This window comes from Carcharhinus amblyrhynchos, unplaced genomic scaffold (assembly GCF_965287045.1).
Source record: "Carcharhinus amblyrhynchos unplaced genomic scaffold, sCarAmb.v2.hapA scaffold_435, whole genome shotgun sequence".
Taxonomy (NCBI): domain Eukaryota; kingdom Metazoa; phylum Chordata; class Chondrichthyes; order Carcharhiniformes; family Carcharhinidae; genus Carcharhinus; species Carcharhinus amblyrhynchos.
Window position 1 is genome coordinate 60510 of NW_027650175.1, and position 71279 is coordinate 131788.

At 50.5% G+C, this 71279-nt stretch overlaps 2 protein-coding genes across 3 annotated transcripts in view; both read left to right on the plus strand.

The window, feature by feature from the left end:
* Nucleotides 1-5435: 5435 nt before the first annotated feature.
* yif1a (Yip1 interacting factor homolog A (S. cerevisiae)) lies at nucleotides 5436-40544 on the plus strand. Of its 2 annotated transcripts, none has more exons than XM_080183824.1 (8): nucleotides 5436-5505; nucleotides 12199-12422; nucleotides 16600-16704; nucleotides 18336-18420; nucleotides 26203-26260; nucleotides 28613-28768; nucleotides 31130-31223; nucleotides 38678-40544. In XM_080183824.1, the coding sequence occupies exons 2-8, from the start codon at nucleotides 12234-12236 to the stop codon at nucleotides 38825-38827; spliced, it is 837 nt and encodes a 278-aa protein (XP_080039950.1). In that variant the 5' UTR covers nucleotides 5436-5505; nucleotides 12199-12233; the 3' UTR covers nucleotides 38828-40544. The 2 variants fall into 2 exon arrangements, with proteins under 2 accessions (XP_080039950.1, XP_080039949.1); XM_080183823.1 differs by lacking the exon at nucleotides 5436-5505 and adding an exon at nucleotides 5804-5918.
* A 7960-nt stretch (nucleotides 40545-48504) lies between these two features.
* Nucleotides 48505-71279, plus strand: part of naaladl1 (N-acetylated alpha-linked acidic dipeptidase like 1) — a gene marked incomplete at its 3' end in the record, with an annotated part of 35590 nt that continues 12815 nt past the window's right edge. The window contains exons 1-9 of the mRNA XM_080183827.1: nucleotides 48505-48842; nucleotides 52007-52179; nucleotides 55058-55179; nucleotides 56640-56759; nucleotides 58461-58653; nucleotides 60393-60486; nucleotides 62028-62129; nucleotides 67361-67446; nucleotides 70650-70769. Coding sequence (XP_080039953.1) covers nucleotides 48505-48842; nucleotides 52007-52179; nucleotides 55058-55179; nucleotides 56640-56759; nucleotides 58461-58653; nucleotides 60393-60486; nucleotides 62028-62129; nucleotides 67361-67446; nucleotides 70650-70769 — 1348 coding nt within the window. The remainder of the gene's footprint in view (nucleotides 48843-52006; nucleotides 52180-55057; nucleotides 55180-56639; nucleotides 56760-58460; nucleotides 58654-60392; nucleotides 60487-62027; nucleotides 62130-67360; nucleotides 67447-70649; nucleotides 70770-71279) is intronic.

A 71279-nucleotide genomic window follows, 5' to 3' on the forward strand; every position in this document is an offset into this window, starting at 1 on the left:
CTGAGACGCAGATAGATGCACACACATTGAGATACACAGAGGCACAGACACACACACACTTACAGAAAGAGACATAGACCTACACAGAGACAGACAACACACACACGCACATACACAGAGTTAGACATAGACAAACAGCGACAGAGACACACAGCAACAGAGACACACGCACACAAACTGAAGCACACACATTCACACACAAGTAGAGATAGACATAGACACACACACACACACACAGGCACACAAGGACACAGAGGCACACACAGACACTGACATACTGAGACACAGAGACAAACAGAGATAGACACACAGACAGAGGAAAACACAAACACTGGCATACACACTCATACACATATACACAGGCGGACACAGATACAGAGAGAGAGAAACACACACATAAGCATACACTTGTGCACACACAAACAGGAAGGAGAGTCCCATTTGGGACTGAGCCAGTCTCTTTAACCTGCTGTGTGCTGTCCCCAAAGAGAGCTGACACTGAGACACACAACGTACAGGCAGTGAGCCAGTCCCTCCCTCCTGCTGTATATTGTAGCTGTACAGGGGCTGACACTAACACACACACACACACACACACACACACACACACACACACACAATGTACAGTGCTAGATGGGACTGAGCCAGTCCCTCCCTCCTGCTGTACACTGTAGCTGTTCAGGAGCTGTCACTGACACACATGTGAGCTGACTGAATAACGAAAGGCTGCTTTTTCACTGTGACATTTACTCACAGCCTTCCTGCTCCAGTTGAGGTTAAGGCTGCAGTTTCTGAGATTGCCAGGGCTCTGCTGCCCTCTGCTGCTGTTATTCAGTCAAGTCTTTCAGAATCATAGAATCCCTCCAATGCAGAAGTAGGCCATTCAGCCCATCTAGCCTACACTGACAACAATCCCACCTATCCCCGTGAATTTACGTTGCCGGTTGCCTTGACACGATGGGGCGATTTAGCGTGGTCAATCAACCTGTCTCTGGACTGTGGGAGGAAACCCATGCAGACATGGGGAGAATGTGCAAACACCACACAGTCATCCAGAGCCAGAATTGAACCTGGATCCCTGGTGCTGTGAAGGCAGTAGTGCTAACCATTGTATTACCGTGCCGTCCACCTAACCCGCAGATCTTTGTACACCAAGGGACAATTTAGCATGGCCAATCCACCTAACCTACACATCTTTGGACACTAAGGGGCAATTTAGCATGGCCAATCCACCTAATCTACACATCTTTAAACACTAAGGGGCAATTTAGCATGGCCAATCCACCTAACCTACACATCTTTGGACACCAAGGGACAATTTAGCACGGCCAATCCACCCTAACCTACACATCTTTGGACACTAAGGGACAATTTAGCATGGCCAATCCACCTAACCTACACATCTTTGTACACCAAGGGACAATTTAGCACGGCCAATCCACCCTAACCTACACATCTTTGGACACTAAGGGGCAATTTAGCATGGCCAATCCACCTAATCTACACATCTTTGGACACTCAGGGGCAATTTAGCATGGCCAATCCACCTAACCCGCACATCTTTGGGCACTAAGGGGCAATTTAGCATGGCCAATCCACCTAACCTACACATCTTTGGACACTAAGGGGCAATTTAGCATGGCCAATCCACCTAACCTGCACATCTTTGGACACTAAGGGGCAATTTAGCATGGCCAATCCACCTAACCTACACATCTTTGGATACTAAGGGGCAATTTAGCATGGCCAATCCACCTAACCTGCACATCTTTGGATACTAAGGACCACCAACTGTCAATGGAAGAAACTCAGCAATAAGATTCCACTTTTCAAACCTTTACTGTAACAAACTAAAACCAACATCACCCTAATGTTAATTAACAGACAAGTATACTTTGGTTCCAACCCAGAGTGGGGCGACACTCTGGCACAGTGGGTTAGCACTGCTGCCTCACAGCGCCAGGGATCTGGGTTTGATTCCCAGCTTAGGTCACTGTCTGTGTGGAGTCTGCACGTTCTCCCCATGTCTGTGAGGTTCCCTCCAGGTGCTCTGGTTCTTCCCACAGTCCGGAACTTGTGCGGATTAGATGGATTGGACATGCTACATTGCCTCTCAGCATCCAAATATGTGCAGGTTAGGTGGATTGGCTGTGCTAAATTGCCCCTTAGTGTCCAAAGATGTGTAGGTTAGGTGGATTGACCATGCTAAATTGTCCCTTAGTGTCCAAAGATGTGCAGGTTAGGTGGATTGGCCATGCTAAATTACCCCTTAGTGTCCAAAGATGTGCAGGTTAGGTGGATTGGCCATGATAATTGCCCCTGTCATTACAACGTGACAGGCAAATGTTGACATAGGATTTCGATGTATGGTGAACTTCGACATAAAACTGTTGTGTAAAATGAAAACAGGAAGCAAACCAACGAAGGAGGTACACAATGTACAAATTTTATTGTATCCTCAGGAAGGAACATGTAGCAATTTTCACATTCTCGGTACGTTCCAAAGTACACTGCAGTCCAACAAAGCTTTTGAAGTGTAGTTTCTCTCTTAATGCAGTTAACAGGACAGCCAATTTATACAGAGAAAACTCCCCACAAATAGCAACAAGATAATGACGAGATGTTTTAACGATGTTGATTGAGGGATTAATATTGTTCCCACGCCCCTGTTGCTCCTCATCTTACAGTAGTGCCATCTTTTATATCCACCCAGGAGAGTGGACAGGGCCTGAATTTTAAGTTTCATCTAAAAAACAGCACTTCCAACAGTGTGGCACTTCCTTGGTACTGGCACTGGGGAGTATGTCGGCCGGAATAGCGGAGCTAAAAACCCTGGGATTCAAATCTTTGGAGGAGGGAACGACAGACCAGGACAAGTTGGCTGAATAACTGCCAAAAAACGTACTAAAGAAAGGGGAGTGGGGGAAAGGAGTATAAGAAATATTAACAAAACTCCATGTTCCAGTCTGCATCAGATAATTTTCCAGTAAGTATTACCGGAATCCATAAAAACTCGACAGTGCAGAAAGAGGCCATTTGGCCCATCGGGTCTGCACTGACTCGTCGAAAGAGCATCCAGACTAGGCCCTCCACTTGCTCTATCAACATAACCTCATGCATTTGCCAGGCACAAACCCACCTAGCCTGCTCATCTTTGGACACTAAGGGACAATTTAGCATGGCCAATCCATCTAACCTACACATCTTTGGACACTAAGATGAAATTTAGCATGGCCAATCCACTTAATCTGCACATTTTTGGATACTAAGGGGCAATTTAGCATGGCCAATCCACCTAACCTACACATCTTTGGACACTAAGGGGCAATTTAGCATGGCCAATCCACCTAACCTGCACATCTTTGGACACTAAGGCCCAATTTAGCATGGCCAATCCACCCAACCTTCAAATCTTTGGACATTGATGAGTAATTTACAAGGCCAATCCGTGGGTGGCACAGTGGGTTAGCACTGCTATCTCACAGTGCCAGGAACCCTGGTTTGAGACGAGCTCGGGTCACTGTCTGTTTGGAGTTTGCATGTTCTCCCCGCTTGTGTGTGGGTTTCCTCGCTCTGTTTTCCTCCCACTGTCCAAAGATGTGCAAGTTAGGTGGCCACGCTAACTTGTTCTTCAATGTGACATGGGGTTACGGAGATGGGGCCTGGCTGGGATTGTCACTGGTGTAGGCTTGATGGGTTGAACGGCCTCTCCCTGCACTGCAGTGATGCTGTGATTCTGTGACGAAGGGGCAATTTAGCATGGCCAATTCACCTAACCTGCAAATCTTTGGGCACTAAGGGGCAATTTAGCATGGCCAATCCACCTAACCTGCACATCTTTGGACAATAAGGGGCAATTTAGCATGGCCAATCCCCCTAACCTGCAAATCTTTGGGCACTAAGGGGCAATTTAGCATGGCCAATCCACCTAACCTACACATCTTTGGATACTAAGGGACAATTTAGCATGGCCAATCCACCTAACCTACACATCTTTGGATACTAAGGGGCAATTTAGCATGGCCAATCCACCTAACCTGTACATCTTTGGACAATAAGGGGCAATTTAGCATGGCCAATCCACCTAACCTACACATCTTTGGACACTAAGGGACAATTTAGCATGGCCAATCCACCTAACCTACACATCTTTGGATACTAAGGGGCAATTTAGCATGGCCAATCCACCTAACCTACACATCTTTGGATACTAAGGGGCAATTTAGCATGGCCAATCCACCTAACCTGTACATCTTTGGACAATAAGGGGCAATTTAGCATGGCCAATTCACCTAACCTGCAAATCTTTGGGCACTAAGGGGCAATTTAGCATGGCCAATCCACCTAACCTACACATCTTTGGATACTAAGGGGCAATTTAGCATGGCCAATCCACCTAACCTGTACATCTTTGGACAATAAGGGGCAATTTAGCATGGCCAATCCCCCTAACCTGCAAATCTTTGGACAATAAGGGGCAATTTAGCATGGCCAATCCACCTAACGTACACATCTTTGGATACTAAGGGACAATTTAGCATGGCCAATCCACCTAACCAGCACATCTTTGGACTCTAAGGGGCAATTTAGCATGGCCAATCCACCTAACCTACACATCTTTGGATACTAAGGGGCAATTTAGCATGGCCAATCCACCTAACCTGTACATCTTTGGACAATAAGGGGCAATTTAGCATGGCCAATCCACCTAACCTACACATCTTTGGACACTAAGGGACAATTTAGCATGGCCAATCCACCCTAACCTGCACATCTTTGGACACTAAAGGGCAATTTAGCATGGCCAATCCACCTAACCTACACATCTTTGGACAATAAGGGGCAATTTAGCATGGCCAATCCACCTAACCTGCACATCTTTGGACACTAAGGGACAATTTAGCATGGCCAATCCACCTAACCTGCACATCTTTGGACAATAAGGGGCAATTTAGCATGGCCAATCCACCTAACCTACACATCTTTGGACAATAAGGGGCAATTTAGCATGGCCAATCCACCTAACCTACACATCTTTGGACACTAAGGGGCAATTTAGCATGGCCAATCCACCTAACCTGCACATCTTTGGGCACTAAGGGGCAATTTAGCATGGCCAATCCCCCTAACCTGCACATCTTTGGGACACTAAGGGGCAATTTAGCATGGCCAATCCACCTAACCTACACATCTTTGGACAATAAGGGGCAATTTAGCATGGCCAATCCACCTAACCTGCACATCTTTGGACACTAAGGGACAATTTAGCATGGCCAATCCACCTAACCTGCACATCTTTGGACACTAAGGGGCAATTTAGCATGGCCAATCCATCTACCTATCTCAGTCTGAGGAGTTGCATCTAACCATTTTTCACTGGGGTCAAAAAAAATCACCTCCCCTTTAAGAGGAGGTCTCTCAAGCAGGTACGCTGCACCCAAAAATTTTTTATGCCTTGCGCGACCAGGAGGAGGGACAGATCGATGTGTCCTGAGAAAGGATGAGGTAAAGTGGGAGTTTTGTTGCCCCCTCGCCCTCCCTAATTGCCCCTCTTACCGACTTTTTGTTTTGTCTTCGTGGCAACGGCGGACGGCGGCGACGATGGTACTGCGCAGTCGCGGGAGGTCCACCTACCCTGCTGGCGGCGGCGGCGTCTGATTGACGTGGACCACCTCCAATAGGAGGAGAGCGACAGGTAGGCGGGACTTGAGGGGCGACCAATCAGGGGCCGATGATGTGCGGAACGTGATGACGTGAGCGCCAGCGTGGCCGGCAGCAGGTTGGGCGGAGAGGTCGCAACGGTTGCGAGGGGGGGGACAGAGATTGAGGAGAGGTCGAAGGTGAAGGTGGGGGGCTTCTAATACCCCCCCAGATTAAAGCCCCCGGCGCCATGGCTCAACATGTCAGCTTCCGGCAGCGTAAGTGTCCCCGCCTCCCCCCATGTTTTTTCTGTGATAGCATTTAAAGCTCTTTAATTCCCCCGGGCGTTTGAGGGCCGGGAATGGGGGGGGGAGGTGGGGGGAGAGGGGGGGAAGGGATGGTGGTGGGGGGAGAGGTGGGGGAGGGATGGTGGGGGGGGAGGGGAGGGGAGAGGGGGAGGTGGGGGAGGGATGGTGGGGGAGGGGGGAGGGATGGGGGGATGGTGGGGGAGGGGAGAGTGTGGCTAACATGGTGGTGGGGGAGTAACGTGGTGGGTGGCGGGGGGTCGGTGGTGGGTGGGGGGGGGTTGGTGGGGGGTTTGGGGGGGGTAACGTGGTAGTAGTGGTGGTGGTGTTGGGGGGGCTAACACGGTGGTGGGGGGTAATGGGTTGGGGGGAGTAACGTAGTGGGGGGGGTTGGGGGAGTAACGTGGTGGGGGGGGTTGGGGGGAGTAACGTGGTGGGGGGGGTTGGGGGGAGTAACGTGGTGGGGGGGGTTGGGGGGAGTAACGTGGTGGGGGGGGTTGGGGGGAGTAACGTGGTGGGGGGGGTTGGGGGGAGTAACGCGGCGGCAGGGGGGTTGGGGGGGTAACGCGGCGGGGGGGGTTGGGGGGAGTAACGCGGCGGGGGGGGGTTGGGGGGAGTAACGCGGCGGGGGGGGGTTGGGGGGAGTAACGCGGCGGGGGGGGTTGGGGGGAGTAACGCGGCGGGGGGGGGTTGGGGGGAGTAACGCGGCGGGGGGGGGTTGGGGGGAGTAACGCGGCGGGGGGGGTTGGGGGGAGTAACGCGGCGGGGGGGGGTTGGGGGGAGTAACGCGGCGGGGGGGGTTGGGGGGAGTAACGCGGCGGGGGGGGTTGGGGGGGGTAACGCGGCGGGGGGGGGTTGGGGGGGGTAACGCGGCGGGGGGGGGGTTGGGGGGGGTAACGCGGCGGGGGGGGGTTGGGGGGGGTAACGCGGCGGGGGGGGGTTGGGGGGAGTAACGCGGCGGCAGGGGGGTTGGGGGGGTAACGCGGCAGGGGGCGTTGGGGGGGTAACGCGGTGATGGGGGGTAACGTGATGGGGAGTTGGGGGGTAACGTGGTGGTGGGTGTGTTGGGGGGTAACGCAGTGGTGGGGGTATCGGGGGTCAAGGTACGGGGGGTATCGGGGGTCAAGGCGGCGGGGGCCTCACTTGTAGGGGCAAGGCGGGGGGGGCTTGCTTGTGGGGATATTGTAGGGATGTCGTGGGGGGCGTGCGGGTAATGCAGGGGTAACGTGGTGGGGGGAGGGGGTGTGTGGCTAATGTTGGGGAGGGAGAGACGTGGGTAACCTGGGGTGGAAACGTGTGGGTAATGGAAAGGTGGTGAGGGGGGGGCCCCATGTGGGATTGGGGAGGTGGTCCGTGTGGGCGAGGGTAAGTGAGAGGGTGGGCAAGCAGGGGGTCTGCATGTGATTGGGAAAGTGAGCGAGGTGGTGTGTGAGAATGGAGTTGGGGGCGAGTGGAGGCTGGGCGAGGGACGAGAGTGACAGCGCAGGCCGGTGAGTGGGAATGTGGGAGGTGGGGCGGGTTGCGGTGTGGGTAGCTAGGGGGTGATGTATGTGGAAATGTCAGAGGTTGTGTATGTTTAGAATATTCCTCGAGTATTGAGTGATGAGAAAATTCTCTTTATCTGGGTAGTGTCTCAGCATGAATCAGATTGCCTTCAATTCTGAAGTCAGCTACTGTCCCCATCATCAAAAACCCAGGATAACTCTGTGTGGTTTCATTCTGTACGTTAGCGACTTTTGCTGGCCTGATCTTGCCAGGGTAACAGAAGATTTCTCTCCAATCTCAACCCCGATGTCCGATGCCCAGTTTACAGGAAGTCCCTCTTTGAGATTAGCCGGAGAGCATTAGCCAACAGCGTCCCTTTCCTGTTGTCACCTCTTGTGTTTCGTATGGACTGGCCTTGCCTCGTTCCCAGTGAAATCCGCTGTGGAAATAAGAAGTAGGAGTAGGCCATTCGGCCCTTCAGTGCAGTGGCGATCTGTGCGTGCCAACTCGGGGTCGGTTACTCTGTACAAAAGGGACGTGAACGAATTGAGCTGCGGGGCCATCGGACCTGTGACCGATTGCAGAAGCTTCAGATAGTTCACAGGATTCAACAGGGGAAGGAGTCACTTGGAAAGCATTTAGCAAAGTTCTCATCACCCAGCACAGGAGGAGGCCCTTCAGCCCGCTCCCCTATTGTGCCTTCTGTGTCCCTGTGAAAGAACCCTACTGGAATTCCCCATTAATCTACTTTCTAGGCAGCCATACCGTGACATTGCTTGTTTGTGTGTGTGTGTGTGTGTAGTGACTAAATCATTGTTTATACAGCTTGCGTACGCTCATGATAACGAGAGTTAAGTTGCAGAGACAACCCTCCCTCCAGCGTGCTGAGAGTAGGAAAGGTTGTTTCACTGCCTGAAACAATGTGTTAGTACTCTTTCTCAGAGGGTGGCAGAAGATATGCTTTCAGATGATGGTTCATATTTAAAATGCAGTTTTATTTCAAGGGAATATGCACCAAATGACTTGCCCAAGGTCTGCTCAGTGTTAAACGGGGGTATTTTTTTCTGTCTCTTTTAATCGCTTCAGGTTACCATCTTGAAGTCCCAAAGCGAGTTTTCAAAAGAATTCTCTCTTCACAAAATCACACAGTGCAGAAGAGGCCCTTCGGACACTGAGTCTACACAAACACGCGAGACGCACCTGACCTCCCAACTAATCCCATTAACTTGGCCCATAGCCCTGAATGTGATGATGCGTCAAGTGCTCATCCAGGTACTTAAAGGATGTGAGGCATCCTGCCTCCACTGCCAGACCATCTCCATTCTAGACCGTCACCATCCTCTGGGTAAAAATAAAAGGTTTTCCTCTCACCCTCCCTAAACCTCCCACCCCTCACCTTGAACTTAAGAACATAAGAACATAAGAAATAGGAGCAGGAGTAGGCCATCTGGCCCTTCGAGCCTGCCCCGCCATTCAATAAGATCATGGCTGATCTGTCGTGGCTCAGTTCCACTTTCCCGCCCTCTCCCCATAACCCTTAATCCCCTCTCTTATCAAAAACCCATCAACCCGCTTCTTAAAAATATTTAGCGAGGCAGCCTCCACCACTTCAACGGGCAGAGAATTCCAGAGATTCACCACCCTTTGAGTGAAGAAGTTCCTCCTCAACTCCGTTCTGAACTGCCCCCCCTTTATCTTGAGGCTGTGCCCCCTAGTCCTACTGTCTTTTTTGAGCGGGAAGAGTCTTTCCACCTCTATCCTATCCATCCCATTCATCATCTTATACGTCTCGATGAGATCTCCCCTCATTCTTCTAAACTCTAACGAGTACAAGCCTAGTTTATTCAGCCTCTCCTCATAGCTCAACCCCCTCAACTCCGGTATCAGCCTAGTAAACCTCCTCTGCACTCCCTCCAAGGCCAAAATATCTTTGCGCAGGTGCGGCGCCCAAAACTGCACACAGTACTCCAGCTGCGGCCTCACCAATGCCCTATACAGCTGCAGCAAGACCTCCCTACTTTTATATTCAATCCCCCTCGCTATTGTCCCCTTGTGACTGACCCTTCAACTAAGGGGAACAACTGCTCCTTATCCACTCTGTCCATGCCCCTCATAATCTTGTACACCTCGATCAGGTCGCCCCTCAGTCTTCTCTGCTCCACAGAAAACAACCCAAGCCTATCCAAACTCTCTTCATAACTTAAATGTTCCATCCCAGGCAGCATCCTGGTGAATCTCCTCTGCACCCCCTCCAGAGCAATCACATCCTTCCTACAATGTGGTGACCAGAACTGCACACTGTACTCCAGCTGTGGCCTCACCAAAGTTCTATACAACTCCCAACATGGCTTCCCTGCTTTTGTAATCTATACCCCGATTGGTGAATGTCCCATATGCCCTTTTCATCACCTACTAACATGTTCTTCTGCCTTCAGAGATCTAAGGATAAATACACCAAGGTCCGTTTGTCCCTTGGACATTCCTACTGTCCTACCATTCATTGACTACTTCCTCGCCAAGTTACTCCTTCCAAAATGTATCAGAATCCCTACAGTGCAAAAGGTGACCATTCGCCCCATCGAGTCTTCAGCGACAGCAATCCCAACTAGGCCCTGTTCCTGTGACCCCTCGTATTTACCCTGCTAATTCTCCCTGACACTAGGTTCAATTTAGCATGACCAATCCACCTAACCTGCGCATCTTTGGACTGTGGGAGGAAACTGGAGCACCCGGAGGAAACCCACACAGACATGGAAAGAAACTCCACGACAAACTCCGGATTTGAACCCAGGTTCCTGGCACTGTGAGGCAGCAGTACTAACCACTGTGCCGCCTTCACACTTTTCAGAGTTAAATTCCATCTGCCACTTATACCATTCAGTCAATATCTTCTTGTAACCCAAGATACTCAAGGTCACTGTTAACCAACTGGCCAATCTTTGTGTCATCTGCAAACTTACTAATCCTACCTCCCCAGCATTGTCATCTATGTTGCTTATATAAATAACAAATAATATGGGACCCAGCGCAGATCCCTGTGATATGCCACTAGCTTCTGGTCACTAAAGCAGCCTTCTGTCCTCAACCTCTGTCTCCTACAACTGAACCAATTTTGAATCCACCTCCCCAAGTTATCCTGTAACCCTTGTGCTTTTGCCACCTTTACAAGTATCCCATGTGGGACCTTGTCAAAGGGCTTTGCTGAAATCCATTTAAACCATAAAACAATACGACTCTTGTCTATGCACCTGATCACCTTAAAAAAATTCAATCAAATTTATTAGGCATGACCTCCCTCTGACAAAGCCATGCTGACTACCCCGTTCGAGCCTTGCCTCTCCAAGTGGAGATTGATTCTCTCCTTCACTGATGTGAGACCCACTGGTCTGTAGTTCCCTGCCTTATCTCTATAACCCTTCTTAAATAGTGGAACCACATTAGCTGTTCTCCCAGTAGATGGCACCTCTCTTGTGGCCAGAGAGGAATTAAAATTTGGGTCAGCGACCCTGTAGTCTCCTCCCTTGCCTCCCACAACAACCTGGGATAAAATTCATCCAGACCCAGAGATTTATCCATTTTTAAGCCTGCCAACATCTCCAAAATCTTGTCCTTCTCTATGTCAACTTGCTCACGAACTTCACAGTCTCTATCCCTCAATTCCATACCTTCATGCCCATTCTCATGGTGAAAGGCGGATGTGAAGCATTTGTTCAACCCCATACCAATGCCCTCTGATTCCACCACAGATCCTGGTGGTACAGTAGTTATCACTGCTGCCTCACAGCACCAGAGACTTGGGTTCGATTCCCAGGTTGCAGTCTGTGTGAGGTTTGCACATTCTCCCATGTCTGCGTGGGTTTCCTCTAGGTGCTCCAGTTTCCTCCCACAGTCCAAAGATGTGTGTGTTGGGCAGATTAGCCGTGCTAAATTGCCCCTTAGTCCCCCTGACACCATCTAGGGTAAATGCGTGGGGTTATGGGGATAGGGCCTGGGTGGGCTTGTTGTTGATGCAGCCTCGATGGGCTGAATGGCCTTCTTCTGCGCTGTAGGATTCTATGATTCTAATGGGCCCCATTCTTTCCCTGGCTATTCTCTTCCCATTGATATACTGGTAGAATATGTTTGGATTTTCCTCACTTTTACCAGCCAGAGCTTTCTCATATCTCCTTGTTGCTTTCCTAGTTGCCACCTTCAGCCATACCCTGCACCTTCTGTATTTTGTTAATGCCTCCGCTGATTTGTTCCCCTTGTACCTGCTAAAAGTCTCCCTTTTCCTTCTCGTTGCATCCTGACACAGTATCCTGTTCCAGTAACCTTATGAATAGACAGCGTACTGGCCCTTGCTGCTGGAATGCCCCACCCGGGGAGTTGTCCACGGAATGCGTAAACAGGTCGAGCAGCCGTACCAAATGCCACAACCAGGGGCAAACTGGGAGAATGGGAAACATCCCTATCATTTGACCTGGAAATCTCCATGTTCCACAAGGAAGGCAGAAAGCTCTGTCTCCGAGAGTCAAAATAGGATTAATTGTTGGCTTGAGAATGTAATAGGAGCAGTTTTGGGATCGTGACTCTGGGTAATCCACAACTTTGTATTTGATCATCTTGGATCTGGCAGGTTGGTGGAGCGTGGGACTCCAAGCTGTATGATGTCCTCCTGTGTTTGTATCTGATTTCTGTGCTGCTGTTCCGTCACCGATGCCTCGCTGTGTTAGTAGACGTCGCGTGTGAACTGGAAACCCCCCTAACCCTCTCCTTTGCTCTCTAGCTCCCAAACAGAGAGTGCGGCCGCCCGCCCCCAACATGATGGACCCCAACCAGCTCTTCGATGACACCAGCGCCTCGCAGCCCCCCCAGCCCAGCAGCTACACCGTCCAGGGGATCGACATGGGGCTTCCAATCAACAGCTTCCTGGGCGAGCCCGTGACAGACTTCGCCATGGCCTACGGCACGACGATTGCCAGTCAGGGAAAGGACATTGTTCACAAAGAGGTGGGTGGGTGCCTGTGCGCGGGATTCCTGATTACTACAGGTAGTCTGCACTAGCAAAATACATTGCACTCTCCTGTGCAGTTCCCACCACATCGAGAACGAACAATGGCTTGTATGTGTCTCACAGCGCCTGGGTTTGATTCCCGGCTTCAGTCACTGTATGTGCAGAGTCTGCATGTTCTCCTCGTATCTGCGTGGGTTTCCTCTGGATGCTCCCGTTCCTCCCACAGTCCGGAACTTGTGCAGGTTGGGTGCTCCAGTTTCCTACCACTGTCCGAAAAAACGTGCATTGGCTGTGCTAAATTCTCCCTCAGTGTGCCTGAACAGGTGCCAGAGTGTGGCGACTAGGGGATTTGCCCAGTAACTTCATTGCAATATTAATGTCAGCCTACTCGTGACGCTGATAAATAAACTTTAAACTTAAAACAACCACGATGCAAATTGTGAGAGCATCAGATTTCAGTGTTTCTGGCTGTAGTGTTCGGGCTTATGGGACAGATGCAGCTTGCTTACTCACCTGTTCACAATTTAAGGTGCATCAAATGCAATAACTCACCTAAAAGTACTGTGTTCATGTTGTGTGGTGTCCACAGCACAGAAAGGGGGTGGCAGTGTCGCACAGTGGTTAGCACTGCTGCCTCACGGCGCCAGGGACCCGGGTTCGATTCCCAACTTGGGCCACTGTCTGTGTGGAGTCTGCACGTTCTCCCCCGTGTCTGTGTGGGTTTCCTCCGGGTGCTCCAGTTTCCTCCCACGTGCAGGTTAGATGGATTGACCGTGCTAAATTGCCCCTTAGCATCAGGGGATGCATAAGTAAATGCGTAGGGTTATGGGAATAGGGCCACGGTGGGATTGTTGTTGGTGCATACTCGATGGGCCAAATGGCCTCCTTTTACAGTGTAGGATTCTCTGAGGAAGGGGTCATTCACAACAGGTCTGTGTTTCCACATGAGCTTCCTCGCACCTTCCCTTACTTCACCATCTATCAGCATATCCCCAAGTAACTGTCTGACTCAGCGGTTCCTGGGGCCAGTGCAGCCCATTTGCGTTCTGAGCACAGCCATTTTGTTGACTGTTGCCCAGGTGCAGGGTTACCACATTCTGCTGATTTCCATGTTTGCAGTTTTTTTCCTCCACCAGTGTGACTAAGGCGATTTACGTATGAAGCAAGGGGAGGTGTGTGCTAACATTGACTGTGAGAGCCGTGTCAATGTTTAATAGTTTTTAACCATTTGAAAAAGGAAGTCTTTGCGTAGACAGAAGCAGACAGGGCTAAGCATACAGAGGAGATCTCACCCCCTACCACCATCTCCAACAGCCCCATCCACACAATTCTCTTCTGTAAATCCGTTCTGCCTTCCTAATGCCCCTCTCAGTCCAGCTATAACTTCCCGGGTTCTCCAGGACAGACAGACTTACCCGTCTGGTTCCTCGCTGCCCCGGATAACTCTGATAACGTTGTCCGAAGGTTTGACCTCTCTCTTGTTGTAGACGCTGACCAGCACCTCGCTGTTAAAAGCACAGGTGGGTTTCATTGCACAGAATAGGAATGGTTACACTGCAGGCTATTTGGCCCACCGTTCCCGTTCCGACTCCCTGCTGGAGTAACTCTACTAATCCATCTACCCCCATTCCCTTTTCCCCACTTCCCTGGAAATCTTAATTTCTGGCTAACAACCCAGTTCCTGTTTGACAGCCTCGATTGAATCTGCCTCCCCTCCACTCTCAGGCAACGCATTCCAGACCCTCGCTCCATCCCGCTGTGGAAACATTTCGCCTCGTGGCCACTGATTCTTTTATCAATTACCTTAAATCTGTGTCCCTCTGAAATCCGTACCATACAGAACAAGGCCATTCTGCCCATTGAGCCTGTGCCAACAACAATCCCACCCTCTCCCTGTAACTCCACATATTTACCTTACCAATCCCATCCCGAAACTAGAATTAACTTAGCATGGTCAATTCATCTAACTCACCCACCTTTGGAGTATGGGAGGAAATCGGAGCACCCGGAGGAAACCCATGCAGGGAGAACATGTCAACTCTGCACAGACAGTGACTCAAGGTGGGAATCGAACCTGGGTCCCTGGCACTGTGAGGCAGCAGCGCTAACCACTGTGCCACCTACTCATTCTTGGCCCTTCCACCAATGAGAATAGTTTATACTCATCCACTCTCTTCCACATACCCTCACGATTTTGAATATTCCAATCAAATCTCCTCTCAGCCTTCCCTTCAAGGAAAACTGCCCCAGCGTTCTCCAATTTACATCCATAAGTGAGGTTCCTCATCCCTGGGACCATTCTTGTGAACCTTTCCAGCACACACTCCCAATTCCTTCACATCCTTACTAAAGCACAGCATCCAGAGCCAGCTGAGATGGGTGTTTTGCTTCTAGGAGAAGGTGTAAAGGAACCTGTGAAAAAGAACAAAAAGCTCAAAAGCAAGCAGGGTGTCCCTCAGCAGTCAGGCCCAAGATGAGGCACGGAGTCCAATCCCGGGAGCACACTTCCGTAAGGATGTCCGTGCCTAAGAAAGGGTGCCAGGCACATGAAGCTTCGATTATGTGGAGAAGCTGCAGCTGCTCAGAGCAGAGGAGGGAAGAGCGTTTCTGAAGAGGTTTATGATGGAGTCAAATAAGGAGAAATAGGTTCCATTGGAGGGATGGATGATGAGAACTTTACATTGTTTAACACACGGCGAGTTCTTGTGATCTGGAAGGCGCCACCTGAAAGGGCAGCATAAGCAGATGCAATAGGAACCTCCAAAGGGTGGGAGGAATTGGAGGGATAGTTAGAAAGGAAAGGGCAGTGGGGCAAGTGAAGCGGAATAGACCTAATCGGATAATTCCTGAAAGCTAGCACAGGCAAAACGGACCAAGTGGATTCCCTCTACGCAGCATCATTGTGATATTCTGCTTAACAGTTTTGCTTCAGAGCAGTTTTATTTTAATATTTGTTCAGGAGATTTATTGCCCATCCCTAATTTCCCCTTGAGAACATGGCGAGTGAGCCATCTTATTGCACTGCATGTGGTGTAGGTACACCCACAGTGCTGTTAGGGAGGGAGCTCCAGGATTGTGATTGGACATCAGTCAGTCCCTGTGTGTGGTGTAGGTACACCCACAGTGCTGTTAGGGAGGGAGTTCCAGGATTGTGATTGGATATCAGTCAGTCCCCGTGTGGTGTAGGTACACCCACAGTGCTGTTAGGGAGGGAGTTCCAGGATTGTGATTGGACATCAGTCAGTCCCCGTGTGGTGTAGGTACACCCACAGTGCTGTTAGGGAGGGAGATCCAGGATGTTGACCCCAGCCACTGTGAAGGAATGGCCGATATATTTCCAAGTCGAGCCACCCCGCCGTCCTTTTAGTGGTAGAGGTGGCAGGTTTGGAAGGTCCTGTCAAAGAATTGGGAGAAGGCGCAGTTAAGATTCATAAGAATGTTTCCAGGGATGAGGAACATCAGTTACGAAGATAGATTGAAGAACGTTGAGGCAGTTTTCCTTGAACAGAAGGGTAAGAGGAGATTTGATCGAAGTGCTCAAAACCATGAGGGGTCCGGAAGAGAGTAGATGGAGACAAATTTCCCGGGGCAATTTCACGGTAGCTTCATTGCAGTGTTAATGTAAGTCTTGCGACTAATAAATAAACCTTTAAACTAGGGCGGCACAGTGGTTAGCGCTGCTGCCTCAACACCAGGGAGCCAGGTTCAATTTTGGTGACTGTGTGGAGTTTGCACGTTCTCCCAGTGTCTGCATGGGGGTGCTCGGGTTTCCTCCCACAGTCCGAAAGATGTGCAGGTTAGGTAGGTTAGTCATGCTAAATTACCCCTAGCTTTGGAAAGATTAGCAGGTTAAATATGTGGGGTTACGGGGGTAGGGCGAAATTATTGTTGGAGCAGGCTTGATGGGCCGAATGGCATCCTGTACCATTTGAATTCTATGAACTGTGCAGTGGAGTGGTTTCTGAAGCCACTTCAGAGGGCATCAGGTTTCAGCAAGATGAGGTGATGCTGGAGTGCCCGGCTGGTCAGCCTCCCGGGCAGCATCACTCGGCACGTCCCTTATAAACACCTCAGACTCACTCTGAGCAATGCCACGGTAGGGGTGGGGGGAAGTGCTGCTATGTTAACCTCACGGCCACACTGACTGCGTGTTCCTTTCTCCTCCTGTGCCAGCTGAACAGGTTTGTGTCCGTCAACAAGCTGAAATACTTCTTCACCGTCGACACCAGATACGTCACCAAGAAGCTGGCGCTGCTGATGTTCCCGTACACCCATCAGGTACTGAACTGGGCCCGCAGGGGGAATGGTTGTTACGGCCCAGACCCCGCCGTAATTGATGGGCTGAGTGCCTCCGCTGGCTGTTGGGTTCGAAGGCAGAATCCTGCTGGCTGCCGTCATGCCAATCTGAGTGGGTATGGGGCCCACGCCATCACTGGGCACTCCACTGTCCAGCTCTGTGAGAGAGACGACAGCGCGGAAATGCCAAGGGGGCTGAGAGACTGGTCCGGAGCACATTGTTGGGATACTGGTTACAGGGATCTTGACGCTGATCGCAGTTGGAGTGCACGTGCACTGCATCATCCTGTCGGTGGTGACAAAGGGTTGAAAGAAAAGGTTCCATCTTTGCCAGTTGGGAGACCTTTCATTCCTCAGTCTAGCAAAGTTTGCTTTGCTTCAAGTGGTCGCACTTTTCAGCGATTCGATCTGTATAACTCTCCGAATAGGTCCAATCCTCACTCTGTAGCTGTGTGCGTTTCTGTTGGATGCTCCGGCTTCCCCTCTCAGTCCAACGTGGATTGGCCATGCTAAATTGTCCCTTAGTGTCCAAAGATGTGTAGGTTAGGTGGATTGGCCATGCTAAATTGTCCCTTAGTGTCCAAAGATGTGTAGGTTAGGTGGATTGGCCATGCTAAATTGTCCCTTAGTGTCCAAAGATGTGTAGGTTAGGTGGATTGGCCATGCTAAATTACCCCTTGGTGTCCAAAGATGTGCAGGTTAGGTGAATCGGTCATGCTATCAAAAATTGCCCCTTGGTATCAGGGGGACTAGCAGGGTAAATACATGGGGTTACAGGGATTGGTGCTGGGTGGAATTGGTGTGGGTAAAGACCCAATGGGCTGAATGGCTTCCCCCACTGTAGGGATTCTATGAAAGTGTTTTGTGATGTCCCGAGGGCAAGAAAGGTGCTATAGAAATGTACGTTCTTGCCTCGTAAGCACCTTACACAGTTTGACCCACAGAAGCGCCCTGATTGCGGTTTTGCTCTTCCAGTGCACGCAGTTAAAGGCCTTGAAAACATCAGTCAGATAAATAACTAGGCACCTGTCCACCTGATCTGAAAGCTCGTCTGAAAGACAGCACCTCCAACAGGGCAGACCACCCTCAGTACTGCACTGCCAGGGCCAGCAGAGATCCGAGGGTCCAGCCTCTGGAGCGAGGGGGCCATCTGTTTGAGTCGAGGTGAGAGGAGAAACTGCCAGCCAAGCAAAGCTGGTTAAAGAGCTCTCGGAATCTGCCTGCCGGCAGGCAGGATGTTTCTCGTATGGTTAAGTAGCATTTTCAATAGGAAGAGAAGAATCTCTGCAGACAGCACGTTATTCATGCTTCAGTGCCATGCACAGATTCCACTCTGCTACAGGGCCTGGGGGGCTGGAGAAGAAGGCTTGCCACTTGTCTCTTGAGCATGCTTTGTGTTATTAAGCTCGGCTCCGAGGTTTCGAACCGTACTAAAGGAGTGTGCAACAGGGGCTTGGGCAGATTGTAAAACTGCAGGCAGCTCTCACCAGTGTGGTTCTGATCCAGACCCACGGGCAAAGCAACAAATTGCGATCCGGCTATTAATGTCTGAATGGGAAACTCCAGGGCGCGCGCTGTCACCGATTTTTATTATTGTTTCTTTCCCCTGTCAGAACTGGGAGCTCGGATATCGCGTCGACTCGCGCCTGACCCCTCGAGAGGATTTTCACGCTAATGCTCCAGATCTGTACATTCCAAGTGAGTGTGTGATGTGGTGTTTCTCTGTGCTTTTCGCAGCCCGGGAGCTTTTAATGTGCCTTTCGCAACCCTCGGAATCTCCCAGAGCACATTACAGCTGCTCCACGCTTTAGGGACTGTTTGATACGGGAAACACAGCAGCTAGGCTGCACACCCTGCAAGTTCTTACCAGCAGCACTGTGGGAAGGAGCAGACTGTTATTTTGTTTGGTTGCAGACTGAGGGATAAATATCAGTTGGGATACTGGGAGAACACACACAAGAAATAGAAGCAGGAGTGGGCCTTCAAGTCTGCCCTGCCATTCAATATGGTCATGGCTGACCTCTGCTGGTGGCACGGTGGTTAGCACAGCTGCTTCACAGCGCTGGGGATCCGGGTTCGATTCCCAGTTTGGGTCACTGTCTGCGTTGAATCTGCACATTCTCCCTGTGTCTGTGTGGGTTTCCTCCAGGTGCTCTGGTTTCCTCCCACCGTCATGCTGGTTAGACGGATTGGCCATGCTAAATTCTTCCTCAGTGTACCCGAACAGGCGCTGGAGTGTGGCGACTAGAGGAATTTCACAGTAACTTTATTACAGTGTTGATGTAAGCATAAATAAACTATAACTTTTCAGATCCTTTTCTGCGCTGTTTCCCCTTAGCCCTCTATTCCTCGATCTATCAAATATTCATCCACCTCTACTTTAAAACTTCTAATGATCCAGCCTCCGTTACCCTTTTGGGGCTGAGAATTCCAGAGTTTCATCACCCTCTGCGAGAAGAAATTTCCACGCCCCTCAATTTTAAATGACCAGCTCTTTATTTTGTAGCTGTGTTCCCTTGTTCGAGACTCTCCGACTAGTGAAAACATCTCACCATTTACCCTGTCAAACCCTCTCAGAACATAGATCACTACAGCACAAACAGGCCCTTCGGCCCACAAGTTGCGCCTACCAGTCCTATCTGTAACTCCCAATCCCATGTATTCGTCCAGAAGTCTCTTAAAAGACCCCAGTGAGTTCGCCTCTACCACCACCGACGGCAGCCAATTCCACTCACTCACCACCCTCTGAGTGAGAAACTTACCTCTGACATCTCCTCTGTACCTGCTCTCCAGCACCTTAAACCTGTGTCCTCTCATAGCGACCATTTCAGCCCTGGGAAATAGCCCCCGAGAATCTACCCTATCTATACCTCACGTATATACTTTATATGTTTGAATAAGGTCACCGATCACTCTTCTGGACTCCAAGGAATACAGACCCAGACTACTTAGTCTCTCTTGACTCAACAAGCCTCTCATCCCAGGACTTAGCCTGGTGCATCTCCTTTGGACTGGCTCCAATGTTCCTAAATCCTTTCTAAGATCAGGGGACTAAAACAATACGTAATATTCCAGGTGAGGCCTCACCAACACCCTGTACAATTGCAACAGAACCTCTATTTTTAAACTCCAACCCGTTTGCAAGAACGGTCAAAATGCCATTTGCTGCCTTAACTAATTGTTGTTCCCACCTGCTAGCTTTTTGTGATTTATGCACTAGAACAGCAAGATCCTTCTGCATATCACTCAACCTGCAATCCCTCTCTCTCTCCATTTAGATAATCTGCCTTTTGATTCCTCCTACCAAAGCACACAACACCACACTTCCCGTGCTCCTTTTCCAATAGTCTGTGAGATCCTTTACTTCCATCTGAGAGGGCAGGTGAGATCCTGCCCAACGGATGGCACCTCCCACAGTGCGGCACTCCCTCAGTACTGCACTGGAGTGTCAGCCTGCATTACGTTACTTCTGACATGGGGCTTAATCGCAAACTTGCGAATGAGGGCAACTCTGAACCACAGCTGGCATGATGGTGAAGACTTGTTGATCAATCTCTACGGCCTTTTAAGTTCTGACGACTGGAAGGCGCATAGATTTTCGCTGTCAGGAAATTTAAGTCAAATGACTTGTGTCCATCTTTTCTGTTTGGCTTTTACCTGTGATTGAACTGTTGAATTTTAAACTCCCCCCTCAAAAAGGACGAATAAAAGTCATAGGTGTGTCCTCAGTCTCCCCAGATTTAAGCTGTAGGGACATTAGGTTGGCCATAGAGAGCAAAAGCAGCTGGGATTCTCAGTCCCAGAGAATTAGTGGAAACTGCAGTCTATGTCTCTCTGTATTCTCGCTCTCTGTCTCTTTCTCTCCCCCCACCCACGTCCCCAAAAGCTCTGCTGCAAAATGCATGGCCAATTCACTTAACTAGCATGTCTTTCAGATCATGGGAGGAAACCGGAGCACCTGGAGGAAACCCACGTAGACACGGGTAGAGCATGCAAACTCCACACAGACAGTGACCTGAGGCTGGAATTGAATCCAGATCCCTGGCGCTGTGAGGTGGCAGTGCTAACCACTGTGCCGCAGAGGGCGCGTTGCACACATTCAGCAGTGAACCAGTTGGAATCCGCTGCTTTAGGTAACAGTGCAAACCCTGGCGAACTTTTACCTCTGAAATGCTGCAGTATGGATGGACAGTGTGCTGGCTGCCATCTTAACGCTGTGGTGTGACAATGGCGCAGGCTGGTAATGTAGGCCTCCACTGCATTGAATTTCAGATCCTTAGCCATGCTTTTGAAGGGAGACTAAGCAAAAGCTGTGTAGTTCGGAGCGAGAAACATTCTCAATCATCTGTTTCCAGTTTCCAGCTGGCTTCCAGTTTATGGCATGTCACTGATGGTGCCCTGGGAACCAGGATGGCACGGTGTCACATGGTTAGCACTGCTGCTTCACAACGCCAGGCACATGGGTTCAACTCCAGCTTTGGGTCACTGTGCAGAGTCTGCATGTTCTCCCCATGGTAGGTTAGGTAGATTGGCCATGCTAAATTGCCCCTTAGTGTCCAAAGATGTGCAGGTTAGGTAGATTGGCCATGCTAAATTGCCCCTTAGTGTCCAAAGATGTGCAGGTTAGGTGGATTGGCCATGCTAAATTGTCCCTTAGTGTCAAGGGTTCAAACCCGGGTTCCCCAGAACATTTTCCTGGTCTCAGCTTTACTAGTCCAGCAACAATACCACTCCGCCACTGCCTCCCCCACCTTGCTGAGTTATCAGATTCAGATTTAATCAGGCTGACTTTAACCTGACCGCTTCATACTAGGTGCCAAGTGCCTTCATACCTGATCCTGAATCTCCTCATCTTTAATTGACTACTTTCAGACCAAAGTTTGCATCCTGTCTACACAGAGTGTACAGTAAATTTCATGAACGAACAGGCTTTCTGCTTTTGCCCTGAGCCTTGTCACTTCGAAGGGTTATTTCATATTAAATAGCAAGTTACACAGGTCAGTGATTTTATATAGCATCTCTACACCATACTGGCTTGGAAATATATCGGCCGTTCCTTTACTGTGACTGAGGTCAAAATCCTGGAACTCCCTCCCTAACAGCACTGTGGGTGTACCTACACCACACACGGGGACTGATGTCCAAACACAATCCTGGAACTCCCTCCCTAACAGCACTGTGGGTGTACCTACGTACAATAAATACCTACGAGCAATAAATGCTGGACCCAAGTGATGCCTATGAATGAATTTTTTCATAAAGGCGATAAAGTATTTAGAAGTCTTGCATTAACTGCACACACCCTTAACACAGAACTTACCTCTTGTCGGAGATTTTAGTCACATTTCTGTCCACGAGGATTAACAAACTGAACATAAGAACTAGGAGCAGGGGTAGGCCATCGGACCCCTTGAGCCTCCTCCACCATTCAATAAGATCATGGCTGATCTTTTAGTGGACTCAGCTCCACTTACCCGCCCGCTCACCATAACCCTTGATTCCTTTACCTTTCAAAAATCTATCTATCCTTGCCTTAAAAACATTCAATGAGGTAGCCTCAACTGAGCAGGGAATTCCACTTATTCACAACGCTTTGTGTGAAGAAGTTCCTCCTCAACTCAGTCCTAAATCTGCTCCCCCTTATTTTGAGGCTTTGCCCCCTAGTTCTAGTTTCACCCGCCAGTGGAAACAACTTCCCTGCTCCTATCTTATCTATTCCCTTCATAATCTTATGTTTCTATAAGATCCCCCTATAAGATCCCCCCTCATTCTTCTGAATTCCAATGAGTATAGCCCCAGTCTACTCAGTGTCTCCTCATAAGCCAACCCTCTCGACTCCGGAATCAACCTAGTGAATCTCCTCTGCACCCCCTCCAGTGCCAGTATATCCTTTCTCAAGTAAAGAGACCAAAACTGTACACAGTAACTCCAGGTGTGGCCTCACCAGCACCTTATATAGCTGCAACATAACCTTGCTGTTTTTAAACTCCATCCCTCTGGCAATGAAGGACAAAATTCCATTTGCCTTCTTCATTACAAACTCTGCCTGCAAACCAACTCCTTGTGATTCCTGCACAAGGACACCCAGGTCCCTTTGCACAGCAGCATGCTGCAATTTTTTACCATTTAAATAACAGTCCTTTTTGCTGTTATTCCTACCAAAATGGATGACCTCTCATTTACCAACATTGTACTCCGTCTGCCAGACCCTCACCCACTCACTTAGACTATCTATATCCCTTTGCAGACTTTCAGTGTCCACTGCACACTTTGCTCTGCCACTCATCTTAGTGTCATCTGCAAATTTTGACACTTGGTCCCCAACTCCAAATCATCTATGTAAATCATAAACAATTGCGGTCTCTCTAATCGTGATGGTGGAGGGGTAACCTAATAACGATAATTTTGAAAAGTTTGTGGAGAGAATATTCCCTCTTGTGGGGACGCACATAACTAAGACTGTCAATGTATAATAGTCACCAGTAGGGAACTTGGGAAACAGTGTTCTCCCTGAGAGTGGTGGGAATGTGGAATTCGATAAGCAGATCAAAGGATATTGGGGGGGGGGTGGGATGGGATCAGGCTATTGAGTTGGACGGTCAGCCATGATTATAATGAATGGTGGCGCAGGCTTGAATGGCCTACTCATCCTCCTTTCCTGTGTAATACCACATACCCAAGGAAGGAAATCTGCTGTCCTTACCCACGTGACTCCAGAGCCACAGCAATGTGGTTGACTCTAAGGGCAACTAAAGATGGACAATAAATGCTGGCCCAGCCATCAACACCCATGTCCCACGAATGAATTTTTAAGAATGTGCAGTATCCCATTCAATCTTGCTATGTCAACTGTTATAATAGGATGGCATGGTGACACAGTGAGTTAGTATTCCTGACTCTCAGCGCCAGGGTCCCGGGTTCGAATCACGGCTTGGGTCACTGTCTGTGTGAAGTCAGCGCAGTGTCTGCGTGGGTTTCCTCTGGGTGCTCCAGTTTCCTCCCACGCTCCAAAGATGTGCAGATTAGGTGGATTGGCCATGCTAAATTGCCCCTTAGTGTCCAAAGATGTGTAGGTTAGGGTGGATTGGCCATGCTAAATTGCCCCTTAGTGTCAGGGGGACGAGCTAGGATAAATGCATGGGGTTATGGGAATAGGGTGAGACTGTGGTCGATGCACACATGATGGGCTGAATGGCCGCCTCCTACACTGCAGGGATTCTATGAATGCAATTATTCGTTCTATCCAGTAGTTGGCAATGTAGGGAACGTATCTGAAGTGCGTCTCTAATCTGTGTGGTCATGGTTTATATCCAAAATTACCCAACCACTCTGGAAAATGCGAAAGTCAATTTGAATGTATGCCATAATATATAGAAAAAAAAGTCTCATAACACCAGGTTAAAGTCCAACAGGTGTATTTGGAATCACAAGCTGTGAAAGCTCGTGACTCCAAATAAACCTGTTGGTCTTTAACCTGATGTTGTGAGCTGTGTCTACCCCAGTCCAACGCCGGCATCTCCATGTCATAGTATATAAATGTAGGAGCTGATGGTATAATGCTACTAACAGGTCAGCTATCACTTACTAGTAGAATAAGAGGCCATTCGGCCCATCAAGTCTGCACTGACTCTAACAGAGCATCTTACCGAGGCCCTGCATGATTCCACATGTAACTCCACACATTTAGCATGGCTAATCCACCAAACATTTACATCTTTGGACACTAGGAGCAATTTTGTATGGCCAATCCACCTAACCTGTACATCTTTGGACACTAAGGGGCAATTTAGCCTCGCCAATCCACCTAACCTACACATCTTTCGGACTGTGGGAGGGAACCAAAGCACCTGAAGGAAGCCCATGCAGACACAGGGAGAATGTGCAGACTCCACACAGACAGTGACCCATGCCAGGAATCGAACCCAGGTCCCTGGAGCTGTGAGGCAGCAATGCTAACCCACTGTGCCACCCATCAGTACCAGAGTCTCAGGCCTGCAAAACACACTCACGATTGTAGCCACAATTCAACGTGTTTGAATCTGTGACCTTGGACCACAGGTCCTTGCTGCCTCGCACTGTCATATTTAATTTTAGACATGCCACTTAATTTAGTTTCTCATCCACAGTTTGCCAGCTTGAGAATGGCCAATTTCCCTACTGAATTGCAACCCCATGACCATCTGCACAAGTTAGAGTCAGCCCCACTCTGGAGAAGTAGATTGTACATTTCTTTGTATGTGTGTGTGCTTACATCCGTGTCTCACCCACAGTGAGAGTGTGTGGCACAGGATCCAACACTGCAGCACTGTGCCATCTGGACTGACTGACTGAAATGAAAGGAGAAGCGGTGGCCCATGGTATTATCACTGGACTATTAATCCAGAAACTCAGCTAATGTTCAGGGGGACCTGGGTTCGAATCCTGCCACGGCAGATGGTGGAATTTGAATTCAACAAAATATCTGGAATTAAGAATCCACTGATGACCGTGAAACCATTGTCGATTGTCGGGAAACACCCATAAGAGCATAAGAAATAGGAGCAGGAGTAGGCTATCTAGCCCCTCGAGCCTGCCCCGCCATTCAATAAGATCATGGCTGATCTGAAGTGGATCATTTCCACTTACCCGCTTTCTCCCCATAACCCTTAATTCCCTTATTGATCAGAAATCTATCTACCTGTGACTTAAACGTTTTCAACGAGGCAGCCTCCACCGCTTCAATGGGCAGAGAATTCCAGAGATTCACTACCCTCTGAGAGAAGAAGTTCCTCCTCAACTCTGTTCTAAACTGCCCCCTCCTTATTTTGAGGCTGTGCCCTCTAGTCCTGGTTTCCTTTCTAAGTGGAAAGAATCTCTCTGCCTCTACTCTATCTAGCCCCTTCACTATCTTGTAAGTCTCTATAAGATCACCCCCTCAGCCTTCTAAACTCCAACGAGTACAGGCCCAATCTATTCAACCCATCTGGATTCACTAATGTCCTTTAGGGAAGGAAATCTGCCGTCCTTACCCCGGTCTGGCCTACTGGTGACTCCAGAGCCACAGCAATGTGGTGGACTCTCAACTGCCCTCCAAGGACAACTATGGATAGGCAATAAATGCTGGCCCAGCCAGCGATGCCCATGTCCCACAAATGAATAAATAAACAATGAAACGCACGTTTTGATTCTCTTAAAATCCCTATTTTTATCACTACACCACTGATGGCTGTGCCTTCAGCTGCCTGGGCCCTGAGCTGTGGAATTCCCTCCCTAAACCTTTCTGTCTCTGCGTCCTCCCTGAAGGCAGTGCTTACAATCTACCTCTTTGACCAAGCTTTTGGACATCAGCCCCATTATCTCCTCATGTAGCTCTGTCATGTTTTGTTAAAAGTGCTCCCGTGAAGAGCTTCGGGGTGTTTTATTACATTAAATAGGGTAGATACATAGAAAGTTGTTATTCCAGAGCGAGGACTAACTGCTGCCTTTGGTTCCCTGTTTCAGCCATGGCGTTCATTACGTACATCCTGTTGGCCGGGGTGGCCCTGGGCATCCAGCAGAGGTTAGTATTACACTGGGCCCGCTGGCAAGTGCTGGAAACACGCAGCTGGTCAGGCAGCATCCATGGAGAGAGAAAAATAGCACTCGTGTTCCAGTCGATAGCCTTGGCAGCACAGTGGTTAGCACTGCTGCCTCTCAACACCAGGGACCCAGGTTCGATACCAGCCTCATGTAACTGTCGGTGAGAGGTTTGCACATTCTCCCTGTGTCTGTGTGGGTTTCCTGCAGGTGCTTCGGTTTCCTCCCACAGTCCAAAGGTAGAATCAGAGAATCGCTACAGTGCAGAAAGAGGCCATTCAGCCCATCGAGTCTGCACCGACCGCAATCCCACCCAGACCCTATCCCCATAACCCCACGTGTTTACTCTGTCATTCCCCCTGACGCTAAGGAGCAGTTTAGCACGGCCAATCAGCCTGACACATGCATCTTTGGAGTGTGGGAAGAAACCCACGCAGAAACGGGGAGAATGTGCAGACTCTGCACAGACAGTTGCATGAGGCTGGAATCGAACCTAGGTCTGTGGCACTGTGAGGCAGCAGTGCTAACTACGCTGTGCCACCTCATAAATTTGTGGGGGTTAGGTGGATTGGCCATGCTAAATTGGCCCTTCGTGTTAGGGGGATTGGCAGGGTAAATACCTATAGATTACGAGGATGGGGCCTGTGTGGGATTGTTGTCAGTGCAGGCCTGATGGGCTGAATGGCTTATCCTGCACTGTAGGGTTTTGATGATTCTTCCAAGTAGTCTACTTGGACCTCAGCATTGATAAGGTTGCACATGGGAGACTAATAGCAAAAGTGAGAACCAGGGGATCCGAGAAACTATGGCAAATTGAAGCCAAAATTGGCTGAAAGACAGGAAGCAGAGGTGGATGGTCGAGGCGCTTTTTTGCGGACTGGAAGATTTGATTTGATCCGAGACAAATGGGAGCAGTGGTTCTGATCTGGAATTGTCCTGAGGGTTGCAAGGTGAGGGATGAGGGGTCAAGCTTGCATTGGGCCTCGTTGGAATGGTGTAGGAGGCCCAAGGACAGGAAATTAAAATGGCAGGCAACCAGAAAGCCCTGAGGTCAACCTGGTGCGCCAAATGGTGGTGTTGGGCAGAGCGATCACCCAATCTGCATCTGCTCGTAACCCCCCCACCCACCCAACCGATGTAGAGGAGAGTGCTGATGAGCAGTGAGTACTGTACACTAAATTGAAAGAGTAAATCGCCTGAAAGAATTGAGTGCAGGCTCTGACACTGAGAGCAGAGGAGATAAATGGGAAGGTTTGCAAGTTTGATATCTGCATGTGAATGTGCAGTGAGAATTAGGAGGGAGCGGGGGGTGTAATGGAGTGAAGTATTGGGTTCTGGAGCCTACAGCCCCTTTGGAGTACTGAAAAGGAGGTGGGTGGGAGTGGGAGGGAAATGTGAGTTTGACCGTAGCATCATGTTTAAAGTGCTGGAAATGCCAGAACATGATCCATTGGGATTGTGTACAATGGGAGTGAATGGGAAGGGGTTTGATCCATTGGGATTGTGTACAATGGGAGTGAATGGGAAGGGGTTTGATCCATTGGGATTGTGTACAATGGGAGTGAATGGGAAGGGGTTTGATCCATTGGGATTGTGTACAATGGGAGTGAATGGGAAGGGGTTTGATCCATTGGGATTGTGTACAATGGGAGTGAATGGGAAGGGGTTTGGATCCATTGGGATTGTGTACAATGGGAGTGAATGGGAAGGGGTTTGATCCATTGGGTTTGTGTACAATGGGAGTGAATGGGAAGGGGATTGGATCCATTGGGATTGTGTACAATGGGAGTGAATGGGAAGGGGTTTGATCCATTGGGTTTGTGTACAATGGGAGTGAATGGGAAGGGGTTTGGATCCATTGGGATTGTGTACAATGGGAGTGAATGGGAAGGGGTTTGATCCATTGGGTTTGTGTACAATGGGAGTGAATGGGAAGGGGTTTGGATCCATTGGGATTGTGTACATTGGGAGTGTATGGGAAGGGGTTTGATCCATTGGGTTTGTGTACAATGGGAGTGAATGGGAAGGGGTTTGATCCATTGGGTTTGTGTACAATGGGAGTGAATGGGAAGGGGTTTGGATCCATTGGGATTGTGTACAATGGGAGTGAATGGGAAGGGGTTTGATCCATTGGGTTTGTGTACAATGGGAGTGAATGGGAAGGGGTTTGGATCCATTGGGTTTGTGTACAATGGGAGTGAATGGGAAGGGGTTTGATTCATTGGGATTGTGTACAATGGGAGTGAATGGGAAGGGGTTTGATCCATTGGGTTTGTGTACAATGGGAGCGATTGATATATTCTATAGTGATGTGCCTGCGTGTTTGTTTTTTCAGATTTTCTCCCGAGGTGCTGGGCATTTGTGCCAGTACTGCTCTAGTCTGGATTATAATCGAGGTTTTGGCCCTCGTCCTCGCACTCTACTTGATATCAGTACACACTGACCTCACTACGTTTGACCTTATTGCCTACAGCGGATACAAGTATGTGGGGTAAGTGTGAGCTAGATGATGAATGGGCCGATCCCACTGTGTGTTTCCACCCATTTGTACACGGGAGTCATTGGTCAGAATAAGGATGAGAAAACCATAAGATACAGGGTCAGGATTAGGCCATTCGGCCCATCGCGTCTGCTCCGCCATGGCTGATAGGTTTCTCACCCCCATCCTCCCACCTTTTCCCCATAACCTTTGACCCCCCTCACCAATCATGACCCTATCTATCTCTGTCTCAATACACTCAGTGACCCGGCCTCCCCTGTAGCAACAAATTCCACAGATTCACCCCCACCCTCTGCTGAAGAAATCCCTCCCCATCTCGGTTCTAAAGGGCCGTCCCTTTACTCTGAGGCCGTGTCCTCAGATCCCAGTCTCCCCGACTCATGGAAACATCATCCCCGTGTCCGCTCTGTCCGGGGCCTTTCAGTATTCTGGAAGTTTCAATGAGATCCCCCCCCCTCATCCTTCTAAACTCCATCGAGTACAGACCCAGAATCCTCAAACACTCCTCATACGTCAAGCCTTTCATTCCCGGGATCGTTCTGGTGAACCTACTCCAGACCCTCTCCAAGGCCGGTACGTCCTTCCTTAGATCCGGGGCCCAAAATTGCTGACAATATTCCAAATGGGGTCTGACCAGAGCCTTATACAGCCTCAGCAGCACATCCCTGCTCTTGTATTCTAGTCCCCTCAAAATGAAAGTCAACATTGCATTTGCCTTCCTGAAGACCAGGTCAACCTGCAAGTTAACCTCAAAGCTGAAGTGCCGCCTGACCTTTACAAGATGCGGCGCTCCTTTCTGAGAGGGTCTCGGGAGGAGTTTGGGGGGGGGGGGGGGGGGGGTGGGGCGGGGGGGGTGGTGTTGGTGAACCTTCTAAACTCGAGTCCGTGCTCCTGCTCTGTCACTGCAGAGAGGTGAAACTGAACATCACGCAGTTGAGATGGTTTAGTGGACCGCACGTGTTTGGACAAAGCAGAGATGTTGTGTGGAACTTCACTGGTGTTGAGCAGTGTGACAGCAGGTGGTTGGATGGCTGCTCTGTCTGCCGTATTGTTAGGAACATTGGAAAAAAGCTTTGTGGGACCCTTCCCCTTGATGTCACGCTGACAGTGCCCATTTAAAGGCACGTATGTTTACCAGGGGCTCCCCCAGCCCCCACACAACAACACTCCCCACCCCCACTCCTTTTATTTTATTGATTTATCACTGTCGCATGTATTGGGATACAGAGAAACACATTGTTCCTTGTACGCTATACGTACAAAGCATACCATTCATAGAGAAGGAAAGGACAGGGTGTAGAGAAAGATCAACTTAATATTTGATTTATTATTGTCACATATATTGGGACACCATGAAAAGTATTGTTTCTTGTGCGGTATACAGACAAAGCTACAGTTCATAGAGTGCATAGGGGAGAAGGAAAGGAGAGGGTGCAGAATGTAGTGTTACAGTCACAGCGAGGGGGTAGAGAAAGATCAACTCAATATTTGATTTGATTTATTATTATCACATGTTTTGGGATACAGTGAAAAGTTTGTTGCATGTTGTACAGACAACGCATACCGTTCATAGAGAAGGAAAGGAGAAAGTGCAGAATGCAAAGCATAGAACAAGAGTAAAATATAGAATTAGAGGGTATGCTGGGCACAGCTGGCTAGACGTTGCCATGCTCTGCCCCATCTTGGACAAGCACTACAGCGCCAGGGACAGTGCCCAAGCATGGGGCATTGCTTTCTCCACTTCAACCCCCAGGCGATGCACTCGCCTGAGCCCCTCTGGGTGGTCTGCTGGCCAGGCGCGCGGCCGGAGAGGCCTGTCAGGTTTCACTGCCCACAGGCTGACGTGAATGTGTTTTCTCATCTGGATGAGGAGGTGGGTCTGATAATGAGCGGCAAACGTATTACAATGATGTTACCGTTACATCATTGGCAGGGGACAATCGCCCTTACACTGGGGTGAAAAGCAACGTGGGCCTCACGAGATTTTTCTGCTCTCATCACCTGGAAAAAAACCGGAACCGAAATCCTCCTCTGCCCCCATCTTTAAAAAAAAATCCCATGAATTAATTTAAAAGAGACAAATTAGCAGCCCTGTTGGCGGCAGCAGTGACTCTGATTAAATAATTCCTTAAAGTGCATTGGCATGTCCCACGGTTGTTTCAGAGTCGCTATAGAAATGCAAGCCTTTTATTGACACTAACTCACATGCCCAACTTCTTCCCCCTCTAACCCTCATACTTCGAGTGTAGATGTATCACTGCCTGATAACTCCTGTGTAGGTCTGAACTCTCAGTCTGAGTGTATCCTGTGACAGAGCGGTTAAACAGCAATCTCTTCCTGCTTCTTTCACAGGATGATCATTACCATCCTAGGCGGCTTGTTGTTCGGGCGAGATGGTTACTACGTGGCACTGGCTTGGACCTCCTGCGCCATCATGTTCTTCCTAGTAAGTGACTTGCTCCCCTCCTCCTGTACCTCACCCGAACTGGAGTGCTCAAACTATTTATTCTGCCCCCTACCTCCCACCAAACCCGCACGAGAAACCGTGATGACGGGATTGTTAGTCGGTCGCGGGATTCTGAATCTCCTTCGTTGTTTAGTCTTTGAGAGACCAGGCATTGATACCGTTCAGTGCAGAAGGAGGCCATGCGGCCCATTGTGCCTGTGCTGGCTCTTCCGAAATAACTATTTGCTTCTCCCCTGTCCGTGCGACCCCACCTTTCACCCTGAAAGTGGCCACACAAATGGACAGGGTGGTGAAGAAGGCGTATGGCACACTAGCCTTTATTGGTCGGGACATTGAGTACAAGAGTCTGGATGTCATATTACAGCTTTTTAAAACGTTGGTTAGGCCGCGTTTAAGAGCATTGCATTCAGTTCTGGTCACTACGCTATAGGAAGGATGTGGAGGCTTTGGAGAGGATGCTGAAGAGGTTTATCAGGATAAAAAAATTAAAAGTAAAGCTTATTCATTAGTTGCAAGTAAGGCTACATTAACACTGCAATGAAGTTACTGTGAAATTCCCCTAGCCGCCACACACGGGCGCCTGTTCAGGTCAATGCACCTAACCAGCGTGTCTCTCAGAATGTGGGAGGAAACTGGAGCATCCGGAGGAAACCCACGCAGACGAGGGGGAGAACGTGCAGACTCCACACAGACGGTGACCCAAGCTGGGAATCGAACCCAGGTCCTTGACGCCGTGAGGCAGCAGTGCTAATGACTGTGTCACCGTGCCACCCATGCTGCTTGAATTAGAGGGTCTGAGCAATAAGGAGAGGCTGGACAAACTGGGGTTATTTTCTCTGGAGCGGCGGAGGCTGAGGGGAGACCCGATAGAAGCCTAGAAAATGATGAGAGGCAGAGATGGGGTCAACAGTCAGAATCTTTCTCCCCCAGAGTTGAAATGTCTAGTACTAGCGGGGCACAGACTTAAAGTGGGAGGAGGAAGTTCAAAGGAGATGTGAGGGACAAGTTTTTTTTTTACAGAGTGGTAGGTGTGTGGAATGCAGTGCCGGGGCGGTGGTGGAGGCAGATGATAGGGGCTTTTAGATAAGCACACGAATGTGCAAGGAATAGAGGGATATGGAGTGAGGACAGGCAGAAGGGATGAGTTTAATTTGGCGTCATGTTCAGCAAAACACGGTGGGCCGAAGGGCCTGTTCCTGTGCTGTACTGTTCGATATACATTGGGTGGGGCGGGGGGGGTGGGGTCTTCTGATCTCGCTGAAGGTGATTCCTCCCCCAGCACGACGAGTTCCCTGGCAGCGGGACAGGTGATCCACGCAAAAGTACTGTAGATATCAGGGCCAAAAGATCCCACCGACTACCGATGTTGATACAGTGCAGGAAAACACGCTGTGGTGGAGGGGGGGGTGAGGGAATTCCGCCCCCCCTTCCCCCCCAACCCCATTTAACCTCTTCAGCCCACAATCTCGGGACCAAGCCATTTGTGGACCGTGGAATGTTCTGGATTATGGAGTGATGTCAGAATGCCTAATCACTGTGATGATGTGGGTATGCCGGCGTTGGACTGGCGTAAACACAGTAAAAAGTCTGACAACACTAGGTTTTAGTCCAACCTATTTATTTGATAATATATTATCAAATAAATAGGTTGGACTAAAACCTGGTGTTGTCAGACTTTTTACTGTAATCACTGTGAACCAGGAAACAATAAATGTTTACCTGAACCATAAAAACAGTGATAAAGCAGCAATCAAAATACTTCACTTATCTAAAATATCCAATCTTTTCCATAATAATAAAAACATAGAACATAGAACATTACAGCGCAGAACAGGCCCGTCGGCCCACGATGTTGCGCCGACCAGTTACAAAAACAATGACCCACTAGCCTATACCAATCCCTTTTCGTCCATAAACCTATCCAGAGATCTCTTAAACGCCCCCAAACTAGACGCATTTACAACTGCAGCAGGCAGGGCATTCCAATCCCTCACCACCCGCTGGGTTAAGAACCTACCCCTGACATCCGTCCTGTAGCTACCCCCCCTTAATTTAAAGCCATGCCCCCTCGTGCTAGCTTTCTCCATCCGAGGAAAAAGGCTATCACTATCCACCCTATCTAAACCTCTAATCATCTTATATGTTTCAATAAAAACAGAAACCAAAGCGGGGCTGGCAGCATGTGTGGAGAGAGAAAACCGAGTTAATTTTTTTCCCAATCTCAATATGGCGCTAGAGAACTAGAGAGAGTCAGAAATGTGGTGAGCTTTTTTTCGCTGTTGGGACAACGTGTGCGAGCAGGGGTGTCGGATAGAATCAAAGGGATACGTTAAGAGAGCAGGACGGATTAAGCAACAGAGATGTCATGGAGCAGAAGGCAAAGGGAGTGTTAAACAAAACCAAAACATTAATAGTGGAATGATGGAGAGAGCGTGGTCTGTAAGCAAGTGGAAAGATCCTGGTCCATTCCTCTGTCAGCACTCTCACCTCATCCCCTACCCACAGCTCCTTCCCACACAGCGCCTGTGCCTTTGTACCTCTGCACCCCTCAATCCCCAAAACCACAGATGCTGAAGCAGGCCTTTGCTTGTATTCCTTTCAGCTTGGTCTATGAAATTCGCTGAAATACAGTCTCCTCTCTTAAAAATAAGTGGATAAAAGCTTTGATAAAGGGTCATCTGGTCAGCTCTTTTCTCTCCTAGGGTGGTACGGAGCACAGTGGTTAGCACTGCTGGTTCATAGCGCCACAAACCCGGGTTCAATTCCTAGATAACTGTCTGTGTGGATTAAAACATAGAACATTACAGCGCAGAACAGGCCCTTCGGCCCACGATGTTGCGCTGACCAGTTACAGAAACAATGGCCCACTAGCCTATACCAATCCCTTTTCGTCCATAAACCTATCCAGAGATCTCTTAAACGCCCCCAAACTAGACGCATTTACAACTGCAGCAGGCAGGGCATTCCAATCCCTCACCACCCGCTGGGTAAAGAACCTACCCCTGACATCCGTCCTGTAGCTACCCCCCCTTAATTTAAAGCCATGCCCCCTCGTGCTAGCTTTCTCCATCCGAGGAAAAAGGCTATCACTATCCACCCTATCTAAACCTCTAATCATCTTATATGTTTCAATAAGATCCCCTCTTAGCCGCCTTCTTTCCAACGAAAACAACCCTAAATCCCTCAGTCTCTCCTCGTAGGACCTCCCCACCATACCAGGCAACATCCTAGTAAACCTCCTCTGCACCCTCTCCAACGCCTCCACATCCTTCTTGTAATGCGGGGACCAGAACTGCACACAGTACTCCAAGTGCGGCCGCACTAGAGTAGTGTACAGTTGCAACATTACACTGCGACTCCTAAATTCAATCCCCCTACCAATAAACGCCAAGACACCGTACGCCTTCTTAACAACCTTATCTACTTGATTCCCACTACACCAGAGACCAATGACGACCTGAAGATCTGAGCCAGAGGCTCTGCAATCACCTCTCTAGCCTCCCAGAGAATCCTAGGGTAGATCCCATCCGGACCAGGGGACTTATCTATTTTCAGCCCCTCAAGAATTTCCAGCACATCCCCTTTATCAACCGTAATACTGTCTATTTTACACCCCTGCAACCCAATGTCCTCCTCAGCTATATTCATGTCCCCCTGCGTGAACACCGAAGAGAAATATTGGTTCAATACTTCTCCAATCTCCTCCGGTTCCACACACAACTTCCCCCTGCTGTCTGTAACTGGCCCTAATCTTGCCCTGACCAACCTTCTGTTCTTGACATACCTATAGAACGCCTTCTCCTCGTGTCTGCGTGGGTTTCCTCCCACAGTCTGAACGACATGCTGGTTAGGTGAATTGACCCAAATAGGCATCTAGGCGACTAGGGGAATTTCACATTGCAGTGTTAATGTAAGCCTTACTTGTGATTAATAAATAAACTTTACATAACTTACAGATGCTGCCAGACCTGCTGAGATTTTCCAGCACTTTCCCTTACGGTCTCCTCTATAATGGTGGAGGAAGAAGAGACGCAGACCGGGTGACCGCTTAGTCTGCGAGCGAGACTTGCTGGCTGCAGGTCACTTTAATTCCCCACCTCGCTCTCTGATGCACATTTCTTGTCTCAGCTGCTGCAATGTTCCAGTGAAGCCCGATACCAGCTCGAGAGCTAGCACCTCATCTTCCAACTAGTTTCTTCCCATCCATCTGATTCAACATTGAATTCTGCAACTTCACACCATAATCTCTCTCCTTCCTTTTGGATTTTTTTTTTTGCCTAGTCTGTTTCTTGTTCTCTACCACCCAAAGGAGGCCAAATCACTGAATGTATTTAAGAAGGAAATAGATAGAGTTCTGGACTCTCTAAAGGTGTCAGAGAGGGGAGAGAGCGGGTGTGTGACGTTGAGATAGAGGATCAGCCATTGAATGGCAGAGCAGGCTCGAAGGGGCCACCCTGGTTTTCGTGCATCTTCCCAGGGAGCCTGTTGCGTAAACTAACCGCTCGCTCACACAGGCAGTGGTCCAAGTTCGGTTGGGAAACAGATGGCCTGGAAATGGCAAGTTGATGGCCTGCGCTCTTGTTAATGTGCAGGTCAGCTAGCCGGCTCAGAGACTCGGGCCGCATGCCACGATTTGCAAACCTGCACAGTGGTTAGCAGTGTTGCCTCACGGCGCCAGGGTCTCCGGTTCGACTCTCAGCTTGGGTCACTGTCTGTGTGGAGTCTACACATTCTGCCTGTATCTGCGTGGGTTTCCTCCGGGTGCTCCGGTTTCTTCCCACACTCCGAAAGATGTGCTGGTTAGGTGCTAAATTCTCCCTCAGTGTAACGCTAACAGGCACCAGAGTGCGGCAGCTAGGAGTAACTTCAAGGCAGTATTAATGTAAGCCTGCTCGTGACACAAATAAATAAAATGAATCTGTAGAAAGAGCAGATGGATGTGCCACACCCACCCCCTAATTAGCTTCACGAACACAGCATGATGCCATCACCCTCCCCTGATTTTCAGAGCTTGATGGATTAGCACACTAGTTGCCTGTCCAGCTCTCTGCAGCAAATGAAAATTGAACTGTGCGAATAACCTTTAACAACACAGGGAAAAAGAACTGTTCAAGAATTTATTACCTAAAGCAATGAGACGCAGTTCAGAGACTTCATAAATTTGAGATGCGACCTTTCTCCTTTTCTATCCTGTTTTTTTTTCTCCCCTCCTCTTAATCCAATCTTTCTCTTACCCCCCCCACCCCGCCCCCCACCACCACCACCACCGACCAATTTCCTTTCTGTCACCAGTTTGACTTGAATCAAATTCACCCAGATTCCTTTGTCACTGTCTCTGTTTCTTTCGATCCTTAAATCTCATTGGTGAAGACGACAGACTCTTGGCCCCTTCATTCATTAAGCTCCAAGATTACCCTGGCCGCGCTGTTATCAGTCCATACTTCAGGGTATTGGTCACAAAGCAAGGCTTACATTAACACTGCAATGAAGTTACCGTGAAGCTCCCCTAGTCGCCACACCCCAGCGCCGGTTTGGATCAATGCACGTCTTTCAGTCTGTGGGAGAGAACTGGATCACCTGGAGGAAACCCATGCAGACAAGGAGTGAACGTGCAGACTCCACACAGACAGTGACCCGAGCCAGGAATCGAACCCAGGTCCCTGGCGCTGTGAAGCAACAGTGTTAACCCACTGTGCCGCTCATGCAGGGCGAGGGTGTTTTTGAACTGGGGAATAAGGTCTAACTAATGAGGCGAGATGCCCCGCTCCAACTAATTTTGCACGGTTAAAATATCGATGCAGCAACAGGTGAGGCTGGCTGTTCCACGATGCTGCTATGCAGTACCAACCCCAGTGGAATTATCCAGCAACAGATTTCTCTTATCAATACATTCTGTCTGCCAAACAAATGAACAATGTCATTTTTGAATTTGAGTCCAAATGCAATATCAGATTATGTAGGCCGTGCCTTCCAATAACACTCAGATAATATCCTACAGCACCTCCTTTGAGCTGTTCACAATAGACCGGGTGCTGATTGTACTTGGCCAGCCTGTGCTTGTAAAGCTCCATGCGCCGTGACTGAAACTCTGCGATTGGGCAGCACTTGCAGAAGAATCCCAAATGTGTTACAGATTACAGTAGCAACCTATTTAAGAGTAGCCTGGCTCACTTCTTAGATTTAAAGTTTATTCATTAACGTCACAAGTAGGCTTACATTATTTGATCTGGTTTATTATTGTCATATGCATTAACATATAATGAAAAGTGTTCTTTCTTGTGAACTATACAGACAAAGCACACCGCTCATAGAGAAAGAAAGGAGAGGGTGCAGAATATAGTGTTACAGTCATAGCTAGGATGTAGAAAAAGATCAGCTTAATATAAGGTAGGTCCATTCAAAAGTCTAACAGCAGCAGGGAAGAAGCTGTTCTTGAGTCGGTCAGTACGTGACCTCAGACTTTTGTATCTTTATCCCGACGGTAGAAGGTGGAAGAGAGAATATCTGGGGTGCGTGGGGTCCTTGATTATGCTGGCTGCTTTTCCCGAGGCAGCGGGAAGTGTAGACAGAGTCAGTGGTTGGGAGTCTGGTTTGCGTGATGGATTGGGCTACATTCACGACCTTTTATAGTTCGTTGCGGTCTTGGGCAGAGCAGGAGCCCATACCAAGCTGTGATACATCCGGAAAGAATGCTTTCTATGGTGCCTCTGTAAAAGTTGGAGGGAGTTGTAGCGGACATGCCAAATTATATTAACACTGCAATTAAGTTATTGTGGAAATCCCGTTGTCGTCACAGTCCAGTATCTGTTCGAGTACGCTGAGGGAGAATTTAGCAGGGCCAGTATACCTAACCAGCACGTCTTTCAGGCTGTGGGAGGAAACCGAAGCTCTCGGAGGAAACCCGCGCAGACACAGGGAGAACGTACAAACTCCACACCATGACCCAAGCCGGGAATCGAACACAGGTCCCTGGGGCTGTGAGGCAGCCATGCCAACCCACTGTGCTGCCCACATTCATACATTCTTAGATGCTACATATATTTCTACACAGGCACCTGTCCTCTGCAGACGAAAGGTACATGTCCAGGCATTGCACCTTTCTGGATTAAACTAAAGCCTGTGGGACGTTAGTTGCCTGATAAAGCCTCAACCAATCAGCACTGTTCTCTCGTGCAGTATAAATTGAAATTTGGTATTTTTGTGTCTGTCCTGATGAGTTCAAGACGCAAAGCTTTGACAGCATGTCTTTTTTTTCCCCAGCAATACAATGTGTTCGCACAGATTAGTTTTTATGTTCAGTCGCCCTCTCCTCTCCGCCACCAGCACGCTATAACCGATTGAGTCTTCACGCTCGCGTAACTGGTGTTCTCCGAATGCTGCCGGTACTATCTCCCTCTCTCTCTGACTCTCTCTCTCCACTTCGCTCCCCGCAGGTCCGTTCCCTAAGGATGAAAGTCCTGTCCTCCCCTGATGGCATCACCAGCCACAGCTCCAGGAACCAGCTGCGGATGTACATCACCCTGGCTGTGGCCGCATTTCAGCCCCTCATCATTTACTGGCTGACTGTCCACCTGATTCGGTGAGGGGCTGGGTGGAGGGGGGAGCGTGGGAATCCAGGATGTGGCCACCACTGAGAGACTGCCGAGCGTTGGGGAGCTGTCATCCTACCCCTGTGAGGCTAGGCCGCTGCCTCTCGGGTGTGCTATTTCTTTTAAGGCGTGCCAAAAAAATTCCCAGTTGTTTAATTTGGAGCTGGCCCCAGCCAGAACTGCATAAGGTACGTATTTCATTACAGCTGCGTTGTCTATTGCTGTCTTTGTGAGTTAAGTGCGAGCTCGCAGTGGTGAGGACCTTTTCTTGTACGGAGTGTCTTGCCCGTGATTTATGTAGATCAGGAGTGCTGCCTTGGCTTGTATTAAGAGGGGTTTTGGCGGACGACGAGAGGGCTACTGCATTGTCAACGCTGTGCCTCATCGCTCCTTCTCATTCGGACCACAGCCGTGAAGACCAGAGACACGAGGATCGGTGAAGAGTCAAAGCGCTCGTCTCCAAGCTTCAGCTCAGTCAGTGTATCTCTCTCTCTCTCGAGACCGCTGCAGGTTCGAGCCCCAGCGCAGGGTACCTCATCTTGTCTGACACATCGGTGCTGCACTGTCAGAGGAGCCGTCTTTCAATTGATAAATTAAACCCAAGGCTGTATCTGCCCTGGATATTCATTGCTGCCCCCTGCCTCCCCTCGCCAATTACAGTCTCGAGTGAAGTTTGCACAGAAGAAATCGTAAACACTACATCGCCTTACACCAGTGTCGTCGTTAATTGTTGGTAAATCGCATAGTTCTCAAACATCTGATAGTTTGACATCCCAGCTCGCGTCAGAGTCACATCTTCCCCTTCCAGCTGTCAGTTTGTGAATCGGCCAGTTCCTTCCCATCTTCCTCACTCTCACGCTGCCCCCCACATCTCCGTGCCCTCCACAGAGGGAGAGGAGGATCATCGCAGCAAGATGGAAGTGCCTTAAAAATGGGTCCTCGTTTCAATCCTTCCCTGCGGCCGTAGCCATTCGCGTCGTTAGTCTGACTTTTAAATAAACGCATCAGCGCATGGAGCGAAAAGCGGCTTCTGTTTTAATTTGTTCATGGTACGTGGGCGGCGCTGGCAAGGCTCAGCATTTATTGCCCATCCGCCCTGAGGACGTGGTGGCGAGCTGCTGCCTTTCGTCTTCAGTTTAATCGTGGCTTTAAAAAAAAAAGTTAGCCCAATTCCCTCAAATTCCGAGCCAGCTCTCCATCCTGGTTACTGATTTCTGTATCTCACTGTGAGCGATCCCTCCCCGTGCTTTTCTGTCCCTTGCGCGGTTGTTCGTAACCACGTTAAGAAATGTAGTTTGCGATTCGGGTAGGAGAGGGTGAATCAGACCTGGACTTTCTCCCAGGGGCTGCACCTGGTTGCCTGGAGCGCCTTGTGAGACAGCCAAACCGGTGGCCGCAAAGTGTGCCTCACTCTACCCAGCTCGGCTGCGACAGAAGAGCACCCCTGAATGTTCCCCCGCGCACTGTTGTTGTTGGAACTGGAGTGCCAGGGAGCGGATATCAGTCCAGGGACCTCTCCGCGTGGCGGGCGTTAGAACGCGGAACATCATAATGTGTTGGGCGACTTGTGATTTATTTTATCCGTTGTGTCGGTGGGAAAGTGAAGCGCTTCTCCCACAAATTGATTTGCTGTGGTTTCGATGTGATCTGTTTTAAATTCTCGCCGCACTGTGGTCTCTGTAAATAATAAACAGAATGGATAACATCTTCAGACAGCTGCTGTTGTTCTCTTCATTACCTCCAGCACTTCTACCTTTGTGTGAGGTGCGATTTTTGAGCTTGTTCCACCTGAGCGCACTCTGTAGGTCTGTCATGGCTGTTCACCAATTTGGCCGTGTCTTATACAAGATAGAACTCCACTAACTCCCATTTAGATCGCCTTGCCCGTCAGCCTGGCTGGCACAGTGGGTTAGCACTGCTGCCTCACAGCGCCAGGGACCTGGGTTCAATTCCGGCCTCGGGTCACTATCTGTGTGGAGTCTGCACATTCTCCCAGTGTCTGCATGGGTTTCCTTCAGGTTTTCCAGTTTCTTCCCGCGGTCCAAAATGTGCAGGTTAGGTGGGTTGGCCGTGCTCAATTGCCCCTTTAGTGTCGGAAGGATTACCAGGGCAAATACATGTGGTTACGGGGATAGGGCCTGGCTGGGATTGTTATCGTTGCAGACTCAATGGGCCAAATTGCCCCCTCCTGCACTGCAGGCATTCTCATAAATTGTACAATTTGGAACTCCACTGATCTCCATTTTGGTGGCCTCATTGGTCTGACTCTCGCCAGTCACCCCACTGGCTATGAGTGGGATAAAATGTGAAATTGAATTCAATAAACCACTTCTGGGCAGATAAAATGAGTGCCGGGGACCTGGGTTGGATTCCCGGCTTGCGTCACTGTCTATTCAGAGACTGCATGTTCTCCCCATGTCTGCATGGGTTTCCCCCGGGTGCTCCAGTTTCCCCCCCTCAGTCCAACAGACATGCAGGTTGGGTGCCTTGGTCGTGATAAATTCTCCCTCCATGTACCCAGGTGCTGGAGTGTGACGACTAGGGGATTTTCGCAGTAACTTCATTGCACAGTTAACACACACACACACACACAGCCAAATAATGGACACACCAGTAGCCTCTGCAAAGATGGCTGGCTCGGAGAAAAAACTTTGAGATAAAATTTGTATGGTTCGACGCCATTGATCTGGAGTTCCATCGTGTGAAGATGGGCTAGTGGTGCCGGTAAGTATCTGGAAGTTCTAGCCAGCGAAGCTTCGGCGAGGAGGAATAAATAGCACTCGATCAATTCTTTTTATCTCAGCTTTGCAGGTTGCCAAGTCCAGGCAAGTTACACTCATGAAGGTTCTTACAAAACTTAAAGCTCATCTCTGTCATGTGATTTCCACAAAATCATCTTCAGTCTTGAGCGCTTAAGCTGCCACTGGCCTCGGGGGTAGCGAATTGCCAAGGTTCACCACCCTCTGAGCGAAGAAATTTCTCCTCCTCTCTCTTAAACGGCCTCCCCCTTACTCTGAAAGGATGTCCCTTGGTTCTGGCCTCTCTAGCCAGGGAGAGCATCATAACCACATCCAGCTTGGAAACTCTGGAGAATATAGGCCCATTTTCCGCATTCTTTCTATTCGTTGGTGGGACATGAACGCCACTGACTGGGCCATCATTTATTACACATCTCTTATTGCCCTTGAACTGAGTGGGTTGGCAGGCCACTTCAGAGGGCACTTAAGACTCAACCACATTACAATTCCTACAGTGCCGAAGGCACCAACAACAATCCCACCCAGGCCCTATCCCCATAACCCCACCTATTTACCCTGCCGATCCCTCATACTAAGGGACAATTTAGCATAGCCAGTCCACCTAGTCTTTGAAATGCGGTAGGAAACCGGAGAACCCGGAAGAAACCCATACAGACATGGGGAGAATATGCAAACTCCACACAGACAATTACTTGAGGCTGGAAATGAACCAGGGTCCCGAGATGTGCAGGATAGGTGGATTGGCCATGCTAAATTGTCCCTCAGTATCCAAAGATGTGCAGGTTAGGTGGATTGGTCATGCTAAATTGCCCCTTAGGGTCCAAAGATGTGCAGGTTAGATGGATTGGCCAAGCTAAATTGCCCCTTAGGGTCCAAAGATGTGAAGGTTAGGTGGATTGGCCATGCTAAATTGCCTTTTAGTATCTAAAGATGTGCAGGTTAGGTGGATTGGCCATGGGAAATGTGTGGGGTTATGGGAATAGGGCAGGTCAATGGTCCTGGGAAAGATGCTTTGTCAGAGGATAGCTGAGACTTGATGGGCCAAATGGCCTCCTTCTGCATTGTAGGGATTCTAAGATATACTTTGTCTTCGATTAACATATTCAGATCTCTTAACATGCTGCTATTAGCACCCTTCTTAGCCTTGGCACCGCTTACATTACCTTTGTCTTTCAGTCCAACTCTATCATTGTCAATCATCCCTTGACTCCACCTATCAATGCTCCTCTATTTAGCCCCAACCGCAGTGTACATCTCATCCAGTTTCCAGTTCTCCTTTGTTCTGACAAAGGGTCATCCAGACTTGAAACGTTGGCGATATTCTCACTCCACTGATGCTTGTCAGACCTGCTGAGATTTTCCAGCATTTCCTGTTTTTGCTTCACATTCCAGCATCTGCAGTTTTATATTCAAAGACAAGATGGTGGACATCTGAAAAGAGGTAAAATGATACAAGGGTAATCACTGAGGGTGTACAGAGGGGGAGGTCTTGCCAATAGTAGAAAATAAGAGAAGGAATAGTCTATTCGGCTCTTCGAGCCTGCTCTGCTATTCAATGTGATCATGGTTGATCCTCTATCTCAATGCCATACCTTGTCCCCATACCCCCGATAACTCAAGAGTTGAGAAATCTATTTCTTTCTTAAATATATTCAGTGACTAAGTCTCCACATCTTCTGTGGTATAGAGTTCCACAGGTTCACCACACTCTTGAGTGAAGAAATTTCTCATCTCAGTCCTAACCGGTCTACCCCATGTCGGGAGACTGTGACCCCCTTGTCCTAGACCCCAGCGAGCCAGAGGAAGCAATGTCCCTGCGTCCAGTCTGTCCAGCCCTGGTAGAATTTTCCAAGAGATCCCCCGCTCAATCTTCTAAATTCCAGTGAATACAGGCAGGCGCAGTGGACCCAATCTCTCCTCGTACAACAATCTTGCCATCCCAGGAATGACTGAACGGCGGATACATTTCCAAGTCGGAATGGTGAGTGGCTCGGAGGGGCATCTTGCAGGTGGTGGTGTTCCCCATGTGTCTGCTGCCCCCCGCCTTGTCCTTCTAGGTGGTTGAGGTGGTGGGTTTGGAAAGTACTGCCTAAGGAGCCTTGGCAAGTCGCTGCAGTGCATCTTGTAGATGGTACACACTGCTGTCACTGTGCGTCGGTGGTGGAGGGAGTGAGTGTTTGTTGATGGATGGGGTGCCCATCAAATGGTGGGGGAGGGGGTCTGCTTTGCAATGTGCACAGAGATAAGGAGCTGAAAACTGGTGAGGCCACAGCTGGAATACTGTGTGCAGTTTTGGTCGCCACACTTGCGCAAGGATATTTTGGCCTTGGAGGGAGTGCAGAGGAGGTCCACTAGGCTGATACTGGAGATGAGGGGGTTGGACTATGAAGAGAGACTAAATAGACTGGGTCTGTACTTGTTGGAGTTTAGAAGGATGAGGGGAGGCTCTTATAGAGACGTATAACATAATGAAGGGGATGGATAGGGTAGAGGTAGAGATTCTTCCCACTTAGAAAGGACAGCAGGACTAGAGGGCACAGCCTCAAGATAAGGGGGGTGCAGTTTAGATCAGAGTTGAAGAGGAACTTCTTCACTCAAAGGGTGGTGAATCTCTGGAATTTTCTGCCGGTTGAAGTGGTGGAGGCTACCTCGCTGAATATATTTAAGTCACGGGTAGATAGGTTTCTGATAGACGGGGGAATTAAGGGGAGAAAGCGGGAAAGTGGAACTAATCCACTTCAGATCAGCCATGATCTTATTGAATGGCGGGGCAGGCTCGAAGGGCTAGGTGGCCTACTCCTGCTCCTATTTCTTATGTTCTTGTGAACTTGTAACTTGGCAATCCTTGCATTGGACAACTGTCAGGCGAGTAGAAGACGTATGAGATGGACCTTTGATCTTTCTCTGTCTGGCAGCCTCCGTGTATCTATGATACCGAACCATCCTCCAGTGCGATCTGCAATCTGAGAGTTTTATTGTTCATCTTGATTACGACGATAATAGAGAGGATTACATACCCAAGGTTGCTGGGCAGAATCCTTTGGACTCATCTTTCTCAAAGAATTTAAAAGAGAGAACAGTTTTTATTTGGCATCCCACAAGGTAAATATTGGCACACTAGCAATGCAACTGGTATCTTTACTGCCATGGAAGTTCTTAAATCCTCATCCCATCTCACTCTCTCTCCATCCCGTTCCTTCCATCCATCTTGCATCCCCATGCTCCACAGGGGAGCCGATGGCCTAGTGGTATTATCGCTAGACTATTAATCCAGAAAGCCAGCTAATGTTCTGGGGGACCCGGGTTCGAATCCCGCCACAGTAGATGGTGGAATTTGAATTCAATAAAAAAAAATCTGGAATGAAGAATCCACTGATGACCCATTGTCGGAAAAACCCATCTGGTTCCCTTTAGGGAAGGAAATCTGCCGCCCTTTCCTCTGGGGGCTCCGGTTTCCCCCCTCACTCCAAAGATATGTAGGTTTGGTGCATTTGCCATGTTAAAATTGCAGCTTAGTGTCCCAAAGTGTAGATTAGATGATTAGATATGCTAAATTGCCCCTTAATGTACAAAGGTGTGTAGATTAGATGGATCGGCCATGCTAAATTGTCCCTTAGTGTCCAAAGATATGCAAGTTAGATACATTTTCCATGCTAAATTGCCCCTTAGTATCCAAGATGTGTAGGTTAGGTGGATTGGCCATGCTAAACTGTCCATTAGTGTCCAAAGATGTGCAGGTTAGGTGGATTGGCCATGCTAAACTGTCCATTAGTGTCCAAAGATGTGCAGGTTAGGTGGATTGACAATGCTAAATTGCTCCTTAGTGTCCAAAAATGTGCAGGTTAGGTGGATCTGCCATTCCTTTGAACGTCGTTTGGTCATAATCCTGGAGCTCCTTTCCCAACAGCAGTGAGGGAGCAGCTTGTTGCGAAGATGCGCGCGGTGGGGGAGGAAGGGTGGCCTTAAGTCCGTGTCCCCTAGTATTAGACATTTCAACTTTGGGGGAGACAGTTTCTGACTGTCGACCCTATCTCTACCTCTCATCATTTTCTAGGCTTCCATCTGGTCTCCCCTCAGCCTCTGCCACTCCAAAGAAAACAACCCTAGTTTGTCCAGCCTCCCCTTATAGCTCAGACTCTCTAATCCAGGCAGCCTCCTGATAAACCTCTTCCGCACCCTCTCCAAAGCCTCCAAATCCTTCCTGTAATGCGGCGACCAGAACTGAACACAATAAGTGCAGCCTCACCAAAGTCCTGGAGATTAGAACGGGGCAACTGAGGCAGCTGAAAGTATTTCAGCTAACAGATTCGATCGCCATCTGGCAGTGCAGAACTCGAGTATAAAGGAACCATTCGGTCAAAGCTTTTCACCTCACAGTCAACAGGGCAGTCGCATGAATACCAATGTTAGGAAAATCAGCAGCTTTATACTAGAGTTTCCCAAACTTTTCCAGCCACTGCTCCCTTTTTGACCTCTCAAGAGTTCTGTAGGGACCCTTGAGAAACATTCTTATTGTGTTGAAGGGCCAAGCCACACAACACTATTGTTTCAGCACAACAGGCACAAACATACTGAAACCTCATTTACAGAAATCTTTTCTATTTCTTAGAAACCAACTAATTAAAAACCATCCTCTTGTTAAAAAACATACGTGGATCTTACCTTTAATAGTGGGAAGTGTTGCTGGAATTCTGGGTTCTCACTGGATTGTTAATGGTAGGGCGTTGGGGAGAGTTACAGAACAAAGAGACCTAGGGATACATGTTCATAGCTCCTTGAAAGTGGAGCCACAGGTGGACAGAGTGGTGAAGAAGGCATTCAGCAAGCTTGGTTTCATCGGTCAGAACATTGAATACAAGAGTTGGGATGTCTTGTTGAAGTTGTACAAGGCATTGGTAAGGCCACACTTGGAATACTGTGTACAGTTCTGGTCACCCTATTCTAGAAAGGATATTATTAAACAAGAAAGAGCGCAGAAAAGATTTACTAGGATGCTACCGGGACTTGATGGATTGAGTTATAAGGAGAGGCTGGATAGACTGGGACTTTTTTCTCTGGAGCGCAGGAGGCTGAGGGGTGACCTGAAAGAGGTCTCTAACACTGATCCCTGAGGCACACCACCAGTCACTGCCAACCAGAAAAACACCCATTTACCCCCCACTCTTTGCTTTTGGACCTCTCAGGGACAAAGGAGGGGAATTATGCTTAGAGCTCAAGGAAGTAAGTGAGATCCTAAATGAATACTTTGCATCAGTATTCACAAAGGAGAGGGACATGTTGACTGGGAGTGTCTCAGAGGGATATGTAGACCCCTTAGAGAAAAATCTCAATTACAAGGGAGGAAGTGTTAGGTTTTTTGTAGGGAACATTAAGACAGACAAGTCCCCAGAGTCTGATGGCATCTATCCCAGACTGCTCAGGGAGACAAGAGATGAAATTGCTGGGCCTCTAACAAAAATCTTTGTCTCTTCACTGGACACAGGTGAGGTCCCAGAGGCTTGGAGGATTGCTAATGTGGTCCTGTTATTTAAGAAGGGTAGCAAGGATAACCCGGGTAATTATAGGCCGGTGATCTTGACGTCCGTGGTAGGGAAATTGTTGGAGAGGATTCTTAGAGATAGGATGTATGCACATTTAGAACGGAATAATCTCATTAGCAATAGACAGCATGGTTTTGTAAGAGGGAGGTCATGCCTCACAAATTTGGTTGAGATTTTTGAGGAGGTGACAAAAACGATTGACGAGGGAAGGGCCGTGGATGTCGTCTATATGGATTTTAGTAAACGGTTTGACAAAGTCCCTCGTGGCAGGTTGGTGCAAAAGGTTAAATCTCACAGGATAAAGGAGAGCTAGCTAGATGGGTGGAGAACTGGCATTCCCCCTGTTCCTGTGCTGTGCTGTTCTGTTCTATGTATCAAAAGAGACTTAGACAGTTACAGGCGGGTACAGAGGGATATGGGCCAAATGCAGGCAATTAGGGCTAGCTTAGGGGTTTAAAAAAAGGCAGCATGGACAAGTTGGGCCGAAGGGCCTGTTTCCATGCTGTAAATCTCTATGACTCCGTGACTGCCGGGACATTCGGTTATTGAGTTGTTTAAGAGTTACTTAGGCACATGAGCGGGATGGAGATGGAGGGATATAGGAGGCTGTTTTAAATAAGGTTCAGGAGCCTTGGGACGTCCCTGGGAATGAATAAGGATGTGGACGATACTGATGTTTTTCTCTTTTAATCCACAGGTGCTTCGATCCACCTTGTTGTCCAACGAGGGGCATACACGCGATGGGTCGTACGAGGGCTGCTCTTGGTTGTTTTGAGAATAGCCTAGTACTTCACGTCGTTAGTGTACGCTTAAACTGGCCCAGATGCTGGGCAACACGACAGCTCAGTGACTATCACTGTTTGCTGTGCAGATACATGGATTTGGGCCGGTGTCTGTGGGAGTTTGCGCATTCTCCCCATGCTTGCTTGGGTTTTCTCCGGGTGCTCCGGTTTCCTCCCACACCCCAAAGATGTGGTCTTAGGCTGATTGGTGTAACAAATTGACCCTAAATTAGACTTCCCTCAATGTGGAATGCCATAAGCATGGACAAGGGTCATGGGTGGAGGGGGGACTCGTAATGTTAAAATGGCAGCGTGGGCTCGTTGGGCCAAAGGGCCTGTTTCCCGGGCTGTTTTGTTCTTTGTTGTTCTTTGTTATTTGGTAGGAGGTGGGCATTTAACGCTGGATTCTACAAACAAACGAGCCATCAAGCTCAGGATTTGTGTTCCGTTTCCTTGGGATCCATGAGGAACGGCTAACATGGCCTCCATCAAGATGGCTTCACAATATCCAAAGTCTGAAGCAGCTAGCTGGAGGTTTATGATTCCCCATCCTTGAACCTTACCTCAATAAAGATCTTAGATGGCGGCTAATGTCTAACTGCAGCTTACACATTAGCCCGAGCTCTGTCACCAGTCAGAGGGAATCCTCACATTGGTCCAAGGTCTCCGGAGGACAGTCTGCGGTGAGGATTCTGGCTTCCTTCTTCTCTCTCTGCGGCGTGGATCGACGGCTCAGGATGAAGTGCTGGCAGATCAGTCTGATCAACGTTGTGCTATCCGTGGCCATTGCCACAGCCACAGCCCTCCTGATCATTCACTTGGGAAAGGATGGAGGGACAGGGGTACCCGCCACCCAGGACATCGACGAGTCGCTCATCCGCCAGTTCATGGACGAGATCGACAGCAAGCGGATTGAGGAGAACCTGAGGTACATGTGAGGGCGGCATAGGGGTCGGGCGTGTCTGTAGCCGGATGTGTTTCTCAGTCCCAGCCACCGTACCCTGAGGATGGATGTCAGGGATTCATTTGCAATCACTGTGATACTGTGCCTCTGAAACACTGGCACACCGATTAGCACTGCTGCCTCACAGCGCTAGGGACCCGCGTTCGATTCCTGGCTCGAGTCACTGTCTGTGCTGAGTTCGCCCATTCTCGCCGTGTCTGCATAGGTTCCCTCCCACGGTCCAAAGATGTGCAGGTTAGGTAGATTGGCCATGCTAAATTGCCCTTAGTATCCAAAGATGTGCAGGTTAGGTGGATTGGCCATGCTAAATTGCCCTTAGTATCCAAAGATGTATAGGTTAAGTGGATTTGCCATGCTAAATTGCCCCTTAGTGTCCAAAGATATGCAGGTTAAGTGGATTGGCCCTGCTAAATTGCCCCTTAGTGTCCAAAGATGTGCAGGTTAGGTGGATTGGCCATGCTAAATTGCCCCTTAGTGTCCAAAGATGTGCAGGTTAGGTGGATTGGCCATGCTAAATTGCCCCTTAGTGTCCAAAGATGTGCAGGTTAGGTGGATTGGCCGTGCTAAATTGCCCCTTAGTGTCCAAAGATGTGCAGGTTAGGTGGATTGGCCATGCTAAATTGGCCTTAGCGTCAGGGGGACTAGCCGGGTAAATTTGTGGGGTTGCGGGGATAGGTCTTGGGTGGGATTGTGGTCTTTGCAGACTCGATGACCTCCTTCTGCACTGTACGGATTGTATGATTCTGTGAGTTCATGTGGAGAGAATCTGCGATCGTTCTCCTTGGCACAGAGAAGGGAGGGGGATTTAATTGGGGCATTCAAACTCACAAGGAGGGGTTTGGATGGAGTAACAGAGGAGAAAATGTTTCCCCGGTGGCAGGAGGGCGGGAAACCAAAGGGGACACGGATCGGCAAAGATGCCAAGTAGGGTAAATTAAATAATTGTGTTAAACAGCAAGCTGTGATCTGGAAGGCGCTGCCTGAAAGGGAGCTGGAAACGGGAACTTTCAAAAGGGAATGGGATAGGTTCTTCAAGAAGGGAAATTTGAATGACCCTGGGGCAAGAGGAGGGGAGAGCGGGACTCACAAACCAGTCCTCAGCATCGGAGATTGCTGGGAGTGCCAGCACCTTAAGTTGAAGTTTATTTATTTATCCATGTTACAAGTAGGTTTACATTAACACCACAATCAAGTTACTGTGAAAATCCTCTAGTCGCCACACTCCGGCGCCTACAGAGGGAGAATTTAGCACCTAACCAGCATGTCTTTTGGACTGTGGGAGGAAACCGGAGCAACCGGAAGAAACCCACGCCGACACGGGGAGAACATGCAGACTCCACGCAGACAGTGACCCGAGCCGGGAATCGAACCCAGGTCCCTGATGCTGAGAGGCAGCAGTGCTAACCACTGTGCCGCCATTTCGGACTGTAGGAGGAAACTAGAGCACCCAGAGGAAACCACGCAGACACGGGGAGAATGTGCAGACTCCGCACAGACAGTGACCTGAGCCGGGTATCGAATCTGGCTCCCTGGCGTTGTGAGGCAGCAGTGCTGACCCACTGTGCCACCATGCCACTTGAGGGCGTGCTGTCGAGACCAGGGCATTAATGGGCAAGAGACTGACCAGGAGGGAACAGCAAAGAGTAGAAACCTAGCTGGAGTTTGGGCTTCCATAGTTAAGGGCACCTGTAACCATCATCTGAAATCTCACGTAGTGTGTTGTCCCACTGGTGCGAGTGGAAAGGACATCGCGGAGAGGGTATAGAATATCCTGCAGAGGGGGAGGGAGCAAGCCAGAAGCTGTGGTGGGTGTCAGTACTAACAGGAGGAAGAAAGAAGGCATAGAGGTGCTCAGGTCATGTTTTTAGAAGCTAGGCAGGAAAGGGTGGAACCTCAAAGGGAGTAATCCGTGGATCAGTTCAGCTCAGTTGACTGGGCGGCTGATTAGTGATACAGAGCGATGCCAACAGCACAGGTTCAATTCCATGAAGGCCCCAGCTTCTCAACCTCGCTCCTGAGGGGTGGTGTTCCTCAGGCTAAATCAGCACCAGTCACAGCCCACCTGGGACTATGGCGACTTTTGGGGGTTGGTTTAGCTCAGTCGGCTGGACGGTTGAATGTTTGTCGGCGACACAAGTCGGCTTACGTTGTGTTGTGTTGTTTGTCCATCGTCATCGATGAGGACCTCGGCACCATGAGTCATTTTGAGGCTGGTTGCGGTGTGTGCGAAGATCAGGCCAATTTGGGCACGGAATGTCCTGGTACATACTGGACAGACTTGTGTAGACACTGTCGTTGTTGCGCTGGTGGCTCTGGACTTGCACAGCTCGCGCTTAAGTTGTACTTCAGCAATACACCTTGTTTTGTGAGCTTGACAGCCCTTGTGAATGAGGCAGCGCCAGGTTAGGGTGGTTTTGTGCCGGTGTTTGGCTTACATTAACACTGCAATGAAGTCACTACGGAAACCCCCAATCCGCCACACTCCAGTGCCTGTTCGGGTACACTGAAGGAGAATTTAGGACGGCCAGTGCAGCTAACCAGCATGCCTTTTGGACTGTGGAAGGAAACCGGATCACCCGGAGGAAACCCACGCAGACACGGGGAGGATGTGCAAACTCCACACAGACAGTGACCCCAAGCCAGGAATCGAACAAGTCCTTGTGAGGCAGAAGTGTTTACCACTGTGCCTCTGTGCCGCCCAAACGTGCTGTATAAGATGGTCGAACAGTGTGCAGGCAGCACAGTGGGTTAGCACCACTGCCTCACAGCTCCAGGGACCTGGGTTCGATTCCCGGCACGGGTCGCTGTCTGTGCGGAGTCTGCAGTTTCTCCCCGTGTCTGCGTGGGTTTCCTCCGGGTGCTCCGGTTTCCTCCCACTGTCCGAAAGAGATGCTGGCTAGGTGCTAAATTCTCCTTCAGTGTACCTGAACAGGAGGTTGGTGACCAGGGTATTTTCACAGTAACTTCATTGCAGTGTTAATGTAAGCCGACTTGTGACACTGATTAAAAAAACTTTAAACAGTGAAAGCACTGCCTTGCAATGAGCAATGCCATGAGATATCCACTAATGTAGTGAATGTACTGATGTTTTCTGCATTCTGATGCATTATTCCATTTTCCCTCTGCAGGGAGCTTGCTAAGAAACCTCACATGGCCACAAGCAAAGGGGACATCGATCTGGTCGCCCTGATGTTAGACAGGTGGCAGAACAAAGACACAGGTTTGGATGAAGCTAAGAAAACAACTTATAATGTGCTGCTGTCCTTTCCGGACAAGGACAAACCGAACCGAGTCGCTGTAGGTAAGGACACACCCACTGCAGTATCCCCATCAAACACTCCCAGGACAGGTACAGCACGGGGTTAGATACAGAGTAAAGCTCCCTCTACACTGTCCCCCATCAAACACTCCCAGGACAGGTACCGCACAGGGTTAGATATAGAGTAAAGCTCCCTCTACACTGTTCCCCCCATCAAACACTCCCAGGACAGGTACAGCACGGGGTTAGATACAGAGTAAAGCTCCCTCTACGCTGTCCCCCCATCAAACACTCCCAGGACAGGTACAACATGGGGATAGAAATAGAGTAAATCTTTCTCCACACTGTCCCTGAAGTGGGCCTGAAAGAGGGTAGAATTCAGTCATTTTATATCTGTTTCGCCCAGAGCATCAGATAACCAGATAACTGCAAGAACACATGAGAAAAGCAGCAGAAGATGACCACTCGGCCCATCAAGCCTGCTCCTCCAGTAAACACTATCATGGCCGATCTTGGGTTTCAGCTCCATTTTTTGCCACCCTCTCTTCATATCCCATAATCCTCCAGTAGGCTAAAAATCTGTCCATCCCAGGGCCTTAAATCTATTTAATGACGGAGCACCCACAATTCTCTGGGGGACAGAATTCCACAGATTCACAGTGGAGCGAAGCGATTTCTCCTCATCTCCATCCTAAATGACCAGCCCCTTATCCTGAGATTCCCCCCTTCCTGCTTCCGGTGTGGCCTCACCTCTCTCTACATGACACCCCAGCTGCCATCTTGTTGTCCACTCGCCTAACCCCTGTCCATACCACTTTACAGTCTCTCTGTGTCCTCCTCACAGCTTACCTTCCCACCTCGCTTAGTATCATCAGCAGGCTTTGATACATTACTCTGCCTCTTCATTAATATAGATCGTAAGTGGCTCAGGCCACAGCGCTGATCCTTGTGGTATTCCACTGTTCACAACCTGCCAATTTGACATCATCCCATTAATATCAACTATCCATGCTAACATCTTACCTCCAGCTCGCACTTACCTAACCTTTTGTGTGGCACCCTATCGTAAGCCTTTTGGAAATCCAGGTATACTACATCTACTGGTTCCCTTTCATCTACCCTCTCAGTATCGCTGCAATGCAGAAGGAGGCCATTTGGCCCGTCAAGTCTGCACTGGCTCTCTGACAGAGCATTCTACCCAGTTGCTCTCCCCCTGCCTTATCCCTGTAACCTTGCACATTGTCTCTTATCCGATAGCAATCCGATTTCCCCTTTTGAACTGTCCCCCCACCACCCTCTCAGGAAGCTCTTTCCAGACACCAATCGCCCTCTGGGTGAGAAAAATTTCCTCTTGTCACTTTTACCGCTTTTGTCCATTAAATTGAAGCTGTGCCCTTCTAGTCCTTGATGCCGTCCTGAGAGGGAGCAGTTTCTCACTTTTTATCCTGTCCACGTGCACCAGGATCTGAAATGTCACCAGTAAGTTGACACGGTGGCACAGTGGTTAGCACTGCTGCCTCACAGTGCAAGGGACCTAGCTTCAGTTTCCAGCTTGGGTCACTGTCTGTGTGGAATCTGCATGTTTTCCCCGTCTCTGCATGGGTTTCCTCTGGGTGCTCCGGTTTCCTCCCACGGTCCAAAGATGTGTAGGTTAGGTGGATTGGCCATGCTAAATTGCCCCTTAGTGTCCAAAGATGTGTAGGTTAGGTGGATTGGCCATGCTAAATTACCCCTTAGTGTCCAAAGATGTGCAGGTTAGGTGGATTGGCCATGCTAAATTGCCCCTTAGTGTCCAAAGATGTGTAGGTTAGGTGGATTGGCCATGCTAAATTGCCCCTTAGTGTCCAAAGATGTGTAGGTTAGGTGGATTGGCCATGCTAAATTGCCCCTTAGTGTCCAAAGATGTGTAGGTTAGGTGGATTGGCCATGCTAAATTGCCCCTTAGTGTCCAAAGATGTGTAGGTTAGGTGGATTGGCCATGCTAAATTACCCCTTAGTGTCCAAAGATGTGCAGGTTAGGTGGATTGGCCATGCTAAATTGCCCCTTAGTGTCCAAAGATGTGTAGGTTAGGTGGATTGGCCATGCTAAATTACCCCTTAGTGTCCAAAGATGTGTAGGTTAGGTGGATTGGCCATGCTAAATTACCCCTTAGTGTCCAAAGATGTGTAGGTTAGGTGGATTGGCCATGCTAAATTGCCCCTTAGTGTCCAAAGATGTGTAGGTTAGGTGGATTGGCCATGCTAAATTACCCCTTAGTGTCCAAAGATGTGTAGGTTAGGTGGATTGGCCATGCTAAATTGTCCCTTAGTGTCCAAAGATGTGTAGGTTAGGTGGATTGGCCATGCTAAATTACCCCTTAGTGTCCAAAGATGTGTAGGTTAGGTGGATTGGCCATGCTAAATTGTCCCTTAGTGTCCAAAGATGTGTAGGTTAGGTGGATTGGCCATGCTAAATTGCCCCTTAGTGTCCAAAGATGTGTAGGTTAGGTGGATTGGCCATGCTAAATTGCCCCTTAGTGTCCAAAGATGTGTAGGTTAGGTGGATTGGCCATGCTAAATTGCCCCTTAGTGTCCAAAGATGTGTGGGTTAGGGGGATTGGTCGTGGTTAATATACAGGGTTATGGGGATGGGTGGAGGGGAGAGCCTGGATGGGATGATCTTTTGGAGAGTTGATGGAGACTTGAAGGGCCGAATGGCCTCCTTCTACACTGTAGGGATTCTATGGTGGATGGTGATTCCTGTAAGGTAGACTTTGAGAAGTACTTCATCAGCTGTGGCTTGTGTTAGATGTTCTGGGGACACTGAAGAGAATCACAGAGGGAGGCCATTCGGCCCGTTGTCTCTGTGCTGCCGGCAAAGCGAGCCGCCCAGTTTAATCCCATTCGAACCCTACCCACATCAGCCCCTTTGTCTCCACAGTGACACCAAACAGCACCAAACTCTTCCAGTCGCGCATTAAGGAGGTGAATTACACCGAGGATCAGCTGGACCCGGACGTCGTCCAGCCCTTTGCGGCCTTTGCTCCTGCTGGAACGCCCCAGGTACGTGGAAACGAGACGAGGGTGACTGAGGAGGAGGAGGTGTGCCCAAAGTGTCTCACCTCGCCCTCATCCAGACAGAACACCAAATTTCCCAACGATTTGGCGCCCTTCAGGAGGGTGAGATGAGAAACGGTGGCTGCCTGTCCCATCAAATCCCTACGGTGAAAACGGAGGCCATTCAGCCCATCGATTCTACACCGACAATAATCCCACCCAGCCCTATCCCCTTTATCATCAATGGGTTAAACATAGAAACTAGAAGCAGGAGGAGTTCATTTGGCCATTCCAGCCTGCTCCGCCATTCACTTTGATCATAGCAAGTCATCGAATTCAATATCCTGATCCCCCCTCCTCCCCCCCATATCCCTCGATCCCTTTAGCCCCCAGAGCGATATCTAATTCCTTCCTGAAATCACACAACGTTTTGGCCTCAACTACTTTCTGTGGGAGTGAATCCCACCGCTCTCTGGGCGAAGAAATCTCTCCTCACCTCAGTCCGAAAAGGTTTACCCCTTATCCTCAAACAATGCCACTAAATCAGGGCAGCCCAGTAGTTAGCACTGCTGTCTCACAGCGCCAGGGACCCGGGTTCAATTCCAGCCTCAGGTCACTGTCTGTGTGGAGACTGCACATTCCCCCCGTGACTGTGTGGGTTTCTCCGGGTGCTCCGGTTTCCTTCCACAGTCCTAAGATGTGCAGGTTAGGTGGATTGGCCATGCTAAATTGTCCCCTAGTGTCCAAAGATGTGCAGGTTAGGTGGATTGGCCACGCTAAATTGTCCCCTAGTGTCCAAAGATGTGCAGGTTAGAATCACAGAATCGTACAGAAGTTCAGAAGGAGGCCATTTGACCCATCGATTCTGCACCAACCATATTCCCACCTAGGCCCAATCCCCATAACAACGTTCATTTACCATAGCTAGTCCCACTGACACTAAAGGGCAATTTAGCAAGGTCAATGCATCTAACCTGCCCATCTTTGGACTGTGGGAGGAAACCGGAGAACCCGGAGGAAACCCCCACAGACATGGAGTGAACATGCAGCTTCCGCACAGACAGTGACCCGAGCCAGGAATCGAACCCGGATCCCTGGCACCGTGGGGCAGCAGTGCTAGCTACTATGCCACTTTGCCGTCTCTGGTTAGGTGGATTGGTCATGCTAAATTGTCCCTTAGTGTCCAAAGATGTGCAGGTTAGGGTGGAATTGGCCATGCTAAATTGCCCCTTAGCGTCCAAAGATGTGCAGGTTAGGTGGATTGGCCATGCTAAATTGTCCCTTAGTGTCTGGGGGACTAGCAGGGTAAATACATGGAGTTATGGGAATAGGGTCTGGATGGGATTGCTTGTCGGTGCAGACCCGATGGGCAGAATGGCCTCCTTCTGCTCTGTAGGGACACGCACAAAAAGTGAAAAAAAAACATATTAAAACATGCTAACATGCTCTCTCACCTTCTCACTCAGGGCAAGCTGGTCTATGCCAACTATGGGACCATGGCTGACTACCAATATTTGAACCAAAGCATTGACCTGAAGAACACAATCGCCATTGTGAAGTACGGGGGTACGGGTCGCGCGGACAAGGTAGGATTAGCGACGTTCTGATGCTCTTCGATTCAACCAGGGGCACCTTCCCCAGCCAAGGAGCATGTGGGGGTGCGGCCTAATGAGGGGGGAAATGGGACAGTCCAGCCAGAGGCTGTGCCCAGAGCTGCGGGGGGCGGGTGGGGGGGGTGCATGTTGAATGCCGTGAGTTCCCGCTCTCGACCTCAACCCCCACCGCAAGGCCAACCCTGCCATCTCTCCTGAGATTGGCAAGGCGCGCTGGAGTCAACTGACCTTTCTGTGGAGCCTCGGATGAGCTCAGGATGTCCCGAATCCCCCGGCAGCCAATGAAATGGCTTAGGTGCGTGGCCACTGGAGGATGGGCAGCAGCCCCCTTAATGCACAGCAAGATCCCACACACACAGCACATCTCTTTCATAGTTACGTTGACACAAATTTTAGACCGGGGCGGGGGTAAGGACAGCAGATTCCCTTCCCTAAAGGGAACCGGATGGGTTTTTCCCACAATGGGTCATCAGTAGATTCTCAATCCCGGATACTTTTTAGCGAATTCAAATTTCACCATCTGCCTTGGTGGGATTCGAACCCGGGTCCCCCAGAACATTAGGTCAGTTCCTGGATTAATAGTCCAGCGATAATACCATTAGGTCATCACTTCCCCTAGTGTAAGATTATGAGGGGTATGGACAGGGTGAGTAGGGAGCAGCCGTTCCCCTTGGTTGAGGGGTCACTCACGAGGGGGTGTAGTTTTTGGGGTGAGGGACAGGAGATTCAGAGGGGATTTGAGTGAAGCTTTTTCACTCAGAGGGTGGTGGCAATCTGCAGAGCGCTGCCTGGGAAGGTCATGGAGGCCGGAAGCCTCAAAGTAAAGTTTATTCATCAGCGTCACAAGTCGGCTTACATTAACACTGCAGTGAAGTTGCAATTCCCCCTTGTCGCCACACTCCGGCGCCTGTTCGGGTTACACTGAGGGAGAATTTAGCACCCTAACCAGCACGTCTTTCAGACTGCGGGAGGAAACCGGAGCACCCGGAGGAAAACCCATGCAGACACGGGGAGAATGTGCAGATTCCGCACAGACGGCGACCCAAGCCAGGAATTGAACCCGGGTCCCTGGCGCTGTGAGTGCTAACCACTGCGGCACCGTGCCACCCCAAACCTTGCAACCGTTTAAAAAGTATTTGGGTGAGCACTTGAAATATCGTAATACGCAAAAGTCTGAGGTCCCGTACCGACCGACTCAAGAACAGCTTCTTCCCTGCTGCTGTCAGACTTTTGAATGGACCTACCTTGCATTGAGCTGATCTTTCTCTACACCCTCGCTGTGACTGTAACACTACATTCTGCACCCTCTCCTTTCCTTCTCTATGAACGGTATGCTTTGTCTGTGGAACGCGCAAGAAACAATACTTTTCACTGTATCCCGATACATGTGACAATAATCAATCAAATCAAAGATATGGGACAAGGGCAGGAAAACAGGATTAGCGTGCTTTTAGTGATAGTTATTGTAGGTGCAGACTCGATGGGACGAATGGCCTTTTCTGCACTCTATGGGTGAATATTCTGGCCACGCTTGCCCCGAGACTGGAAAATCCCACCCGAGGTCATCAGACCATTGTATCGTCCACCCCCCCCGCTCCGCTCACTACGATTCCCAGCTGGGAAGGGACAATTCCGCCCCATGAGTCTAAATGATGCATCTGTTTCTATCGACAGGGTATAAACGGGGCAAAATTCGGGGTGATTGGAGTCATTGTTTACACCGACCCCACTGATATCAATGATGGAAAACTAAGCGACAAGAACGAGACCTACCCTCACTCCTGGTACCTGCCCCCCTCCGGGGTCGAGCGCGGCTCCTACAAGGAAAACTTTGGTGACCAGCTGACACCTTACTACCCTGCCAAAGGTACAGATCCTCCTGCCCCCAGCCTCCCTCCACTTGCCTGACCCAGCTCAGAGCCTCAATTCAGCGGCCAAACTCCAGGCCTAGAACCAGGCTCAGGGCCTGACCTCAGGAGAAAATCTCAGGATCTCATCTCAGAGGCCAAATCTCGGAGGCTACATCCAGGATCTACATCCAGGGCCTCTACTCAGGGCCTAGACGCATAGCTCAGGGCCTAGTCTCAGGCTCAGTGTCTTACCTGAGGGCCTTTATTCATTTCTGAGGGACTAACTTCAGGGCCTGCTCCCAAGGCCTCTACTCAGGCAGGCCTGGTTCCAGAGCCTCATCTCAGGGCTGCTCTCAGGGCCTCATTTCAGGGCCTCATCTCAGAGCCTGCTGCCAAGGCCTCATCTCGGGGCCTGCTCCCAGGGCCTCATCTCAGGGCCTGATCCCAGGGCTTTACCTCATGGCCTGTTGTTCATGCGTCATCTCAGGGCCAGCTGCCAAGGCCTCATCTCAGGGCCTGCTCCCAGGACTTCTACTCAATGCCTGCTCTCAGGACTTCTACTCAATGCCTGCTCCCAGGGCCTCATTTCACAGCTTGCTCCCAGGGCCCCATCTCAGGGCCTGCTCCCAGAGCGTCATCTCAGGGCCTGTTGCCAAGACTTCACCTTAGGCCTAGTGCCAGGACCTCATCTCAGGGCATGTCCCAGGGTCTCATCTCAGGAGCCTGACCCCAGGACCTCACCTCAGGGCCTGCTACCAAGGCCTCACCTCAGGGCCTGCTCCCAGGGCCTTACCTCAGGGCCTGCTCCCAGGGCCTTATCTCAGGGCCAGTTCCCAGGGCCTTATCTCAGGGCCAGTTCCCAGGGCCTGCTGCCAGGGCCTCATCTCAGGGCCTGCTGCCAGGGCCTCATCTCAGGGCTTGCTGCCAAGGCCTCATCTCAGGGCCTGCTGCCAAGGGCTCATCTCAGGGCCTGCTGCCAAGGGCTCATCTCAGGGCCTGCTGCCAAGGGCTCATCTCAGGGCCTGCTGCCAAGGGCTCATCTCAGGGCCTGCTGCCAAGGGCTCATCTCAGGGCCTGCTGCCAAGGGCTCATCTCAGGGCCTGCTGCCAAGGGCTCATCTCAGGGCCTGCTGCCAAGGGCTCATCTCAGGGCCTGCTGCCAAGGGCTCATCTCAGGGCCTGCTGCCAAGGCCTCACCTCAGGGCCTGCTGCCAAGGCCTCACCTCAGAGCCCGTTCTTAGGGCCTCATTTCACAGCCTGCTCCCAGAGTCTCATCTCAGGGCCTACTGCCAAGGCCTCATCTCAGGGCCTACTGCCAAGGCCTCATCTCAGGGCCTGCTGCCAAGGCCTCATCTCAGGGCCTGTTCCCAGGGGTTATACCTCGGGGCCTGCTACTCCCAGCAGCTTCATCTCAATGTGAAGCTGTTAAGGCAACTGGTGCAGGGCCCGGTACGGTCATCCTCTGATGGCCTAACTAAGATGTGGGAATGCCGGCGTTGGACTGGCGTAAACACAGTAAAAAGTCTGACAACACCAGGTTTTAGTCCAACCGATTTATTTAATAATAGACTCACAATCTTTCGAGGTTTCCCTCTTCGTCAGGTGAATGGAGAGTTCTAGCTTGTGAGTCTATTATCAAATAAATCGGTTGGACTAAAACCTGGTGTTGTCAGACTTTTTACTGGGCCTAACTAAGCCCAGGAGGTCACCGTGAACGGGTCTCACACCGTACTGACGTGGAATTGTGTCCCTTACAGATTATACCTTCAGACAAGCTGAATCCAATATCAAAGGTTTATCACCCATTCCAGCTCAGCCTATTGGGTTTGAGGATGCCCGTCTACTCATCTGGTAAGTATCTGTCTCGAATAGCTCAAATGGCCAGAGCTGATTGGAAAGTCCTGAAGACTCTGTACCTGTGTTATGGGAGTTGGAGCATGTGTCTGCACTTTGGGCCTGTCCTGGTTTTGAGGGAGCGGGGAAGGGAGAGAGAGAGAGAGAGAGAGAGAGAGTTGGGGGTAGATGGGCGAGTGAGTGAGAGAGCGAATCGATAAGGGTTTTTAACTCAGATGTTGGAAGGGATGTGACAAAGGAGAATAACTGGGGAGGGAATGTTTGACAGTGATCCCTCACCTCTGGTTAAAGTTTAAACTTTAGTGTCACAAGTAGGCTTACATTAACATTGCAATGAAGTTACTGTGAAAATCCCCTAGTTGCCACACTCCGGTGCCTGTTCGGGTTACACTGAGGGAGAATTTAGCATGGCCAATCCACCTAACCTACACATCTTTGGACACTAAGGGGCAATTTAGCATGGCCAATCCACCTAACCCAAACATCTTTGGACACTAAGGGACAATTTAGCACGGCCAATCCACCTAACCTACACATCTTTGGACACTAAGGGACAATTTAGCATGGCCAATCCACCTAACCTACACATCTTTGGACACTAAGGGACAATTTAGCATGGCCAATCCACCCTAACCCAAACATCTTTGGACACTAAGGGACAATTTAGCATGGCCAATCCACCTAACCTACACATCTTTGGACACTAAGGGACAATTTAGCATGACCAATCCACCTAACCCAAACATCTTTGGACACTAAGGGGCAATTTAGCATGGCCAATCCACCTAACCCAAACATCTTTGGACACTAAGGGGCAATTTAGCATGGCCAATCCACCTAACCCAAACATCTTTGGACACTAAGGGACAATTTAGCATGGCCAATCCACCTAACCTACACATCTTTGGACACTAAGAGGTAATTTAGCATGGCCAATCCACCCTGTGGGAGGAAACCGGAGCATCCGGAGGAAACCCATGCAAATACAGGGAAAATGTGCAGACGCCACACAGGCAGTGACCCAAGCCGGGAATCGAACCCGGGTCCCTGGTGCCGTGAGGCAGCAATGCTAAACACCCTGCCACCCTAGGTAGAAGCGAGGGGACTGAATAAAGGGTGCAGTCTGAGGTGGGAGCATTGGGAGAGATCAGAGCAGGGGGCAAGAGGGGAAGGTCAGAAGAGAGGTCTGGGAATGGGAGGTTTGGTTAAAGAGGGCAGATTGGGGGAGTGTTTGAGGGAGTGACTGGGGGAGTGTTTGAGGGAGTGACTGGGGGAGTGTTTGAGGGAGTGACTGGGGGAATGTTTGAGGGGGAAATGCTGGGGGAGTGTTTGGGAGGGGTTGATGAGAGGGTGAGCCACAGCAATGTGATATCCTGTGCGACCCCCAACCCTTGACCCCAGTGTTATTTTGGGGGTCAGATGATTGGTTGTGTCCTGGAGGCTTTGTGAATATCATTGGTCGACCCTGGACAGCACGGCTGGGGTTTGACCAATCCAGCTCTTGCCCTGACGTTGAATGCGTTTCCATTTCCTTTCAGTGAATTGGCTGGAATCGAGGCTCCGAAAGCCTGGCAAGGAGGCCTGGGCTGCAGCTATCGCCTGGGGGCTGGCTTTCGCAATGACAGCTCCTTCGCAAACAGGTTGCCTCATCTTCCTTTGTTTCAGAGCTCTGTGCGTTGGCTAATGTCTGTGTGAATGATGATGTTCTGTCAGGCAGGGTTGGAACATAGAACAGTACAGCACAGGAACAGGCCCTTCAGACCATCATGTTGTGCTGAACATGACTTCAAATTAAACTAATTCCTTCTGCCTGCCCTTGCTCCCTATCCCTCTGTGCCTCACATATTCATGTGTTTATCTAACAGCCCCTTAATCACCCCTATCGTATCTGCCTCCACCACCACCTCTGGCAGCACGTTCCAGACACCTACCACTCTCTGTGTAAAAAAAAACTTGTCCCTCACATCTCCTTTGAACTTTCCCCCTCTGACCTTAAGCCCGTGCCCCCCTAGTATTAAACACTTCAACTCCGGAGGAGAAGGATTCTGACTGTCAACCCTATCTCTGCCTCTCATCATTTTCTAGACTTCCAACAGGTCTCCCCTCAGCCTCTGTCGCTCCAGAGAAAACAACCCTAGTTTGTCCAGCCTCTCCTTATAGTCCTTTATTGTGTTAGTGTCACAAGTCGGCTCACATTAACACTGCAATGAAATTACTGTGAAAATTCCCTAGTCTCTGCAGTCCGGCATCTGTTCGGGTACACTGAGAATTCAGCATGGCCAATCCACCGAACCAGTGCGTTTTTTGGACCTTGGGAGGAAACTGGAGCACCCGGAGCAAACCCACGCAGACACAGGGAGAATGTGCAGACTCCACACAGACAGTGACCCAAGCCAGGAATCGAATTGGGTCCCCGGTGCTGTGAGGCAGCAGCGCTAACTCTCCACGTCCACTCTATCCAGGGCCTCGCAGTATCTTGTAAGCTTCAATAAGATCCCCCCCTCATCCTTCTAAACTCCAACGAGTACAGACCCAGAGTCCTCAATCATTCCTCATACGACAAGCTCTTCATTCCAGGGATCATTCCTGTGAACCTTCTCTGGACTCTTTCCAGCACACCCTTCCTTAGATACGGGGCCCAAAACTGTTCATAATACTCCAAACGGGGTCTGACCAGAGCCTGATACAGCCCCAGAAGCCCATCCCTGCTCTTGTATTCTAGCCCTCTCGACATGAATACTAACATTGTATTTGCCTTCCTAACTGCCGACTGAACCTACACATTAACCTGAAGAGAATCTTGAACAAGGACTCCTAATCCCTTTGTGTTTCTGATTTCCTAAGCATTTCCCCATTTAGAAAATAGTCTCTGCCTCATTCTTCCTTCCAAAGTGCATAACCTCACACTATTCCACATTGTATTCCATCTGTCACTTCTTTGCCCGCTCTGCTAACCTGTCCAAGTCCATCTGCAGTCCCCCTGCTTCCTCAATACTTCCTGTCCCTCTTCCTGCAGCCCAGGAAGTTTAATGAGGACTTGTCTGTTGAGGTAGTATGGGCAGAAATTAGAAATAGGAGAGGAGAGGTCACCCTGTTGGGAGTCTTTTATAGACCTCCAAAAAGTTCTAGAGAGGTTGAGGAAAGGATTACAGAGACGATCCTGGTTAGGAGTGAAAGTAATAGGGTAATTGTTATGGGGGATTTTAACTTTACTAACATTGATTGGAATTGCTATAGCTCTAGCTCGTTAGAGGGGTCAGTTTTTGTTCAAAGTGTGCAGGAAGGTTTTTTGACTCAATATGTAGATAGGCCAACTAGAGGTGAGGCTATATTGGACTTGGTGCTGGGAAATGAGCCAGACCAAGTGCTAGACTTGGAAGTTGGTGTGCTTTTTGGTGATAGTGACCACAATTCGGTTACGTTCACCTTAGTGATGGAAAGGGATAGGCATGAACCTCGGGTCAGTAGTTTTAGCTGGGGGAAGGGTAATTATGAGGCCATTAGGAGAGAATTAGGAAGCATTGGTTGGTCTAGGAGATTACAGGGACTAGGAACGTCTGAAATGTGGAGTTTTTTCAAGGAGCAGCTACTGTGGGTCTGTGATAGGTATGTCCCTGTCAGGCAAGGAGGAATTGGTAGGGCTAGGGAACCGTGGTGCACAAAAAAAGTTGATTTGTTGGTTAGGAAGAAGAAGGAGGCTTATGTTCGGATGAGGCTTGAGGGCTCGGGTAGTGCAGTAGAAAGCTTTAGATTGGCTAGGAGGGAGTTGAAGAGGGAGTTAAGAAGGGCTAAAAGAGGGCATGAGATGACTTTGGCTGATAGGATTAAGGAGAATCCTAAGGCGTTCTATAGGTATGTCAAGAACAGAAGGTTGGTTAGGGCAAGATTAGGGCCAGTTACAGACAGTAGGGGGAAGTTGTGTGTGGAACCGGAAGAGATTGGAGAGGCATTGAACCATTATTTCTCTTCGGTGTTCACGCAGGACGATATGAATGTAGCTGAGGAGGTCACTGGGGTGAAGGGGTGTAAAATAGAAAGTATTGTAGTTGATACAGAGGATGTGTTGGATATTCTAGATGGGTTGAAAATAGATAAGTCCCCTGGTCCAGACGGGATTTACCCTAGGATTCTATGGGAGGCAAGAGAGGTGATTGCAGAGCCACTGGCTCTGATCTTCAGGTCGTCGTTGGTCTCTGGTATAGTACCGGAAGATTGGAGGACAGCGAATGTTGTCCCATTGTTTAAGAAGGGGAGCAGAGACTTCCCTGGGAATTATAGACCAGTGAGTCTTACTTCTGTAGTGGGCAAGGTTTTAGAAAGAATTATTAGGGATAGGATTTATAGTTATTTGGAGAGTAATGAATTGATTAGAGATAGTCAGCATGGTTTTGTAGCGGGAAGGTCGTGCCTTACTAACCTTATTGAGTTCTTTGAGAAGGTGACCAAAGAGGTGGATAGGGGTAAGGCAGTAGATGTGGTATATATGGATTTTAGTAAGGCGTTTGATAAGGTTCACCATGGTATGCTTCTGCAGAAAATGCAGATGTATGGGATTGGTGGTAATTTAGGTACTTGGATCAGGAATTGGTTAGCAGATAGGAGACAGAGGGTGGTGGTTGATGGTAATTATTCATCATGGAGTTCGGTTACGAGTGGTGTGCCTCAGGGATCTGTTTTGGGGCCACTGCTGTTTGTAATCTTTATTAATGATCTGGATGAGGGTATAGTTGGGTGGATTAGTAAGTTTGCTGATGACACCAAAGTCGGAGGTGTGGTAGATTGTGAGGAAGGGTGTCGAAGTTTGCAGGGTGACTTGGACAGGTTGCAGAGCTGGGCCGCGAGGTGGCGGATGGAGTTTAATGCGGAGAAGTGTGAGGTAATCCATTTCGGTAGGAATAACAGATGTGTTGAGTATAGGGCTAACGGGAGGACTTTGAATAGAGTGGAGGAGCAGAGGGATCTAGGTGTATGTGTACATAGATCCCTGAAAGTTGGGAATCAAGTAGATAAGGTTGTTAAGAAGGCGTACGGTGTCTTGGCGTTTATTGGTAGGGGGATTGAATTTAGGAGTCGCAGCGTCATGTTGCAACTGTACACAACTCTGGTGCAGCCGCACTTGGAGTACTGTGTGCAGTTCTGGTCCCCACATTACAGGAAGGATGTGGAGGCTTTGGAGAGGGTGCAGAGGAGGTTTACCAGGATGTTGCCTGGTATGCAGGGGAGGTCCTATGAGGAGAGACTGAGGGATTTGGGGTTGTTTTCACTGGAAAGAAGGCGGCTAAGAGGGGATCTTATAGAAACATATAAGATGATTAGAGGTTTAGATAGGGTGGATGGTGATAGCCTGTTTCCTCGGATGGAGAAATCTAGCACAAGGGGGCATGGCTTTAAATTAAGGGGGGGTAGTTATAGGACGGATGTCAGGGGCAGGTTCTTTACCCAGAGGGTGGTGAGGGACTGGAATGCCCTGCCTGCTGCAGTTGTAAATGCGCCTAGTTTGGGGGCGTTTAAGAGATTGGTGGATAGGTTTATGGACGAAAAGGGATTGGTTTAGATTAGTGGGTCAATGTTTTTTTTTTAAAATAAGACTGGTCGGCGCAACATTGTGGGCCGAAGGGCCTGTTCCGCGCTGTAATGTTCTATGTTCTATGTATCTTTATATCATCTACAAACTTAGCAACAGTGCCTTCAGTTCCTTCCTCCAAATCGAGCTCTGAATCAACCTCTGTAACGTAACAATAGCCATGTCGGAGGGCTAGAAGTCGCCCTGAGACTCATAGAATCATAGAAACCCTACAGTGCAGAAAGAAGCCCTTCGGCCCATCGAGTCTGCACTGAACACAATCCCACCCAAGCCTTACCCCCATATCCCTACATATTATACCCACTAATCCCTCTAACCTACGCATCCCTAAGGGGCAATTTCTTAGCACGGCCAATCAGCCTAACCCGCACATCTTTGGACTGTGGGAGGAAACCAGACCACCCGGAGGAAACCCACGCAGACACGAGGAGAATGTGCAAACTCCCACACAGACAGTGACCCGAGCCGGGATTCGAACCCGGGACCCTGGAGCTGTGAAGCAGCAGTGCTAACCCACTGTGCTACTGTGATGTGACACTCTTCATTATGTATACAACTAGGACTCCCTGACTGGGCAAGCCATCAATCAGGGAGCTCATACTCCAAGAGGCCCACCTCATGAGCTCATCGCAGGACTGTTTTACTCAGAGATGATTAAGAGGAGAATTGATCGAGATGCTCAAAACCATGAGGGGGGGGTCTGGAAAAGACTGGATGGGGATTAACTATTTGTCATAATCTTCAGAGGCAGAAATCCCTTCATCAAAACCCCTTTATTTACTATTCCGACAGCAATACACGGAGCGCAATCAGTCAGCGGCCTACCTTCAGGAGTGCCAGAGGAACTGACAGTCCCGGTTAAATACAAGGCAAAGACTCTCTGATTGGCCCATCAATTGACTTCTTAATCAAGTAGTTCATAGCCCAATAGGCCAATTTCAAATGCCTAAGTGAAGTCATTACAGTGTTCCCATCAGTGGAAGGGTTGGGAACGAGAGGGGCAAAGATTTAAGACGATTGGTAAAAGAAGCAATGGCGACGAGGTGAAATATTTCCACACAGCGGGGGTGTGGTAGGGGGTTAGGGTCTGGAATGAGAGTCTAGGAGAGGGAACTGGATTGTGAGCCGGAAAGTTTTCCGGGGGCAGTGGGGAGAAAGGGGAAGGGGGTTAGAGGGATTAGGAGAGTTACTCCAGCAAGGAGTCGGGAGGGGGAAACGATGGGCCGAACAGCCTGCAGTGTAACCATTCCCGTTCTGTGCAATGAAACCCGCCTGTGTTTTTAACAGCGAGGTGCTGGTCAGCGTCTACAACAAGAGGGAGGTCAAACCTTCAGACAACGTTATCGGAGTTATCCGGGGGAGCGAGGAACCAGGTGGGTGAGTCTGTCTATCCCGGAGAACCTGGGGCAGTGATAGTTGGACTGAGAGGGGCATTGTCCCAGGGGAGGGGCATTTGGAAGGTGAAGGGGGCATAGGGAACAGAATTGTGTGGACAGCGCTGTACACTGTGGTAGGGAGAGATGAAGTACAAAGTCAATGATGAATCAATGCGTGCAACTATTTGGAACAGATTGGCTAGAATTTAGCTTTGGTAATGGGGGCACCAAATGGTGGTAGGCCCACCTCGCCACTCCTCCCCACCGCACCCCTCTTGGCAAAGAGCCAGGGGTACATCAGGCACATGGCTGGCCACCTTAGATCCCCTTGCTGAGATTTAGGACCCTAGCAGGGTGAACTCCACCCCCACTTCCCCCATGGAGAGCTGTTGGCCAATCAGAGGCTGGCGGTCATCCCTTGCCTGCAGTGCCACTGGGAATGGTGGCTGCTGCCGGTACTGCACCCAGGGAAAGGCCAAGAGTCACTGATTAGCCCAGGTACAGGTTAATTGGGGTGGGGTAGAGGTCCGTAGGGAGATGGGGTTGCTGGATTGTGGGAAGGCAGTGGAGGGCTGTGGGACACAGGGGTGTTGAGAGGGTGGGAGGTGTGGCTTTGAGCGAGGCAGTGGGGTGAGGGTCTGAAAGTGGACAGCTGTCCCTCAGCACTAACCCTCCAACAGTGCTGCACTCCCTCAGCACCGACCCTCTGACAGTGCGGCACTCCCTCAGCACTGACCCTCTGACAGTGCGGCGCTCCCTCAGCACTGACCCTCCCACAGTGCGGCGCTCCCTCAGCACTGACCCTCCGACAGCGCGGCGCTCCCTCAGCACCGACCCTCTGACAGCGCGGCGCTCCCTCAGCACTGACCCTCCGACAGTGCGGCGCTCCCTCAGCACTGACCCTCCGACAGTGCGGCGCTCCCTCAGCACCGACCCTCCGACAGTGCGGCGCTCCCTCAGCACCGACCCTCCGACAGTGCGGCGCTCCCTCAGCACCGACCCTCCGACAGTGCGGCGCTCCCTCAGCACCGACCCTCCGACAGTGCGGCGCTCCCTCAGCACCGACCCTCCGACAGTGCGGCGCTCCCTCAGCACCGACCCTCCGACAGTGCGGCGCTCCCTCAGCACCGACCCTCCGACAGTGCGGCGCTCCCTCAGCACCGACCCTCCGACAGTGCGGCGCTCCCTCAGCACCGACCCTCCGACAGCGCGGCGCTCCCTCAGCACCGACCCTCCGACAGCGCGGCGCTCCCTCAGCACCGACCCTCCGACAGCGCGGCGCTCCCTCAGCACCGACCCTCCGACAGCGCGGCGCTCCCTCAGCACCGACCCTCCGACAGCGCGGCGCTCCCTCAGCACCGACCCTCCGACAGCGCGGCGCTCCCTCAGCACCGACCCTCCGACAGCGCGGCGCTCCCTCAGCACCGACCCTCCGACAGCGCGGCGCTCCCTCAGCACCGACCCTCCGACAGCGCGGCGCTCCCTCAGCACCGACCCTCCGACAGCGCGGCGCTCCCTCAGCACCGACCCTCCGACAGCGCGGCGCTCCCTCAGCACCGACCCTCCGACAGCGCGGCGCTCCCTCAGCACCGACCCTCCGACAGCGCGGCGCTCCCTCAGCACCGACCCTCCGACAGCGCGGCGCTCCCTCAGCACCGACCCTCCGACAGCGCGGCGCTCCCTCAGCACCGACCCTCCGACAGCGCGGCGCTCCCTCAGCACCGACCCTCCGACAGCGCGGCGCTCCCTCAGCACCGACCCTCCGACAGCGCGGCGCTCCCTCAGCACCGACCCTCCGACAGCGCGGCGCTCCCTCAGCACCGACCCTCCGACAGCGCGGCGCTCCCTCAGCACCGACCCTCCGACAGCGCGGCGCTCCCTCAGCACCGACCCTCCGACAGCGCGGCGCTCCCTCAGCACCGACCCTCCGACAGCGCGGCGCTCCCTCAGCACCGACCCTCCGACAGCGCGGCGCTCCCTCAGCACCGACCCTCCGACAGCGCGGCGCTCCCTCAGCACCGACCCTCCGACAGCGCGGCGCTCCCTCAGCACCGACCCTCCGACAGCGCGGCGCTCCCTCAGCACCGACCCTCCGACAGCGCGGCGCTCCCTCAGCACCGACCCTCCGACAGCGCGGCGCTCCCTCAGCACCGACCCTCCGACAGCGCGGCGCTCCCTCAGCACCGACCCTCCGACAGCGCGGCGCTCCCTCAGCACCGACCCTCCGACAGCGCGGCGCTCCCTCAGCACCGACCCTCCGACAGCGCGGCGCTCCCTCAGCACCGACCCTCCGACAGCGCGGCGCTCCCTCAGCACCGACCCTCCGACAGCGCGGCGCTCCCTCAGCACCGACCCTCCGACAGCGCGGCGCTCCCTCAGCACCGACCCTCCGACAGCGCGGCGCTCCCTCAGCACCGACCCTCCGACAGCGCGGCGCTCCCTCAGCACCGACCCTCCGACAGCGCGGCGCTCCCTCAGCACCGACCCTCCGACAGCGCGGCGCTCCCTCAGCACCGACCCTCCGACAGCGCGGCGCTCCCTCAGCACCGACCCTCCGACAGCGCGGCGCTCCCTCAGCACCGACCCTCCGACAGCGCGGCGCTCCCTCAGCACCGACCCTCCGACAGCGCGGCGCTCCCTCAGCACCGACCCTCCGACAGCGCGGCGCTCCCTCAGCACCGACCCTCCGACAGCGCGGCGCTCCCTCAGCACCGACCCTCCGACAGCGCGGCGCTCCCTCAGCACCGACCCTCCGACAGCGCGGCGCTCCCTCAGCACCGACCCTCCGACAGCGCGGCGCTCCCTCAGCACCGACCCTCCGACAGCGCGGCGCTCCCTCAGCACCGACCCTCCGACAGCGCGGCGCTCCCTCAGCACCGACCCTCCGACAGCGCGGCGCTCCCTCAGCACCGACCCTCCGACAGCGCGGCGCTCCCTCAGCACCGACCCTCCGACAGCGCGGCGCTCCCTCAGCACCGACCCTCCGACAGCGCGGCGCTCCCTCAGCACCGACCCTCCGACAGCGCGGCGCTCCCTCAGCACCGACCCTCCGACAGCGCGGCGCTCCCTCAGCACCGACCCTCCGACAGTGCGGCGCTCCCTCAGCACTGACTGTGTGATGTCCCCACTGGTTGACCTGCCTGACCCAAGTTGAATGGATATTTTTGTCCCTCTGGGTCTAAGGTTTGCTCTCTTTCCAGATCGCTATGTTATCTACGGCAATCACCGAGACAGCTGGGTCCACGGTGCCATTGACCCCAGTAGTGGCACGGCCGTCATGTTGGAAATCAGCAGAGTCCTGGGCAAGATGGTGAAGGAAGGTGAGTGAGCGGGCACAGTGCACTCTGACCTTTCACCTCTGGGAAGGCCTGCCCAGCCTAACGGCAAGGCCCCAGTTTCCCTTCTTGGTCACTCTAATTATCGAGGGCAATGTGGAGGGAGGAAGGAGATGATGGAAACTGCACTTCCATTTCCCCAACACCAACTGCGGTATCCCTACAGCGCAGAAGGAGGCCATTCGGCCCATCCTCAAGCCAAACCAAGTCAGTCAAACCAGAGCTGAAATGATGCGTAGGAAACATTAAACATAGAAATTGGAGGCAGGATTAGGCCATTTGGCCCATCGAGCTTGCTTCGCCATTCATTTTGATAGAAGATGGGAGGAGGAGGAGGCCATTCGGCCCTTTGAACCTACTCCTCCATTCATCACCATCATGGCTGATCGTCCAATTCAATAGCCTCATCCTGCTTTCTCCCCATAACCTTTGATCCCGTTCACCCCAAGTGCTATATCCAGGCGCCTCTTGAATACATTCAATATTTCGGCATCA

Excerpts from the sequence above, each read along its gene's own strand:
- yif1a (XM_080183823.1), top strand. The coding sequence starts at position 5,891 with ATGGCTCAACATGTCAGCTTCCGGCAGC. Across the intron at positions 5,919-12,198 it reads ACATGTCAGCTTCCGGCAGC|CTCCCAAACAGAGAGTGCGG; the intron begins GTAAGTGTCCCC and ends TTTGCTCTCTAG. Across the intron at positions 26,261-28,612 it reads GCCCTGGGCATCCAGCAGAG|ATTTTCTCCCGAGGTGCTGG; the intron begins GTTAGTATTACA and ends TTGTTTTTTCAG.